We start from the raw sequence: 60,130 nt of genomic DNA on the forward strand, positions 1-60,130 counted from the left end.
GAATAGACTACGAATCGCTCCCAAAGCCTACGGACCATACTAGTAATTGGATCAGCACTTACTGGCTCATCGACTTACGGGCCAAAAGAAATCTACTCCCTTCGCTGAGTTACTATCAGCTCAGGAGTGGGGGGCTATTGATGAGGGCAGATTTGGCCCTCCAGTGAAATTGCGACACGTGGCACCTCGTGACAACTAGCCAAACACCCAGGCAACAACTTACCAAGTTGGTGTCCCCCCCCCGGGCACCGGTCTGGCTGGCCTGGAGTGACCTGCACGTGGCCTACAGGCGGCCTGGCGTGGCCTGCGCGCGGCTTGCGAGCGACCTGCGCGCAACCTGACGCGGCCTGGGTGCGACCTACGCAACCTAGCCGGATCAGCCTGCCACAGGCGCTGACCTGGCAATCTGGCCTGGACACAGGCGTCGACCTGGCAACCTAGCCCGGACATAGGCGCCGACCTGGCAACCTGGCCCGGACACAGGCGCCGACCTGGCAACCTGGCCCGGACACCGACCCCCCGACAGACAGGCGCCGGCCTGGCAACCTAGCCCGGACACAAGCGCCGACTTTGCAACCTGGCCTGGACACCGACCCGTCGACAGACACTGGCGTCGGCCTGGCAACCTAGCCAGGACACCGACCCGCCGACTGACACAGGCACCGACCTGACAACCTGGCCCAGGCGCCGACCTGGCCGCCTGACACAAGCGCCAGCCTGACAACCTCGAGGAGTTCATCACCGTACCCCGGTTCTAACGGTATATGACGTCTTACCGTTTGAAGGCTTTTCACCCACCTAACCCACGAGGGCACCACTATATAAGGACTCCGACCCCCAAAGCCAAAGGGGAGGAAAAAGGATGGTAACCCCCGCTCTCTAGCTCTCTCATTTCTCTCCAAGCCCTCTGTAACCAGAATGCTAACTTAGGCATCGGAGAGTCCCCGCCGGGAAAATACCCCCGGGTCCTCTGATTCAATTAACGCAGGTCCCTCAGCTCCCGCCGCCTACAAAGGAGAGAAAATCACCTCACACGGAGGGTAGTCGGGTTGCGCTGCACCAGGGAGCTCCACCATCCTCTGAGTTGCAGGCCGCCTAGGAGCAAGTCAAGTGACGAGTCCACCAGGCAGTTTGCCACCAGGCAGTTCGCCATCAGGCAGTTCGCCACCAAGGAGTTCACCACCAGGGAGTTCACCACCTGGCAGTTCGCCACCAGGCAGTTCACCCCCAGGCAGTTCGCCCCCAGGCAATTCACCCCCAGGCAATTCACCACCAGGGAGTTCGCCACCAGGCAGTTTCCCCCAGGCAGTTCGCCACCAAGGAGTTCGCCACCAGGCAGTTCGCCCCCAGGGAGCACCACCAGGCAGTTCGCCACCCGACAGTTCGTCAGCAAGTAGCTCTCCACTAGGGAGCTCGCCACCGGGCAGTTCGCCACCAAGCAGTTCTCCCCCAAGGAGTTCGCCACCAAGTAGCTCATCACCAAGGCACGTCACCATCGAGTCAAACAACGAGGTACTTAGCCAAAAAATTTATACATCACAAAAAATGGTACGTAATAAAAAACGGTTATGATTCAGATATGTAGGGTTGAGGGGAGAGCAAATCCTGTAACTAATGAAGTGATAAATATAGGAATACAAGAGTTTGGTCACTCTGTCATGTACACATAGTTATTAAGGTTTAATAAGTGATAAATAGTAAACTTTTAGTTTATATTATATTAAAACTTTAACAAAATTCTTATAATATAGGATCAAGGTTTTGGGGAGAATACTCAAACTATTAAATATGGAATTGATCCACTTTACCTGTATCTACCGATGATTCTTCACTTTTTTCTGTGTTTTTTTTTCCATTGCCAAAAAAAGAAAAAGTTTGAAACAAACACAGAAAAACATATTCAAGAGGCAGATGAGATGAGAGGGACGGAGGGGGACGAAGAGTACATGCATCCAGTGTATCTATCGTATCGATCATCCGTCGGAGGTCGGGAAAACTGACTTTCAGGAGGCAAGGTTCGTGAGAGAGAGCAGGTATGAGCGGGAAAGAGGGGACTGATTTCGTTTTTTGGGTGGAATGGAAGCTCGTGCGTGTAGGACACATCGCGGATGGTAATGACGTGGGATGTTTTTGGGGTGCAAGCTCGTGGGGGGCAGATTCGAACTCGCTGGATCCAACCTTTACATCAATGTGAATGGGACCATTTATGCCATTTCTCAATTTCAAAGTTATGGTGGTTAACCCCCTGTGCACGGAAAACTGTCTAACAAGCCTATATTGGGCTAGGTATCCTAACTAAGAACAAGGTTATGTTTGAGTTAGGTATCCTAACTAAGAACAAGGCTATGTTTGAGAGTGCTTATGTTAAAAATAAATGCTTATTGAATAAGGGCTTAAAAATAAGTGTTTATTCAAATAAACACTTATTTATATTTGTCATTCAGCTTTTTCAAGTGCCTATTTTAAAAAATAAGTACTTATTTTATATTGAATGTTTGGTGGTCTTTTTCTTCAATAAGCACTTGTGATTCTTTTGTCCTTCATTTTCTTTGAAGTTTTCAAAATATCCAATTAAAAGTGAATGAATAAAAGTGATTTCGTAAAAATGTTATTATAAAAGCGCTTTTATAAAAGTGCTTTCATAAAATGTTTTTCTAAAAGTACTTTTATAAAAGTGTTTTCATAAAAGTGCATCGTAAAAGTGAATGTTGTTGCTAAAAGTAACAATATTGAACGAGTATAATTGGTATTCTAAAAATTTATCGAGTACAATTTGGGAGAAAAATAATGAATAAGTGCTTATCGTATAAGCAGTTAAAAAAATTGGAAATTTGGGCTTAAAAAATAAACCCTTATTTTTAAAATAAGCACTTATTTTGGGCTTATTTTCCAAATACCAATAAGTGCTTAATGGTGTGGTCCCAGCCAAAATAAGCACATAATTCAAACAATGACTCCCAATCATGGCCTAAATATATAAGTTGTTGTTGGTGCATCAGGTAACTGAATAGATTACTAATGTGTTTAGTTCTTATTCTTAACCCTTTGTATACGTAGTAGATCCGAAGTCCCTTCACCTTGCCTTCGTTGAGTATGCTAGTGACTAGTGAACAATGTTTTAAAAACCTACCCGAAGGCCAAACCATTTTTGCCCCTGGGTCACAGGTATATATATATATATTATAAATGTGTTTTAGATATGTTATATGTATTATTGTATATTTAATATATGTTTTTTAATTCAATTTTAATTTTAATTTATAAAAATATTAAAATTTTATAATTTAAGGCCAAAAGTTTTTTTTTTTGTGTGAAAATAGTGGGACAAGGTGCTTATGGCCCCTTGGGATGCATAGATCTCAAGAAGTTACTCAAAAAAAAAAAAACCACCCCAATCAGACATCGGAGTGCAAAGTTATGGCCTCCAAAAGTATTGCATGCATTGATTGCACAACCTGTGACCCAATCGTCGGGTTGAACGGGTCAACTATCAAACCGGTTGGGTTAAATAGTTCTTCACCAAGTCAACGGTTTTGACCATCTAACGGGTCTTGCTTGAACCGAACTCAAAATCCTAGTCGGGTGATAATTCAACTGGACGGGTCAACATCGGGTTAAAAACATTGCTAGTGCATGCAGATGCAAATATGTATGGGGAATCGAAAAGATCCAAAGAAGATTAAAATGTTAGCTACCCGTACCCAAGGTCCTTGGTGCTACATTGGAGATTTTAACATAATTTTCCACATACATGAAAAATTGGGAGGAAGACAAGCAAAAATGGGGACTTTGAGGAAGAAGAATGTTTTTTGAGATACAAATGGGAGAAATCCAAAACTGTGGACCTTTTTCACTTGGTCAAATAAAAGGGAAGGGAAAAGCCACATAAAAGCAAAGTTAGACCGAGGGTTGGGAAATATCTTGTGGAAGGAGATTTTCCTAGAGGCAAGGGTATCCACCATTATCTCTAAGGATTTGATCACCTCCCCATCTGTCTAACCACAAGTCCTCCTCTGATTCAACTCAGGTGACCCTTTAGGTTTGAGGAAATGTGGATCATGCATGAGAAGTGCAAAGATGTCATCAGTAAGTGTCGGAATGAGCAGCTAACTTCTCAACTTGTGTACAAAAAGTGCAGGAAACTTAGTCAAATCTCTTAGAAATTGGAACAACATAGAATTTGGAATCATAAATGATCAATTAGAAAGTCTTAAGTCAGAGCTTTGCCATGAATAGGCAAAAGGATGATCAAATTACAACCAACAGATAGTGAAGGAAATTGAAGAAAAATCAGATTTAATTTTGAAAAGAGAGGAAATGCTTTGGGCTCAGAAATCCAGGGTTAACTGGATCTCCTATGGAGATAGGAACACCAGATTTTTCCATAATGCCACCGTTAGAAGGAGAGCAAAAAATAAAATTTTAAAACTGAAAGATGAAGATGGCCAGTGGATGGAGGGTAACTACCTTTTAGAGGAGGGTGACACCTCTGAGGAAATTAAGGAAGCTCTCTTCCAAATGGCCCCTAGGAAGGCCCTAGGGCCTGATGAACTTCCTAAATTTTTCTTCCATAAATACTAGGGAACAATAGGAGAGGATGTGGTAAAAGAGGTTTGCAACTCTTTCCAAAATGGAGATTTGGACCAAGACCTAAACACCATGTTCATTACTCTAATCCCAAAGGTTAAAAACCTTGAATTAGCTGCTGAGATTAGGCCTATAAGTCTCTGCAATACTGTGTATAAAATCATAGCAAAGATCCTTGCAAATAGGCTGAAACAAATTATGGGGTCAATAATTTATGAAAACCATAGTGTTTTTATCCCTAGAAGACCTATCACTAATAACATTCTCCCTTCCCATGAGGTGATGCATTATATGAAAAACACAAAAGCTTCTTTGAGGTTTATGGCCTTAAAGCTTGATATGAGTAAGGCATATGATAGGGTGGGTTGAGTGATATTTCCTTCAAAGAACCTTAAAGACTATGGGCTTTGGTAATACTTGGATCAATTGGGTAATGAAAGGTGTCTCTTTAATGACCTACTAGATTTTGATCAATGGCTCTCATTCACCAAAAATCTACCCCCAAAGAGGTTTAAGACAAGGAGACCCTCATTCCCCCTATTTATTCTTATTATGCTCTGATGTTTTGTCAACTAAACTGAATAATTTTGTTAGTAGGGAAATTATTTATGGAATCAAAATCTGCAGGCAAGCTCCTATCCTCTCTCACTTGTTCTTTGCTGACAATAACTACATCTTTTCTAGAGCAAATATAGAAGAAAGAAGAGCTATCCTTAATGCTATATCCTTATATGAGAGAGCCTCTGGTCAATTGGTGAACTACAACACGTCTAAAGTTTTCTTTAGCTCAAACTTCCACCCAAGACTCTAAAGATTAATGATAAGACTCTTAAGGGTCAAGAGAGTAGAAAATCCCTCCATCTATTTGGGTCTCCCTCCTTAACTAGGATGAAGGGAGTGTCACCTTTTTAACTTTCTGAAGGAAAGAATTGCAAATAAGACCAGGAACTGGAAAGGAACCCAACTTTCATAGGCAGGGAAAGAAGTTCTCATGAAATATGTGGTTTCACCAATCGCAACCCATTGTATGTCATGCTTTCTCCCCAAGAAGTGCATGACATTGTAAAACTTCAAAAAAAAATTATGGTGGGGAGACAAGACATAGATGGGCCTCTTGGGATACAATTAGTAAAAACAAGCTGAATGGTGGACTGGGGTTTAGGGACCCCATGACTTTCAACCTTGCTTTGCTAGCAATTGGCTTGGAGACTTTGTACAGACTCATCAAGCCTTTGGGCAAGAACCTTAAAAGCCAAGTATTTTCCAAGAGAGCCCTATCTTTAGTCTAAATTTGGGAGAAAACCATATTGGGGTTGGAAAAGCATCCAAAAAGGCAAGGAAATCCTTCAAAAAGGCTTGGTTTGGAAGGCTAACAAAGGAGTTGGAATAGACCCTTGGGCTGACCCTTGGATTCCTAGTCTATAGGGCTTTAAACCAATGGGTTTGAGGCCTGGTCCCGTTAGTCCTGTTGAGGTGGCGAATTTGATTCTTCGACAATAGAGAATGTGGGGTGTCAGAAAAATCAACAATTTATTCACCACTTTTGAGGCAAATAAGATCCTAGAAATAGATATGGTTAACTCCAAATGGAATGGTAAATTAATTTGGGTTCTAAATGATAATGGCAAATTTATGGTGAAATCAACATTACTTCCTGTCTAACTAGCATGTGATGATGAGGAAAGGTTCCAACTGAATTGAGGGTAACACAATAGATGATAAAGAGGTTTGAAACATAATTTGGCATCTACTTGTGGAACCAAAAATTAAACACATCATCTGGTGGTGTTTACATAACGGCATTGTTGTAGCCGATAACCTCTTCAAGAGAAAAAATCATTAATTCTCCTTCTTGTTGTAGATGCAACAAAGATCCTGAGACCATTTCCCATGCCCTCTTGCTTTGTGACAAAGCTGGGTGCATTTGGTTGGGGGCTGGAGTGGAAATCAAACCTCATGGTCTATCAAATAAAACCCTCTTCTATAGCTGGTCTAATAGTACAATCAAAGACCTACGGAAGTCAAATTGGGAAATAGTTATAAACTTTGTCATTTGTATTTGGCATGTTTGGAAAGATAGGAATATTTTTCTTTTTTGATAATGAATCTCCTAACATCTGGTTTGTGGTCTCTTATATTCGCAGATCAATAGTAGAGATATCTCAGCTTTGGAAAAACACAAAAGAGATCAACAAGTTGTTCACATACTATAACAAATGAAGACTCAATTTTCTTGGCATCCTCCAATCTAGGGATATCTAAAATTCAATGTAGGTTGTGGCTTTTTATATAGTGGAAAAGCCTCTTTTGGTTCTTTTTTGTCAAGGGATTCTTTTGGTTTTTGTTGATGTGTTAGAGGTGGCCATTTGTTGGCTTCCTCCATTTTGATAGTAGAAGCAAATAGCCCATTAGAAGGTGCTCATTTTGCAGTTGATAAATAGTTTAAGAAATTTCAGTGTCTCTTGCCAGAAGGATATCCTTTTCATCTGTAAAGAGATAAATTCCCTTGGTGAAGGAAAAACTTTAGTTTCAGTTGGACTCCCAGGTTTGTGAATGAGGCTGCTCATGAGACAACTAAGCATGGCTTAAATAGCAAGTTTCTTTTTTATTTTGAAGTACTCCCAAGGTGGTTGGTTTCTTTTGTCCCGAGGGATCTTTCCACCATCCAAATCCCCCCTGCACAGTTCCCCCCTTTTGTAATCTTTAGTTTAGCTTTTTACTTTTCTTCTTCTCTTATTTGTTGCTGTTGTTTTTTTATATTGTGTAGTCTTTTCTTTTTTATGAATGTTTGTTTTCTACCAAAAAAAAAAAAGTATGTTGCAAACACATATGAAATAAAATGAAATAGAGAAATTTGACGATTAGTATCCTATATTTTGGTCCTGGTCTCATTTTGGTCCCCAAAATTCAAAACGTGGCAATCTAGTATCTAAACTTTTAAAAGATGCCAATTTAGTCCTTATCGTTAATATTCCAATTATCTTCATCACGTGATGACATGAAAATGTAAAAATACCCTTAAAAATAAGGCATTGTTCATCATCCTCATAATCAACCAAAGGTACGCAGTGGTTTTGTTGTGAATGTCTTTTACTAGGAAAAAAATTGTGTTTTTTGGCTTCATTATGGACTCTCCAACTGGTGAAAGAAACCCCAACAATTGAAAAGGAAACACAAATGTTTCTCCCTCTCTTTCTCTCTCTAAAATCCTACAACCTCTTTCCCTTTCATCGCTTTCTTGTAAAAGAAATAAAAAGGGCATAGTTAGAGGATTTTAAGGGATTTTTCTTTTTCCAACAAATAATATACAAAGATTGGGATCATAACTGTCTCTAATGGCTAGCAAAAAATTGGTTTGAGAATTCTTTCTATCTAGGCAACTCATTTTCCAAAAAGTGAAATCACAACAAATTTGTTCCAAATCCCTAATTTCAATATAATTTTCTCCCCTTCTTGTTTCCTCCCTTTTTCTTGTGTTTTGGTTGTGTATTTATTTATTGGGAAATTTCCGAATTAGTACCATGTATTTTAGGCCTATTGCCACTTTGGTCCCTGAAATTTAAAATGCGACAATTCAGTACTTGAACTTTCAAAACTTGCCGATCTAGTACTTGCCATTAATCAATCCGCCAACTAGTCGTTAAATGACATTTGAAAAGACACAAATGCCCTTCCGAGTATCATCTAATTCTCTTTATCAACTATCCAAACATTGATAAAATAATGAATAGTTCCAAATTATTGCCTCTTCTATTCAATAAAGTTGAAGTCATGTCTCATTGGTTATTGCCATTTTATGTGTTTTTATGCATTTTTATTTTATTTTAAGAAATTAACTTTTTTTTAGTTGAAATATGCAGTTCTATGTTTTTATGCAATTAGAATAGAAAAAAAAGTTTAAAAGAAATATATTTTGAATTAAAGGGTCATGTGGGTGGGCCGGGGTCAAAGTGGGTTGTGACCAACTCGGACCCACTAACATGGGTGGCAAATGGGTTACTAGGTCAATCTGGGTGGGTTGGAATTCAACCCTGACCCAACCCAACCCTCCAATTTTCCACCCATACTTTTACAAATGGAAATGATTCTATTTTCATGTTAGCAAACATGGATCAAAACAAACATTGAATGCATCAATATACATAACTTGGGTCACATTGCCATTTAAAGTGCAAATAAATTATAGGAAAATTCTCCTATACTCTTTGTTTCAGGTTTTATTTTGTTTTGTTAATTTACTTTTTTTTAACCCCAAACTTTATTGCAAGTGAAGAGGGGTCACCTAAAATTTTATTAATTTAACATGAATGAGAATAGCCTGTCCTTGAAACATACAAAGCAAGGGGGGTATAGCTACTGTCTACCTCTTGCGATTAATGAATACAGACGTGGGACATAAATACAATCACTGGAAAGACAGAGCCTACAAGTGGCTGGAAGGTCAGCCTTACAATTAAAGATAAAGTTATTAGTATGGTCACATGCATAATTAGCTAGGACATCGGCTGTTGAATTGCCTTCCCAAAGAATATGAGTGAACCGAACCTGCATGTTTTGTTCATTTACATTGAAAATTGAGTTGAGTAAAATATAAAGCAAAGAAAAAAACAATATACTGAAATTTGCACTCCTATACATTATTACTAGTAAATGTGTTCATATTATAAACAAAGTTATAGATTAGAGAGCATTAATTATTTGCACCCCTATACATTTGTGCAATATAAATGAATTTATAAGGAGTTCAAAGAATATTGTTTTGCAAAAAATAAGGTCGTGTTTGGTTTATGGTAGAGGGGGGGAGAGAGAGATAGAGGGGATTGGTTAGATGATTAATTCATTGTTTTATCCTCGATTGTCAAGAGCCATGTTTTCAACCAGCCATTGATCATAACGGTTTAATTCGTTTGAATGGTCATCAGGCTAAGATTCTCGGTCCAATTTTAGTGAAACTTGGATAATAGTAAAAAAAAAAAAAAAAAAACGTTGACTTTGTAAAAAAACCATCTGACCCAACCGGTTGAACTGTTGACTTGTTTGACCCAGTGACCAAGTCATGGGTTGCACACTAAATGTATATGCAAACTTCAAGAGGCCATAACTTTGCACTCCAATGTCTGATTGAAGTGATTTTTTTTCTTTTTGATTTTAGGTAACTTTTCGAGATCTATGCGTCCCGAGGTGTCATGGATGCCTTGCCCCACTGTTATTGCCAAAAAATCCCATTTTTTGGCCTCAAATCACAATTTTTTATTTTTTACAAATAAAAAAATAAAAACTGAATTAAAAACATAAATAAAATATAAAATAATACATATATTACATGTATAACATATAGACCTATTCATGGGTCGGGCTTTGTCTCTTTTTCAATAGAAAATGCCCATGCCCAAGTCCAAGCCCCACCAAACCATCAGACCTAGATATTGAGCCCTAGCCTGGCCCTTATATAAAGCCCAAAGCCAGAGCCCGATCTATACATAAAATGTCCTATATTTTGTGTAATTTAATAAACTAATAATATATTAATTTGGTAATAAATTAATTCAAATTTTCTGAATAGTAAATTAATATTTTATAATAATTTAATAAACAAATATATATATATATATATATAACTAATGTATATTTTTATTATATGTAATAGTATCATGCCAGACTTATTCGAGAAAGCCTGGGTCCAACCCGAAAAATAGTTGGGCTTGGTATTTAAATCCCGAGCTTGAGCCCACACCTAAATTTTTGTCCAGGCTTGAAAAATATCAGGCTGACCTATTGGCCTACCCGGTCCATGACTAATAACATAAGTATACATTATATGTTGATAAAATACAAACTTATACATACCTATACACATATACGTACATGCATATAAATTCATATATATATATATATATATATATATATATATATATATATTTATATATTTTTTGTTGTGGCATGGTTTAGCCCATTTGATCCAAACGGTTGAACTAGTGACCCATGGCCTGAAGGCAAAAGTGGTTTGGCTTTTAGGTCGTTTTTTTTTTTTAAACACTGGTGTAGAAATTAAATGTCATAATTTAAATTTCCCCTTATGTCATAACAAAAAATGTGAGGGAGGGAGGAATCGGCCTCGAAGGTGATGTTTGGCGTTGATGATGATTTCTCCTAGTTGATTATCCAAAAATCGGTGATTTTTTGAATCGGTGGTTTTGAAAAATCATAAAAAAATATTGTTTGGTATTGATTATCAAGGGCCAATTATTTTTGCATTAGAGTTATTATTCAATGACATGTTTGATGCCATGTTATCCTCAAGATGTAAGTACGGTGGTTAGGTTGTGTACGAGGGTCTCATTGAAGGACAAAGGAAGACCGGATGCAGGAGGTAAGTTGGAAGGCTAGGGCAAATGTGGATGATAAAAGGGTAAGATAGAATGATTGAATGAGTCTTGCTATCATGAGATGGACTCTTATTTATAGAGAGAGATCCTGAGGCCTCGAAAGGAAGGAGCCATAAGTTTTCGGTTCCCACTAGGAAAGATAATATTGGATTTGTTGTTGGTTATTAAGGAGCACTATAAGGTTTTGCCACATGTTTTATGAGATTTCTTAAGGACAAACTTTCCTTTCGTCCGGGGATTCTCATAATTTGCGTATGCTAATTCCTTTCATGATATATTTAACCAACGTGGTACAGGTGACATCATCGTTTGACGAACACTCTTTTATTAAACTCACGTGGCGCCTTATCATGCGCGTAATTTAAAGGCGCACATGTAACTGATATTTGTTAATAGTCTACGGTGATTCCGCAGTTATGTAATGATATTGAATTCATCGCAACTTTGCGCACTTCTGAAATTCATTGCGGAACCGCGTGCGTCTAAGGTTTATTGCATGTTTATGCATATCTAAGATTTATCGCGGGTTCGCGCTAGACGAAGTTCATCATGACTCATCTTGATTACGGGTTTGTTGTGACTGCGTGACGAGTCATACATTCATCGTAGTCGTCCAATGAGTTATAAGCTTATCGCAAGCAACTGACGAATTATGAATTCATGTGGTATCAATTCGGTATCCTTTGTAGTCTGATGGTTTGAACGATCACTATGTACCTACACAATAAATCAAACTCAGTTAAAAATTAGGAAATCCCTAGAAAAAATGTGGTCATTGAAATGGGTTTATTTGAATAATTGATTTTTTGCTGATTTCCCATAAATCAACATAATTGGCCAACCAAACAATAAAAATAAAATCATGAACTCTTCAAAATGCTGATGTGAATCCTATGTGACGCTGATTTCTGAGAAATCATCATCGATGCTAAACATCACCAAAGTCATTCCATTCATTGTGAAAAATCACTCAATTTGTATTGCGACTGTTTTTTTTTTACTCCCTAAATCTGAACTACACTAGTTTGGAGTCTGTCGGAATAACCCCTATCTTTGCATCTTTTCCTGCATGGAGTGAATTATACATGATACATTCACTACTACGATAAAAGTGAATAAAAATTTCATTTTAGAATAAAACTATGTTGGCAAAAAGACATGATGCAATAATAGTTTTTACTACTCAAAGCACTCGATATTTCCTATCACAAATTGTTTCCCAAGTCCATGTCCCTAAAACGCTATTATAGTGTATGGAGAACATCTCCCCTTGAATGACGAGGGAGATATGGATGTGGAACATTTTTTTTATATAATAAGAATATCTTAACACAATAGAAAGAAAGATATGCCACGACGAGAGTCAGCTCCAACATACATATCATGAATGTTTGGAATCCATATTATGCAAGGAGATTGCTTTTGCTAATTCAAATTGAGGGGTGATATCAAATCGGTATATTTTTCGGTGTCATATACATAATCAGCGCATTCGTCATAGTCAGTAGCTCCGCATCAAAGTCATCATTGATATCATCACTATCATCAATCAAATAACCTTTAAGTTTGTCATTCATGAACTTGTTACTAGTAGTGGGAGCTTATGGCTACAAATATTATCTGCATTCTCTAACCAATCAGCGGCTTAATTTCATCTAGAGATGTCAATTTCTATCATATGCAATGGGTACCCATCCCAATGGAGCAGATTTATTTATTTATTTGGCTTGAATAATGGGTTTTGGGATTCTAAAAATTGTATGGGTATAGATCGGGTACGGTATTAGGTTAAATGTAGGCTAAACCTAATCCTCACCAACATGCATATTGTTGGCAACATATAAATTTTAGTATCACGTGTTTGAATTTTATGTAGAAGATAATTGATAGTTTATGTATTTTTTACCTATCTTAATCAAATAATTAAAAATTTTGCTGTTTGCTTGTGTTATTTTACTTATTCATTGATTATATATAACAAATAACAATAGGGAATTATGTGTGGGTTCTAAACCCAAACTCCCTTATCCTTGAATGTAGGGAGAGTTTTACATTTTCATGTGTCTGATTTGAATTCTTAAAATCCAATTCAATTCTGGTTTTGGGGCCGGTACAAATTGGGAAGTTTAAAGAGATGAAGTATGTCTAAAATTTACAAAACTCTCTCTGAACCCGCCCCGTTGTATTCCTTAATTTTCATTTCCTGTGTATATATTTGCAATGTGAAAACAATTTTATAAGATTAGAGTCTAAATCACTTGCCAACAAAACACATTCCAACTCTCTACTAATAAAGTTTGGCTTCACTAAGGGCAAAACCCATTTGAGCAGCCTTTACTTCATTGTATTGAAAAAATCTATCTACTTATATGCTTTATTTTATGGGAAAATATTCCTAATGCAAGATTATAAAAGGCGCAGATGAAAGCCTATCTCCTACCAATATAACCTTGCGGTTGGAATGTATTAGATCAAGTTGATGGAGGGTTGAAACATATTTTATTGACAGAACTTCAGAGAGAATATCTTCCGAAATCGACAGTCAATTTTGATAAATACCACCGGATTGTTATTATCATACGGGTTGATTGGTTATTTTTTTTTCCTATATCATATTCCATCATTTTCACCAAATTGTAAATGACAACTTAAGAGAGGGAACTTTGGACAAATTTAGTTTTCCACGTGGCAAATTAGCTGAAAATCAAATAAATTGCATTTACGAGGTATACCGTATGAACGGTTAGGCGTCGATATGAATGGGCCCAGAACAAACCCTATATGAAAGGGCCCCACATCAAACTAGAATTGTATGTTGCTTCTTCTTGGATAAAAGGGGGCAGTTTCGATATTTCAGTTGTAATTAGGGACATTTTCGGCGCACTCCCTTTCTTAAAGATAACTCCCCTTGTTAACCCCAGAACCAAAGGAGGCCTGATCTTTATGCGTACCCTTTTTTCCTTATCGGGGGACGGTCTGGCGCGTCCCGTCCCCGCTTTGGTTCGTCTGTGCTTACGGAACCAAAAAAACGACTATCGTATCATTTTCTTCTTCTCGCGCTGCCAAGTAGCGAAAAATTGAATTAGTAGCAGGACTGTGAATTTAGGGTTTCTTTGGTTGCTCTAATTTAGGGTTTCTACTTTGCCATGGAAGAAGAGGAGGAATGTGCGGGCGTTTACAGGCCTTCTCTGGAAATCGAGCATTCGAACCACGACAAGTTTGAGGAGCTTGAGGAGTTCCCAAATGTTCAACAATGCGGGGTTATTCCAGAGATGGACGATTCGCAACTTGTCGGGGGGTCGCCCGTTGTTACTGAAGGGGCTGATGTGGCTGGGGAAGGAACTGATATGGCTGAAGATGAGTCAGCTATGGTCGGGGAAGGGGCTGCTGTGGCTGGAGAAGAAGCTACGCCGATGGAAGAGGCGGAGGTCGAGATGGAGATGGACGCAGAGGAGACCGAGGTTACAGAGGCTACCAAAAGTGGCGGGAAGCGCAAGCGAGGACGGCAGGCGAAGGTTCAGCCCAGATATTCATCGAAGAAGAATGAAGAGGATGTGTGTTTCATTTGTTTTGATGGCGGGAACCTCGTGCTTTGCGATCGCCGGTGAGGTCTCCTCTTTTTCGTGTTATTCTTTTTCAATTTATTTATTTATTTTGACTTACTTTTATTGATTTCACCTTTATTTATTGTTTCTGGTTTTTGTAATAATTTCCCCTTCTCTTTCCTTGCTTATTCCTAAGAAAGTGTTTTGGCGGTTGTTAGGGGCTGCCCTAAAGCGTATCACCCTGCTTGTGTTAACCGGGATGAGGCATTTTTCCGTTCTAAGGGTCGCTGGAATTGCGGTGAGTGGCACTGTTTCACTTTAACTTCCTATTTTGTTGAACTTCTTGCATTTTATCGCTCATCTTATTCTTATTCTTCTGGCCTGCCCTGTCAAATGTTTTCTTTTTGGTGACTGATAGTGTGGTTTTTATGGTGGTTCTCATATTGTAAATTTGTAATGTGGGTCCTGTACGTTCGTATATTGTAAACTAGGGAGAGCTCGAGCAATGTAAACGAAAATATTGATTGGACATAGGCCTCACATATCACATTTTGCGTTTATGACAACAAAACTCGTATTCTTCTCTAGTTGCTTCACCAACCACATAACGAATTGGCTTGTAGTAGAAACTCTCTTGCATACCATATAACTTAGTTCAAACATATGCTAGTACGAATTCTTGGTTCCTTTTACATAAAACAATTCGTGGTTCCTTTCAATTAATGGAAAAATTCCTTATATATCCATTAATCTTATTTGATCTTTTTGTGCTTTCCTGTAAATGTCAGGAGGTGCATTAGAAAGACAAAATATATTGTGGGAAAATTATAGAGAAACCACTTCAAGGAACTGGTTGTTATTATTTGCGATATCGCCCAGCACACTGTTTGTCATTGGCGAACTGGTCCATGGAGTAACCCCTTGCAAATGTATATATGGGTGTGAGTGTGGTTACCTTGGAAATGCCTAACTCTGCCAGGGGTCTGAAAACTCTCTAAGGTCTCTTAGGCAATTATTTGCCTACAAGTAACTTGTTGGATTGTGCGTTCTCTCTGTAGGGGAATTGTGAAATGATCTGAATTTATACTTTCAGATTTATAGAATCCGTGGCACTTTGTTGCTTGTTTGTGCTCTCGCTTGTGGGTATAAGCTTTGATTCACGTGCGAATTTGTGCCAGGCCTTTGAGATATAGTTGCCATTCTTCTGGTAACTCTACTGCAGTTTATGCAAATAAGAGAGCTGGTAACTTGTGGCATAACCAGGTGGGATGAATATTCAGATCACTGGGGGCAAAACTGCTGCAGGTGTTAATGCAAGTTTTTCTGCCCTTGGCTTAAGGCTAGATATGTTATTTGGTGGTGTTCAATGAGTAGTGAGCGGGAGAGGCAGAGAAGGAAGACGCCATTTTGGTTTTAGAAGAAAATTGAATGCTTGATTATTTGAAGAAGATTGCCCCACTTTTTGATTAGTTGTAAGCAATATTGTTTTATTTTTGAGTTGCTGATAAAATAATGTTGTTTTTTTAATTGAGTTTACAGACAGACAGCCCAACCAAAAAGTTGCTCAGGCATAATGTTGCCTACTGTTCAATTAGAACCTCTCATCCCCTGATTTAGCTATTCCTTCAGTGATGGGTTTTAGTTTCCTCGATATTCATCTCATCTGGTCATTCAGCTGAGATGTGATTTCTCTAATAGATTATCCATGGACTCCTCCCCAAACTTTGACACCGCAATATTGCATTTCTTGAATCTCCTTCAACAGTTATTGATGTGATCTAGTATTCTCGTGCTACTTGACTGTACTGGGACCAACCAACAGGGCTCCAACCTTTTCTTCTGTGGAGTCTTCTTTGGAACATGTTTGTAATGGAAAAACAAAGGCATCTTTCTTTCTACCATGTTCATATGTAAGTGAAGATAATTGCATGAGAAGGTAGTTTAGGCAAAACACAGAGTTTATTCTCTTAATAGCTTTCAATTCAGACCAAAGTCTATCTTTAAGGTTGTTTGCATCCTATCCACAAGCCATTTTGAAAATTTAAAGCACCTTCCTGATCATGTATTACTTCAAATCTTCTGGGTCATGGATCTCAATATTAGACATTGACTAAATCTAATCTATTTTACTGCTAACTTCTGAAGTTCCTACTACGTTGTTGATATTATTGGTTCATTTCTTATTCCTGGTGATTTTATCTGTGTGGCTTGAGTTATTCTGGGTGGCTAGGTTCAATCTCGTATATGCTTCTTTAAAGACCGAGCTTTTGACAGATGGGAATAAACAAGGACACTATTTTTTTTCTCATTGACTTATAAATGGTAAGGATCCTTTAGTCGCCTATTTGTTGGGTATCCTAAATTTTTATAATCAGAAACTCAGAATATAATAAAACTTTATTAATAAAAAGGATGAAGTACAGTTTCCATGCCTTTTTTTCTTCCTGATTAACAGCAAAAAGGAAATAACTACTGTTTCCAAGTTGAGTCTAGCATTTTTTCGTTCATGCAAGGTATTGAAACACTTGTATTGTTTATCATTGTTTTGATACTTCATCTAAGGGAGTTTTTTGTAGTGATGTCAACAGGTTGGGTTTGCCTCAACCTAAACCCAACCCAACCTGGCTAGATAAGGAAGGGTTATAAACCTGATTATGGATGATCTGACACTAACCCCATAAGGTCAGGTCTGTGCAGTTTTACCATTTAACCTGACCCACTGATTAGAGATTGGCAATTGCAACATCCTTCTTAGCTTCTCAAGGATGGTAAGTGTTGATAATTTTGTAAGACCTGATGTTCTGGCTCTACTTAAAGGTGTACTTCCTGCCTAAGCTATGTTGGACGGAGAGAGTTTATTGTTGAAAGGGACTATAAAATTGTTATAAACTAGCTACAGTCGGGTAAAGAAGCACTATGGATTTTCAGGTCATTGGTTAGATAATCTAGATCTGAGCTGGTGACCTGATTACATTGTCCAGTTGGGTCCCAGGAACGGCAAACACAATGTTAACATGGAGGTGTTATGCGAGGCGTTCTACTACCTGGAGGTGTGAGGCATAGTTCAGAAGTCAGAATGCAACATGCATAAGCCTCCTTAAGAGGAGGGGGATGAGGAGGAGGAAGAGGAAGGAAGACCTCATTTTTCTTTATTTAGAAAAAAAATCTACAGTGGGTCCCTTCCAACCTGGCGAACTGTCTCTCACCAGATAGGTGCAACCCGAGATACCTGAAGCCTAGTGATGAGAACAGAACAAGGCTTGAAGATTGGTTGAGTGAACAAAACAGCAATGATGATTCTGATAGAGACGAAACGCTAGGTCTGGGAAGTTTGTCTCCGAAAAGCAACAATGATCTTCTTGAAACAAAAAGTTTGTATACAGAGTTGTTGTTTTTAGACGAAGAGACTGAAGAGGCAGGTGGCGGGAAGACTAGGAATGGTGAAGAAATTGGTTCTAAAGCTGTGAAAACTCCTCCCTTCGTCTAGGGAGCTGACCCTGAGTCTAATGAATTACAAGATGTTGGTGGAGAGGGACGATAATTGGCCGTGAGGATGGATGCAGGTATTCTAGTGTCAGAAACATAGAGAAAGGTTTTCCAAGTGGGTAGGTCGTCAGGAAGTGATTCTTTCACCATGTCTACTTCACAACCTTGTCCAAAAAGGGGAAAGGCTTTAAAACCATTTGTCGACTGTCAGCAAGTCATTTCCAGTGATTCTAGTCCTACCCCCGTTCTTTCAGGTATGGGTGTCAATTCTGTTTTAGGTACTGACTTGTTTGCTATGCCTGTAACAGATATCCCAGCTTCCCATCCAGGAGTTTCTGATGCAAGAGAGAGGGTGATAGTGGAAGGAGGAGAGAGGGTGTTGGAAGGAAGTAGTAAGGGGGAGGTGGATAGAATTTGGGAGTTGATCTGTACGATGATGGAGGAACAAAATAAAAAGGAAGGACTCGTAGAAAGATGCTATAGCCAAAATAAGTGTGAGAAGGGTAAAATTCTCTCTCAAACATTGGCAGGAAAGGATGGAGAAATTGGGAAGGGGGGGGGGAAGAGGAACAAATAAGAAAAAAGATCTGAAGTGGAAAGGCTAATTTCAGACATTGAGGGGGATTTAGAATTCAAAGGGGATAGGAGGAAGGGCCTAAAATGAGGAGAATATGGCCTCTTATTGGGTTCCTTTGTTATTTTGTATCGATGAAAATTATTAGCTGGAATGTAAGAGGGTTAGGGAGTGCAAGGAAGAGAAGAGCGACCAAAGACCTACTCCGAAGGGAAAAACCTGATATTGTGTTGTTACAAGAATCCAAACTGATGGAATTAGATGGGAGATGGGTTAGGAGTTTTTGGAGGTCTAGAGGTTTAGGTTGGAGTTCGTCTCTTTCTTGGGGAGCCTCGGGGGGGGGGGGGATTGTAACACTATGGAGGGAGGATGTAGTGGAAGTAGTGGAAGAATTGATAGGCAGACTCTCAGTTTCTATTAAGTGCAAGAATGTAGAAAATGGGTGTGTATGAGTCTTAACCAATGTTTATGGCCCTAATTCCTATAGAGAGAGGAATGAGATGTGGGAGGAACTATATGCAATAAAGGGGCAATGGAATGATCCTTGGTGCCTGGGCGGGGATTTTAACGTCATTAGATTCTCTGATGAAACCAGTAATCCCCAAAAGGTAATCTCAACAAGCATGAGGAAATTTAATGGTTTTATTGAAGATTGTGAACAAAAGGAAATACCTCTGTTGCAAGCCAGTTACACTTGGTCCAACCTTCAGGAAACCCCTTTATGCTCGAAGTTGGATAGATTCATTTTTAACCTTGCCTGGGAGAATAGTTTGGAAAACTTGGTTGCTAGGGCATTACCCAGGGTCACCTTCGGTCACTGTCCTATCCAAATAGGAACTGAGTCTTTTCCTATAGGACCCAAACCTTTTAGATTCGAAAATATGTGGCTTACCCATCCAGATTTTGTGAAAAAAGTGAAGGAGTAGTGGGGTGAGGAGGAGAGGGGAGTAAGATGGAAGGGGATCAAGTTCCATAAGAAATTAAAAAGGTTGAGAGCCAAAATAAAAGAGTGGAATAGAGATCAGTTTGGTAGAATTGAGGAGCAAAAATTGGGCCTAATCTCTCGAATAGAGAATTTGGATGTAAAGGAATCTCACAATGGGCTGACCAAGGAGGACAGAGTGTTAAGGAGGCAATTAAAAAAGGAGTTGGAAGAAGTGTTATTGAGGGAAGAAATTAGTTGGAGACAAAAATCTAGACACAAGTGGATTAAGGAAGGCGATGGGAACACTAGATTCTTCCATGATTTGGCAAAATGGGAGACGAAGAAAGAATTTTGTGACCAAGCTAGAGATAGGAGAGGAGGTGATTACCAACCAGGATGACATAGCCAGAAAATTTGTGGACCACTTCAAATCGATTTATAGAAGGCCTTTGAGTGAGAGAACAATCATGGAAAGGGTGGATTGGCCAAGAATTGATGAAGGGTTGGCAAGGTGGCTGGAAAGGGATTTTGAGGAAGAAGAGATTAAGAAAGCTGTCATTCTAATGGATAGATCCAAGGCTCCGGGTCCAGATGGCTTTACAATGGGTTTTTATCAAGACTGTTGGGAGGTGTTGAAAGAGGATCTAGCTGAAGTCTTTAAGGAATTTGCAGACAATCACACTATAAGCCCTGGAATTAATGCCACCTTTTTGGCCTTGCTACCTGAGAAGAATGATGCTAACCACCCAAAAGATTTTAGGCCTATTAGTCTGGCGACAAGCATCTATAAAATTACGGCTAAAGTGCTCTCATTGAGGTTCAAAATAGTCCTCCCTACCATCATTAGTGAAACTCAGGGGGCTTTCATTCAAGGGCAACAAATAACAGATCAGATCTTAATTGCGAATGAGTGTGTGGAGGAAATGAAAAGGTCTACTAGGAAATGATTCATTTGTGAATTGGATCTTGAAAAGGCCTATGATTTGGTGGACTGGGAGTTTCTATTAGAGGTTATGCGAAATGGTGGATTTGGGGACAAGTGGTGTAGTTGGATTTTTGGGTGTATCAGTACTTGTCACTACTCTATTCTGGTAAATGGTACGGTGAGGGATTTTTTTCCAGCTTGCAGGGGTGTCAGGCAAGGGGATCCACTTTCACCCTTCCTTTTTACCTTAGTAGCTGATGTGATTAGTAGGATCATTACTAAGGCTGACAATGAAGATGACATTATGGGTTGGAGAATAGGGAGACACCAAGTCCCCGTCACCCACCTTCAGTTTGCAGACGACCTAATGATTTTTTGTGAAGGAGGTCTTAGTGAAAAGGTAGCAAACCTAAAGGAGCTAATAAAAGGATTTGAAAGTGTCTTTATTTTGAGAATAAATCTGGAAATGAGTTGCGTAGCAGGTATAAATTTGGAGGTAGGGGAGGTCGAGGCTATTGCAGAGTGTCTTAAGTGTTCCACCTTTGTTTGGCCTATGTCATATTTAGGGCTTCCTTTAGGGGCAAATCCTAGGGAGAGTAGATTTTGGACCCAGTGTTAGAAAAGTTTGAGAAGAGATTAGTCTCATGGAAGAGGAACTATATCTCTTTAGGAGGAAGAATTACCCTAATAAGAGCTACCTTGGCTAACTTACCTACCTATTATTTGTTTGTCTTTAGGATACTAGTTAGTGAAGCTAGGAAGCTGGAGAAGTTGATGAGAGACTTCTTATGGGAGCCGGGACAAGAGAGAAAGGATGACTTGGTTAATTGGGAAATTGTCTACAAAAGTAAAGAAGAGGGGGGTTTGGGAATTGGGAGGGTAACTAGAAAGAATCAAGCTCTGTTAGGGAAATGGTTGTGGAGATGGCCTTTGGAAAGAGAGAGATTGTGGCATGAGGTGGTGGGAAGCATTCATGGGAGGTCAGAGAATGGATGGGATGCTGGTGTATCGAGACAAGCTAACCTAGCAGCACCTTGGAAGGCTATTCACAACACCCTTCTTCAATTCCTCAATTTTATTAGGTATGAAGTTTGCTTTGGCAACTCTATCCTTTTTTGGGAGGATATTTGTGTAGGAGACTCACTGTTAAAGGATTTGTTTCCTTCGCTTTTTTTCTATTTCTTTGTACAAAAAAGAGGTGGTCTCAAAATTTGTCTCACCTTTGGGAACACCCTTAGATCCTACTTTGGATTTTGGGTTTCGTAGAGGACTTGGGGATGCTGAAATTGAGTCTCTTTCTTTGTTGCTTGGGTGTCTTAATCAGGTTTGTTTGGATCCCTCCAAGCCAGATAAGAGGGTTTGGACTCCTAGACCCAATGGAACCTTCATTTGTGCTTTTTTTTTCAAGTCCATCTCTCAATTTCCTACTCACCAACCCTTTCCGTCAAAAGAAATTTGGTGTAAGCCAGTTCCCCCAAAAATTATGGCTTTTTGTTGAGAAGTTTTCCATGGGAAAGTACACTTTAGACAACCTACAAAAGAGAAGATTTTCTCTGTATTTCTCCTAATTGGTGTATCTTTTGTAGAGCTCATGGTGAGGATTGTTACCATCTATTAGTATCTTGTCCCTTTTCTGCAAACCTTTGGGCTTGGCTACTTTCGTTGTTTGGGGGTAGTTGGAGTCTACTAGCAGAAGTTCACATGCTCTTCAACCATTCTACCTTTTTTTGGCCTACAAAAATAGGGAGAATTATGTGGAGATGTGCTCGTGCTGCCTTGACTTGGACTCTTTGGGAAGAAAGGAATCTCAGAATTTTTCAAGATAAGGAAATGGACAACCAAGATTTGATAGACTGTGTGTTAAACAGGGCAATACATTGGCTGAAGACTTTGGAAATCTTTCATCAATTCTCCTTTAATGACATTTGGAGAAATTGGTCAGCAGTAGCAAGGTGTTCATCTTTAAAGGCCAAATCAATTACAAGCTGGTCTCCTCCACCCGAAGGCTCAATTAAGTTGAACTTTGACGGAAGCAGCTAGGGTAATCCAGGATTATTCGGAGAGGGGGGTGCTTTGAGAAATGTGAAGGGAGAGATTTTGTTGCTCTACTAAGGTCCTTTGGGAATTGAGAATTTCATCAGGGCAGAACTTTTAGCAGCTGTACAAGGGGTCCAATTTGCAAACCAGCTGGGGGTACAACACCTAATAATCGAGGGGGATTCCAAAGTGGTGGTGGGTTGGTTGAAAAATTCTGAAGAGGCTATGTGGCGATACAAGAATGAAATGAAAAAATTTAGTTGGTTGACAAGGAATATGTTGGTCACTGTACAGTGGGTGGGGAGATCAGCAAATACCTTGTCAGATGTGTTAGCTAAGCAAGGGGTAAATAGGGAAGAATTATTTTGGGCTCAGTTGTGATTCTTGTTTTTCTTTCCTAGTTTACTTGTAAGTTTCAAGGAGGGGCTGCAGCTTGCGCCTCTCGTTGAGATGTTGTATGAACTCACTCTAATTTGCTTCTGAATCAATAAACTTATTATTATTCATAAAAATTTTTTTTTATGTTAAGAAGAATGAAGATGCATTGCACCACTAGCTGGAAGGGGGATCTTGTCAAAGACCCAAAGTCGGGGTGAGCAAGCAAAGCGAGCAAAACTACAGACTCAATTTGTAGTTTAGACTTCAAATTTAAAGTGAAAATTAAGTTTCTAGGACCTTCTTAGGTTCTGATGTGATCGTATGTCAGACATACAATTATCCAATATGGTTTTTAATCACTTCATGCCAATTGTCTCATTTTTCCCGAGCCATGCATGATCCAGTTACAGCCTTTTACAAGTAAAATTTAGCCAGACTTGGCAATCGGGATCTGTAGTATACTTCTCGGAAAACATCTTTGTTTAAATGCAATAGAAACATCAAATGAATACATATTTTATTAAAAGAGTAGCAACAATGAAAAGGTGTTGACTGTATAGCAATTAAAGCACCAGATTATCAAGAATGCAGGCATCTATGAATGAGAGAGTATCATTATGTTCACCAAACTTGATAAAAAATAAAAGCAGAGCTACAATTCAAACCAGGTCCACGCACTCCCCATGCAGAAGTGTCCTGTTGACCCCTGTTCTGGCGAGAATGATGAGCTACACTGTTTGCCGCAATGTTTTGAAAGGCATGGGATTGATGAACTTGAATTTGATTTCTGAATTAGCAATGTCCTGGTCAAAAATTTGAAACTTGGTCAAAATCATAATTAAGTCCTGAAACATCGGAAACTTAATTAGAATTGTAAACTTTGGCTGTCATGGGTGCAATAATTGTAAATTTGTTGGATGCAACAAGGATAAAACTTTTGCAACCAATAAGTTCTTTGACCAATTAATCCTCAAGTTAGACATCCTCTCAAAGAGTTTCACAACCAGCCTCATTTTCCACTCCCTCCCTATTTTCTCCATCACAAAAAATAAGTATATCATATGCAAACTGTAAGTGAGTGACCAAAATATTATTCCTCCCAATTGACTAACCCTTGAATAGCTGCAAACAATTTGCTCTCGAAATCAATTTACTTAGGGCTTCAGCAATGAAAGTAAATAGAAAGGGAGAAAGGGGGTCACCCTGCCTAAGCCCACTGAATCCTTCAAAGAAATCATACACTGTCCCATTAACCATTACTGAATAGTGACTAGTTTGTTAACATCCCTTAATCCATTTACACCACAAATTTCCAAAGCCACACCTCCTAATAATATCGATCAAGAAGTTCCAATCTACTAAATCATAGGCTTTTTCCAATCATGTTTGATAGCCACTCCTTTCCTCTTTAATCTCTTTTGAGCCTCCATACATTCATTGGCAATTAAGATTTTATCAATAATCTGTCTATCCTGTATAAAGGCCCCTTGAGATCGAGAAACAAATGGAGGGGTCACCTTCTTAGTCCTTAGAGACAACACCTTTGCTATCACCTTGTAATTGGTCTGAAATTTTTTGGCTGGTTGGCATTGTTCTTTTTTTGGATCAGCGCTAAAAATATTGAGTTCATACCCGGACTTATCACCCCTCTTCTATAGAATTCATTGAACACTCTGAGCAGATCTCCTTTAATTATGTCCCAACAGTCTTGATAGAACGTCTTTGTGAAACCATCGGGTCCTGGTGCTTTTGATTTGTTCATAGAAAAGGCCGCTTCCTTAATCTCTCCCTCTTCAAAATTTTTTTTTCCAAAACTTGGACTTGAGTCTTCCCCAGTGTCTCCCAATCAATGCCTTAATCCTCCATCTCTCAACTAGGGGTCTTCTGTTATTCCATCAGCATATCAGGCTGTGTTGATATTTTGAACCTCGAGATGCAGTATTTTCTTTTGATTTTTTTCATGTACAGTTGTTCTATTAATTGGTGTTATCTGGTTAACAATCCCTACGAGGGACAATTCATGATGTTTTGGAATGACTATTACCAATGATAGATGAGAAAAAAATGGAAGAAGCTGGTGATTCCCTGAACTTTTTTGGCAATGGATTACAATGATCATATTGTGCTTGAATCAAGTTACATGCTAGGCACGCCTACCTGGTCGTTTTACCTTTTCACCTGCATATTTCTGATCAACCATCTAAACCATTTCGTCTCATTTTCATAACTGCAAACAGTGTTTTCCCCATTCTTCAGCCAACTAACTAGTACCTTTACCAATATTCATCACACTAGCTTGCTGAACCCCCTCTAACACACTGACATTTCAGTCATTGTAGTCTCCTTCACCACTTGGCCCTGAAAATATTGCTTTCGCAAGCCCTTATCCCTCACAATCCCTTCTTCATTCCTTATATCTCCTCTGTCCTCTCACCCCCAAGGGTCCTGGATTTCCATAACTACTTCCATCAAATTTATGCTGTCAAAATATCCTCTTTGGGTTCCCACCTTCTCAATTCCTTGATTATTGTAAATGCTGAAACTGCCACTGCCAGTCAGCCACCACCTCCCATTCTCTTACAATGTCATTGATAGAGAAAGGCTTAAAGATCTCCAATGATTTTATCCAGAACACCACTTTAATCTTTATGAATTCAATTAATGGCTGCTTGGTTCTATTTTGTTCTTTAAAGATTCTTGCATTCCTTTTCTCCAAATTGTCCATAAGATTGTTGCCCTTGTACACTTGCATAATGCTCTTTCTCTTCTTATGGTTTACCCTAAAGGTCCAAGAGAGAATGTATCTGTCACACAAGTTGGAGTTGCCTTCCTGCAGCCAAATAGATAAAAAAAATTCCCAATTACCAACAACAAATGAACCCTTGCAGGAACTAGTTCAGACCACACCTCATCACAAGCATTGTAAAGAATGCATCAATTAGGGTATAAGCACAAGCATTATAAAGAACACATCAATTAAGGTATAGGCACCAATAGCATCTCTCTCTTTTTTTCTTTTTTTTTTTGGTAATATGTCCAGCAAAAAATTTGAACCCTTGGAGGAATTGGTTTAACCATACCTCTTTAACAGAAAAGGACTGGGATGGGCCACGATGGGAAGAAAGAGCCTTAAAGAATGAGGCTCAAGAAAAAGAACCAGAAGGTCAAGGACTAGGAATCTGAACCCTCTTGTTGGCTTTGAGGGTTCCACAAAAATTCCCTCCAGCTCATATAAAAGTAATTAATAATGTTATCAAGCTATGACTCTCAAATTCCCCTTCAGAAAACTAAATTGCAATTAAACCCAAAGGGGGAGGAACTAGGGAAAAAAACCTAGAAACTAGCTCATTCTTGAAGGAGGAAAGGTTAAAGAAGGGAAATGATCTCTAAGAGAAGTCTCCGCCAACCATACTGAAACAGATTCTATCACTTTAACACACATCAAGCCTGAGGAGGAATGAAGGAAGCATACTGTGAATAGCCTTCCAAGGAGATGCTAATGCTGCCTTTGTTGATACTCTGGCATCCCAGCCATTATCCTCTACCCCATGATTGCTTGCCACCAACTTGTGCTACAATTTCTCTATCACTTGGGAATCTCTGCAACCATTTCCCTAGTAATGCCTTGTTCTTCTTAGCCACCCTCCTAATCCCCAGCCCTTCCCCTGGCATCCATAAAATGTCTCTCATAATCGTCTCCACCTTTCTAATTACCCCTTGTGGCATCCTGAAAATTAATAAATGGTGATAGGTAAATTAGAAAGAATGGACTTAATGAAAGTAATTCTTCCTCCAAGTGAGATATAGTTCCTTTTCCAATCTGCTAACTTCCTGTAAGTTGCATGTTTTCACTGATTTTCTTTCTTTTGAGCTAATGGAATTATTGCTAATTTTCGTCTAATTAGCCATGTAAGCTGAGCTTACTGTTTTGAAATGTGGTTTTTGAATATCCTGCTATTTTTTTTTGATTGCTAATTTCCTGCTACTTATAGACATTGGTTTCAGTGCTTGTTAATATGGTTTGGTCTTTGGATTTCCTAAAACTCTTTTGTTTGCTGGCATAACTGCTGCCTTTTGTGATTGTCATTCCTGCAGGTTGGCATATATGTAGCAAGTGTGAAAAGGCTTCTTCCATTTATATGTGCTATACATGTACATTTTCTTTATGCAAGAATTGCATCAATTTAGCTGAGTTCTTTTCTGTTAGAGGAAACAAAGGTTTCTGTGCTACATGCAGGAGTCTTGTAATGCTGATTGAAAATGGTGCCCAGGCTAACCCGGAAATGGTATGATTTATTGTCTCTCTTAAGATGTTTTTCAGTTTAGTTGGATGGCTTTGTTTTTATTCATCTAGTGATTTAGGATCTGTTATTATGGATTTTTTTAGAAGGTTTTTCATTTTTGTTATACATTTGATAGAACAATACACTGAGTTTCTTATTCTCAAGTTTGGCTGTAGCAACATTTTGGGTCAAACATTCTTTACTTTCCCGGTTGGGTTTTAGTTCATACACTTAAGATATTTGCATTAATGTTAGAAACAGAATATACGAATTTGCATTCTGAATTACAATCTTATTTTAGAGAGGTCAGACCTCTCCCCATTTATATAATTTCAACTTCGCCTAGAACGTATTATCCCTCATAACTCGTTTATTTAAAGTATCAGCCTATGGTTAGCTGATCTCTGAACCCACTGCACTACGATTTCCATCCTACTCATCATCCATCTAATCTTTTTGATTTCATTCCTGTACATCCAAAGAGCTTCTTTGTAATTCATCAGCCATCTGATTAGACCATTTGAATCCCTTTCTGTTATCAACTTCTGTATATTCATTTCTTTTGTTCTCTTCAAACCTTCCGTGACAGCCATCATTTCTGCTCCCAATGAGTCCCCTATTTCAATCGGCCCCGAGAGCATTGCTATTACAAGACTTGTTCCTAAAAACTCCCTACTCCTGGTTCCCCTGGGTTACACATTCTGCTTCCATCAAAATTTAATTTTATATAGCTTTCCTATGGAGGTAACCGTTTTTTGTGTTATATTTTCTTGGCCACTGAACAGTCTGCTATTTCTTCAAGTTTCTCAATATATCATTGACTGAATACAAATTAAAGGCCTCTAAGGTTTTCACCCAATGAGATACCTTCACTGATACGCATTCAAACAATGCCTTCAAGCTTCTCTCCTGATCTTTTTATCTTGCAAGGTGTTGAAGCCTGTAAGTTATTGGAGTTGCTCAGACCTTGCAAGTCATTTTAGTATTATCATTTAGAAGTCAATTCTGGGGACATGGCTTAATTTGTCATGAGTTCTGTACCACCAATTGCTCCTTGGAGTCCAGGGGTGTAACTTGGGCTGGGTTAGCCTGACCTTTGCTGAAAAGTTGGTGTTGGGGATTATGGTTGAAAAATGCAAACGTGTCTTAACTTCAGGTTGGGTTATTGTAATGCATTAGGAAAGTTGATCCAGCCCAACCTACGTTGTCTTTTCATATTTGTATATATAAATATTTATGTATGTATTTTTAAGTTTAAAGGCTATGCCCCCCCACCCCGCAACATGAGTGGAATACTCCTAAAGCACTGTAAACTTTTCCTCATCTAAAGTTTCAACCAACCACCCACTCAAAAAAAAAAAAAACTCTAGTTGACCCTAATTGGCTAATCATAAGTCTAGGAAAGTAGCATTTTTTTTCTTAAATTGAGAAAAAAAGGTGAAGAAATTGGGCTAACACAAGCTGAACCCTGCCTGATAGTTCAACAACTTGGGCTGGGATAGGATTGGCCTCAACCCAAGCTAACCTGCCCTGACTTGCACCCTTATTGGAATTCCTTTTTTTGCTTATACATGTGATTCATAGTTTTCAAGGCGCCAAGGTGAGGCTGGGCGTCAGGGGGGCGCCTTGTCGCCTATGCGATGGGTTTTTTTATATAGAAAACATAGATCCTGGGGTAGTTCCCTAGGTACCATAGCCATATTTCCTTAATAATTATTCATAATTTTCATAAGAAAAGTATAGAGTTCATGTTAAAGTATAGAAAATGAACATATTTATGAGAAGGAAAAGAAAATTCAAAAAATATAGGGGCTGAACCCTTAGTAGTAGTTGTAGAAAATGTGTTGATTAGGCAAAACTTTAAGTTCTTCCTTGCTTATTGGTTCAGATTTTAAAGTGTCTTTGAGGGTTCAATTCAGCATTTAGCAATGTTTGTATTGGTTAAATCCCAACAAATAAGAAAAGAATAAAAACAATTTAGTATTTAAACACACAAAATGAATATTTTAATTTAATAGTGCCTATTTTATAATTATAATGTCAAAAATAAAGAATAAAAAAGTATTTTACAATACATAGTACAAAACTGCTTGGCGATTAGGTGAGGCGAGCCTCAAAGGGCACCTTGTCGCCTAGGCGTCGCCTTGACAACTATGATGTGATTACAAAAACAAATTTAATGGATATCTTAATATGTTTCTCCTGGAATCCGACATTCATTAATCTGACCTCTGAAACTGCAGAAACCACAACAGAAGTTAGGATGCCAAGGTTGAATCTGGCCTTGTGGGAAAGGAAAACAAGGCTTGGTAGCTGTGGATCCTTTATTACCCTTTTCTTTACTGTCTTGTCCTTTTTATTCATCTTAAACTGTGTTCTGACACTTGAAATAGACTGGATTTGGACCATAAAATTGATTGGATTGGATAAAGTACTACAGGATTGAAAGCTATGTTGGATTTCAACTACTTCCTACAGTTTGACCCAGGCAACCTTTCTTTTAGCATTCAGTTGTGTGTAGCTTGCAAATGGGGCTGACCTTCAGCAGGGCTGCAATTGGATTGGATTTGGATCAGATTTAGCTACAACCAAATCAGATCTGGTTATCAAATCTTTGGATCCAAATCCAATCTGGAATCTGATATGTAGGATTCAGATTTAATCAACCTCCGCCTATTGTGCTCAAAATGACAAACTTTTAAAAAGTAATAAAAAACTAATTTCTTTTAACTTATACATGTATATTAAATGTATAAATATAAATACAAAATATCATCATCATTATCATCCAAGCCTTATCCCAACTACATGGGATGGGCTACATGAATCCTGTTTCACCATTCTATTCTGTTTAAAGTCATATCAATTTTTGAAAAGTGTGCTTAAATAATTTCTTTGTACTTCCACTCTTGCCCTTTTTGGTCTATCCCTAGCCCTTCTAGTCCCTTCAACATGCAACAGACCACTTCTTTTTACAGGTGCCGTCAGTGGTCTTCTATGCATGGGACAAACCATTTTAATATAGTTTCTCTCATTTTATCACCTATTTGAGCTACTCCTAGGTTCCTTTGAATGGCTTCATTCTTAGCCATCATTTCTAGTTTTTATTTTCTTTACTTATCCATCTCAGCATTTACATTTCTGCCACACTCATATTTAGGACATGTTTCTTTACTGGCCAAGACTCCACACCGTACATTATGGCTGACCTTACAACAGCTTTATAATTTTTTTTTGACGCCATAAAACTTCCTTTTAATCTAAGTTGTATTCTCCTATCACATAACACTCTGGATGCATCCCTCCATTTTGCCCATCCTGCTCTAGTTCTATGGGTGATATTGTCCTCATTCTCTCTCTTTTTTAGCACAGTCTCTCCCTTGTTATGAATTATTGAATTTATTAGTTATAAACTTTAGTATATATATACACATGATTATACTGTATATATTTATAATAATTTTCAATTGGACTTGGATTTAATCAGATTTGACGGGTTAAATCCACATCCTATTTAATTATTAATCTGCAAGTGCTAACATCCAAAATTGGGATAATCAGATAAGATGTTGAATTGGGTATCGGACTTCTGGAGTCCATTGACAGCCATGACCTTCACTCCAGTCTTCTTTTATATCTTTAGCTGATAATCAAATAAGTTTTATATCAGAGAAGAAGAATGGTCCCATTTGAAAAGAATCATGCAGATGAGGGTGAAGGATATACAACTATAAGTTGACTTAAGCAGGCAGCAATATCAAACAAGCAACTACAGCTTAGGGCTGAGCCTGAGAAGCCAGGGCCTGTACAAGGTTCATCATGCAAATCCTTCCTCAAGAGAAAACCATGAACCTTTTGCAAGAGAGTTCACAAGATCATTTTCTGATGGTACCTATCTGGATGAACTATTCACTTATTCAGTCAAACAGTCAAGCATCTCAGTTTTCTGATCTGATGTCTTGGAGCCCAAGGACCATCTGGACCAGTCAAAAGCTATCCAATCATTACTTGGTATTTATCAAAAGAAAAAAAAAAACAAAGCTATCCAATCACCACTTGGTGATAGAGGTAGGAAGCTGAAAACTTACAGCCAAAAGAAGAACCCAACATTGTGGTTGTAGGTTATTGCTGTAATTTTTCAAAGTTATTTTCTTTTCTCTTTGGTATTTTTTCAAATTGCATTAAGATATGGTTTTCCTAGTTGAATTAGGAGTTGGCTATCCTCATCATGGTAGTCGTATGTTTTCCTAATTGGTTTAGGACTTGTGTAGTTATTTCAGTAAGTGAAATGTTATCTTAGTAGGTGTGGTTCATTGTCCTAAGAGAACTCAGATTTGTCTCCTACCGAAAAAGTCAACTTTTTATTTCAGTCCTAAATGACTACTAGTATTTGAATCATCCTTGGTGTTTTAGTGGCATTTTCTTGGTTTTAAAGTAGGAGGCAAGGGAAAGAGGCATAGCCAGCCTTCCAATCTATGCTTATATTCAAGGCCTTTGGTTTTCTTCACATAAAAAGGTATAGTTGGAGTTTCTATGTCTAATGTTGGAATTGTTACAAATTCCTTTGTGATGTTGATTTTTTTGATCAATGACAGGAAACCATTAGATTAATAAAAAATTTAGTTACTACACTCCAGAGAGAGATAAAAAGGCTTAACTCTCTCCAAGAGGACAACAAAGAAAAAACTTACAAAACAGCCCAAAACATTTGATCCCTTCCCACCCCTGCTTTGCCAAAACATATGCAAATGCATTTGCTGTTCTCAACCCACTGAAATTGGATTTCCAGCTCTCTAGTCAGCCATTTAATCTCCCTCCTTTCATTAGCAAATTTCCACAGTCCACTTTCCTTCTGTCAGCAGCTTAACACCAGGTTTGAGTCCCCTTCAACGGCTAACTTTTGTATCAGTTCCTAGTCTTCCTTATACCCTCCAGTACAGCATAAATCTCAGCTTTAAGAGAATCCTCAACCCCAATGGGACCTGAATTGTAAGTACCTTCCCATCCTCATCTCTAAAGGCCCCTCCTACACCTGACGGTCCTGGATTGCCCTCACTACTACCATCAAAATTTAACTTTGTAAAGCCACAGGCTGGTGGTGACTACACAGGACAAACAGAAGAGCGAGCAGGAGCAGAATTAGCCACCTCCTCTAGCTATTCAGCAACGTATCCGTAGAAACATCATCAAACAGGTCCAAGGATTCTAGCCAGTTCACCACCCTAACTGTTATTACTTCAATAAGGGTTTTCTTTACTTCTTTCAAGGATTGCAAGCACCTTTGTGATGCTGATTCCTTCAAGAAACTATTGAGTTCTCTTTCTTAATTGTTACTCTAGGTGCTAACTCTAGAGAATCCTAGGCACTGATTCCTGGATTATTTTTATCCTCTTTGTAGGTATATTGTATATCACCTGGCATTTCTCTTCAACAATCAAATCTGGCCACCCACCTTCGGTCCAGGTTTTGAACTTTTGGATTCAGTGCCAGTCATCATCATCGTATCATCATCTAAGCTTTATCACAACTATATGGAGTTGGCTACATGAATCCTGTTTCACCATTCCGTTCTATTTAATGCTATACCCATTGTTAAATTTTGAAAGCTTACATTATTTCTTACTACTTTGACCTATGTACATTTTGGTCTTCCCTCACCTTTTGATCCCCTTCAACTTGCATGTGTTCAACATTGGTTCTGCCATCACTTATTCTCATTGGTGCTGTTGATGGTTTTCTATGCACGTGTTCAACATTTTTTTTTTGATTGAAGGGCTACACAATGGGGGGCAGTCCATCCCCCAACTCATAACCCCCACCACCACCACCACACACACACAATGCAGGTGCAGGTGGGATTTGATCCCAAGTCTCTGCTAGATCAGTAGGATACCTTACCAACCAGCTGGTTGGCACCTTGCTATGCACGTGTTCAACCATCTTAGTCTACTTTCTAACATTTTATCACATATTGGAGCTACTGTTGCATTCAATGCTAGTATTTGTTTTAATCAGAACATAATAAAGTGCATTTATAATTTGGAAATCAAAGGATTCCTTTCTGACCTCTCCAATTCTAAACATGATTAATCTTAACTTTGATGGTTGTACCTTGGGGGCTTATAATAAAAAAAAAGGTTGTACCTTGGGGAATCGAGGAATTTCTGGAGTTGGGTGTGTTTTCAGAAATTAGGAGGGAAGCATTGTTGCTCTATAAGTTTTGGTGACTATATTAGGGCAGATATTTGGTTGTTCTAAATGGGCTAAATCTGGCTATATCTTGGTATTGCAAGGATATCTTGGTTGAATCCTTGAAGGGGACTCAACATGTAATTGCATTTTGGTTGAGAAACAATAAAATGGTCATGGAAGATTAGATATATGTTAAAGGAGATTACAAATTTAGTGCTGGAACTGGGGACAGTTAACAGATGGACTCCGAGATCAGCTAATAGTGTTGGGGAAGGTTTTTCATAACAAAGGTCAAATAGAAAATAAATGTACTGGGGTTCAACTCCACAGGGTGGGAACTCATAAACATGAAGCATGATATTCGTAGGCAGCTAGCCAAGGATAGCTACCTTTTACAGGTGTTTTGCACATTAAACCAGAAAGCCAAACACTACTTTTTCAACACAACAGCCCATTAACTCCATACAACGATACAAGAAAATCGTCAGGACTAATCATAATAGTTTGAGCCTAAAATAAGTCCCTAATCATCAAGAGGAAACCTAAAATAACTCCCTCTTCTCTACTACCGCAAGCTAAATTGTCAACAAGCTGGATACAGTGGAATAAGATGTTCACTTCAGCAGTCAATAATTCTAATTTCTTTCTTCATCCATCAACCAACACATCAGCATCCAAAAATCTTCCTCAACATCCAATGAGAATGTTCCTTGATGTACAGTAGGATAATTTGTGATGCCTGTAAACACCCATGTGCTTTGCCACATCATTTAACACTTTTGGCTGCTTTATTGTACTTCTACTGTACGCTGTTCTAATTTTGTCTCTTTTGATTAAAATATCAGTATTAATGGCTGAATCATCAAATTGCTGTTGAATTAAACGATTATGAACTGCCAGAATATATTGTGCTTTATCTATTTCGTACTTTAATGGTTGGTTTCTGCTATTTATCTGAAGTTTTCTTTTGATTTCTGTATATATGTGCAGGCTAATGTAGATTTTGATGACAAAAGTAACTGGGAGTACCTTTTCAAGGATTACTGGATGGATTTGAAACAGAAGCTGTCTTTAGCTTTAGAAGAACTCACTCAAGCCAGAAATCTGTCAAAAGGATCTGGTGACACTCAGAAGGACGAATCTTCTGATGAACTGTATGATGCTAAAGATGATAAAGGTTCCAATTCAGACAGTTCTTCTGGTCATGCTGAAGAAGAAAATTCCAAAAGAACGAAGGCTAGAAAACGATCAAAGATCACCAAAATTGGGGATTCTCCTGGTGTGGCAGAGGCAGCTGGTGGAGATGAGATATTTATACCTGATAACACTGAGTGGGCTTCAAAAGAGCTTCTGGAGTTTGTTTCACACATGAGAAATGGTGATAAGTCTGTTCTATCACAATTTGATGTCCAAGCGCTCTTGCTAGAATATATTAAAAAAAACAAACTTCGTGATCCTCGGCGGAAAAGTCAAATTATTTGTGATTTGAGACTTGAGAACCTCTTTGGGAAACCACGTGTGGGGCATTTTGAAATGTTAAAGCTTCTTGAATCTCACTTTCTCATAAAAGATGATCCTCAGGCAGATGATATTCAAGGGGAAGCTGTCAATACTGACGCAAGTCCCTTGGATGTTGATGGGAACAATGATATTGTCACAAAGGCAAGTAAAGATAAAAAGCGTAAAACACGCAAGAAAGGAGATGAGAAAGGACCACAAACCAATCTTGATGATTATGCGGCAATTGATGTTCATAATGTTAACTTGATTTATTTGCGACGTAGCTTGATGGAGGATCTACTTGATGATACTGCTAAGTTTCATGACAAGGTCATTGGCTCTTTTGTAAAAATAAGAATTTCTGGCAACAATCAAAAGCAGGATATGTACAGGCTAGTTCAAGTTATAGGTATATTTTTATAATTACTAATTATGGCTTAAAAATTTGTGTCATTGGCATGCATATATCGGTGCACATTCTATAGAATTGTAAAACAATCAATAATTATGATGTAGGTACATGCAAAGCTGCAGAGTCTTACAAAACTGGCAAAAAGGAAACAAATGTGATGCTAGAAATATTAAACTTGAACAAGACAGAGATCATATCAATCGATACAATTTCAAATCAGGAGTTCTCTGAGGTAAGAATAAACAATTGAAGGCATGCCCCTTTTCTTATTAACTTTTTTTGATTGTTAATTAATGATCAGTAGCTTCATTAATGGAAATAAATTCAGCACTTGGTACAGGCAAAACTTCTTTTCACCTATTAGAGAGAGGACAAAAACAGGCCTTAACAAACAGTAGAAGCAACTATGTATAGAAGGTCTCCCCAATATAGATCTGATTTTCAGACCCCTCTTGCTATTGAGTCATTCCCTTTCAATGAATTTGGTGATCTGGGCATGCAAATTTTACTATAGAATTAAAGCTGGGTGGATAAAATGGAATTTTGTTTTGGAGTCTGATGCAACCGAAGAATACTAGTAAAGCTGAAGGCAAAACTGCTATGGGCTGCCATGTTTTGTTAGTTACAACAGAAGAGGAACACAAGGTCTTTCAAAAGGTTAACTATGATTCATCTAGTGTGATGTTGCATAGCTTAGAAAGATATACACTCGACTAGAACTTGGTAAAAGTTGATGAGCGGCAAACTTAGTCCGTATCTGTAATCTTGGAGAGCCTTATTGTTATAAATTTCAATCTGGGGGAAACCAGGAACTTAGAAATAGAATTGTTTAATGCTATGGAATAGTTCCTCTGAAACTGAGGAAGTGCCATTTGAAATGCGAGATTCTGTATCCAAACTTGTAAAAAAAATGCGAGATTCTGTATCCAAACTTGTAAAAAAAATGTGAGATTCTGTATCCAAAATGTTAGATCAGGATGCAAATCATAACTTCTTTTTTATTGTTCATTACAAATCAGAATAGTTTTTATTAGCAATCCAGAAGAAAATAGGGATTACAAGCAGAAAGTAAAGCCATTTAGCATGATCATAGTGCATTAAGCAGGTGGGTCCCTAGTGTGGTGGATAGTATGGTAAATAGCCTAGCAAGGGTAGGAGTATCAAGGGACAATCTGGTTTGGGGCACCACTCCAGGTCCTGTAGCTAATTTGTAGCACTGTTTGTTCTTCATTGTTAGTATATGGGCAGTTTAGAGTTATTATAACCTCCTCACTAGCTGGGACCTGTGCAACGCATGGGCTTTATTAAGCAAAATATAAAAATGGAAATCTATGACATTTTAAATTAGGCTTAGCTTGTCCAGCTCCAACCCAAGCATTCTTTTTGGGTGATTTACTTGTTTTAATTACTTTAGCATTTAATTTTTAATTTTTGTTAGTTAATTAATTTTATTTTTTAAGTTTCTACTGATTAATTTTAAAGCTATATGAATTAATTTTAAAATCGTTAATTTTGCAATTTTAACATTATGAAGTTATAATTATTTTTATTATTATTTTTTTAAATTTTGCTAACCTGGTTTTTGCTTAAGCTGTTTTCTTTGTCTTCTTAACCCAATTTGCTGCAATAGGTAACTTGATATTATAGATAACGTGTCAACACTGTCAATAGTTGATATGATGATACCATTTGTTTTCACTACTTTTGCTGCACATTACATGGTGATATTAACTTGATGTTATTGACTGTATCAACGGTGCACTCAGCTTCATCATTTAAACTGTTCACAGTTTCAATAATTCTCCAAACTGGCAGCTTATCAATGGGGTGAAGTAACTTAACCCTTCAACTATAAATGGTAAGTAAAGTTAATAGGTGAATGTGGACTTCAAGAAAAAAGTTAATAGGTGAACGCGAAGGAGGTCTTAGTAATTTTCTAAAAATTTTGGGGGAGATATTCTTCAATTGAGATAATAAAGGATCCTTTCTCTTTTAATTTGTACGAATATCCTACTCCTATACAGTCCTGTATGTATCCCCTGTTACAATTTCCTCAAAATCAGAAGATGTGAAATTGCAAGCGAAAGATTGTCTCCCTTTCCCAAATCTTGTACCATCGACGTCCATTCCTCAAATGGAGAAGACATTCCATTCACCTAGGGTTCCAAAGGCGGGTAATGAAAATCCACCATGATGGAAGGGACAAAAGTACTCTTTAGTATTGGAACCCTAACCTATCTTTTCGTCCTTAGAATGAGAAAAACAATGGTTTTCACTTATTGATTCATGCTCCATTAGTTGTGAAGATTGCACCACTTATTCTGGTTCTTGCTCATCTACCTTGCAAGTTTAGATTTAAGCCATTCTCATTGTCTTCTTAACTTGGTTTTATTGAAATAGGTACTGTTAAATCCTGATCGACATGAGAAGTGAAAAGCAGCAGAGAATTTGTCTAACGAAACCATCATAGTCTAGCCAATCTCTCTGCTCAATTCTCTTTCTCTTTTCCCTATATTCTCTCTTTCTGCTTCTTCCCTTCTCTCTCCCCTCTTGTTTTTTCTCTGACAAAGTGTCAAGAGCTCAAAGCACTTCTAACATCTCGGTCATCAAGGTCTCTTTGAACTCAGAATATTGAAATGTTGTCATGTGGAAGACAAGATGTCTCTAGCTCTAGCTCAAGAGACACATTAATACAGCCATAGACCAATAATTTTTTAATAATGAAAAGTCTCTCAAAATGACATGCTTGTATACATGGACCAGTTTGTGTTTTTTTTTTCTTTAACAAAGAAAAATGCAAAAATGGAGAAAATAAATAAATTATTTATCTGAAAGGAGAGGCCATGTGACATGGGCTATCTTGTTTTAATTTAATATTTCCTCAAGGATCAAAATTTTGCAGTGTATAGACCCCTATCGGCTGATACATGTCGTATTGGTGACCCACCGATACACGAAATACATAGAGTTTTGGGGTAAGACCTCATTCAGGGGGTAGAAGGCCTTATTAGCGACCCCCTCCCCTGAATATGCTTAAGAAAACTAACAAAAAGCATGATGTTAAGGGTTAATAATCTAATTTGTTGGGAAGTTAGGGTTTAGGGTTAAGAATCAAGTTGAGGTCAAGTAGCACATCCAAGAGAACATAAGAGAAGGGATAAAAGGTAAAGGAGAACGAATGATGTAGTACATCCAAGCCACCCAAGTTGCACCACTAATGAAGATTATAAGTTGGAACAACTTATAAGGATTAATAATCTAATTTGTTGGGAAGTTAGGGTTTAGGGTTAAGAATCAAGTTGAGGTCAAGTAGCACATCCAAGAGAACATAAGAGAAGGGATAAAAGGTAAAGGAGAACGAATGATGTAGTACATCCAAGCCACCCAAGTTGCACCACTAATGAAGATTATAAGTTGGAACATAAGGGAAGATAGACATTGTTTTAATTCAAGAAACATAGTTAGCTAAAATTGATAGGTGGTAGAATGGTCACATTATGAAGTAATGGGGTGATTAAGAAGAGTTGGTAGGAAGATACATTGTTAGTGAAATTGAAACATCTTGAGGATGGCTTTGAGTTGATGTTAACAAATGTCTATGGTCCAAATAACTATAGAGAAAAGAATGAACCATGGGAGGAAATGTTCAAAGTATTGATACAACCCGATATGCACGGACATGTGTATTGGATGTTTAGTTTACTTCCCTACTTTTTGTAGTTTTTTTTTTTCAAAATTTTACAAGGGGTTGGTCTTAGGAAGGCCTACCCCCTAAGATTACAAATATACAACAAAGTGAGTGTTTTCTATAGATATTTTGCTTAGATATTTGGAAAATCTAAAATATAGGAATATTTTATAGAAACATTAAATTTGTTAATGAATTTTCAAGTGATCATTAAACAAAATGTAATTGCACATTTTAGGCTCCAAAAACCATGGCAAAGAATTGTATAAATCAAATAGGATAAAATCAGTGTTTTAAAAGCGCAAGGGCAAAAAAAACTAAAAAATAAAAAAGTCAGAAAATTAAAAAGAATGAAAAAAATTCAAAAATATTAAACATAATGTTAATAAAAAATATAAACATAAATTTTAAAATAAATGTTTTAAAAAACCAATTAATTAAAATTAAAATACATAGAAATAACATGTAAAGCATATTCAAGTGAAGATTTAAAAATAAAAGCAAACATATAAAGCATTTTCAAGCAAGTAAAACCCACAATCTCATTTTTTCCTTAATTGCATTGCTTCAAGTAGCTAATGTGGTGTAAAACATATTGCATTCTTGATTCTATGAGTCGCCTCTATACCACACCCCTTGAGGCAAGCCCGAACAAGGCTATGTTAGGGTCTCAAATTCTTATTTCTCACATGAAAAGTAATGATTTTATCACTTTAATTGCCTTTTAAGAAGATATTTTATTGGAATGAATGAATGAACAACATTAGCAAATAGGGGGTTCTTATAGCTTTGGTGAGCAAGCGAAGCAAGGGCATCATGCATAAGGTGCATATCGAGGGCGGAGCCCCCAACCTAGTCGTTAGACTAAAAAAAAAGGCAAAAAGCGCAAAATTTTAAAAAGATGCATGTCTGGGTTGAGGTGCAAGGCGCACCAAGTGTGTGCCTTTTGAAAGGGGTGTGCCTAGGACCTGGACGAGGGGCATACCCCAAAATGCGACTCGCTTGTGCGCCTAGGCGCGTCTCAGGCGCACCTTTTAAATCACTCCAGTGTTTTAAAAGTGAAAGGCGCAAGGCAAGGCACACAATTTAAAAAAAAGCTAAAAAATAAAAAAATTGCCAAAAAAATTTAAAACATAATATTAATAAAAATATAAACTTAAATTTTAAAATAAATGTTTAAAAAAACCTATTATCTAAAATTGAAATACATAAACATAATATGTGAAGCATATTCAAATGAGAATTAAAAAAGCGAAATCAAACATATAAACATTTTCAAACATATAAAACCCACAATCTCTTTTTCCTCAATTAAATCAAGTAGCTAATGTGACATATTACATTCCTAATTCTATGAGCCGCTTTTGTGCCATGCCCCTCGAGGCAAGCCCAAACAAGTCCATGTCATCATACAAAAAAAAAATGATTTTATAGTTTTAATTTCTTTTAAGAAGATATTTTATTAGTATGAATGAATGGACAACATTACCAAATAGGAAAAGGCGTTAAATTTTCAAAAGGTGCACGCCTAGGCTAAGCATTAGGTGCACGCCTGGGCTAAGCATTAGGTGCATGCCTGCCTGGTGCGCCTTTTGAATGGGCTGCACCTAGGACCTGGGCGAGGCGCCTACCCTAAAATGCTTCTTGCTTGTGTGCCTAGACGCGCCTTTTAAATCACTGAATTAACCGTATGCTCTTCCGGTTACCTCTCTCACAAAATAAGATGATGTCATATGCAAATTGCAAATGTGTGACTGCCACCTCAAGTCTTCCTACCCTCCATCCTCTAAAAAGGTTTCTCTGATCTACCTCCATGACCATCCTACTTAGGACATCAACAATTAAAGTGAATAGGAATAGAGAAGGGGGATCCCCTTGTCTCAATCCTCGATCAACCATTACTCATGATCGAGTACTGCACTGAACTAAGGCATCCCTTTATCCACATCCTCTAGCGCTCCCCTAGCCCACTTCTCCCCATAATTTTTAAGAGAACAGACCAATTCACAAAGTCATAAGCCTTCTCTAAATCCAACTTGCACACCACACCCCTCCCTCTCCTCTTCTCTATTTGCTAATCTGTCTCCCTTCAACAAAGGCACCTTGATGTTGTGAGATGACTAAGTGTAGTACAACTTTTGTCTTTTATTTTTACTATATGTTTTGATTACATTGATATTACTATTTTGTAGTTTTATGCAATTTTTATTTTTTCTTTTCAATTATAGTAACTTTGTTAAGTGAATCATATCAAAATAGTAAGCTAATTGCCCAATCACCAATTCCCTGTTGGTGCTTTTATGAAAATAGTTTTGAAAAATTATGATCATTTTAGTGAAATATTGAAGAGTTTTTTAGTAATAACCTATCAAAAAAAGTTTTTTAGTAATATTTTAAAACTTTAAGCTTTAAATATATAGTCTATCAATTAAATCTGAAGTATAACCAACATATTGTCAGAATATTGAGGATATTCAAAAAAAAAAAAAAGATTCTTGGAGCATTTTGTATTACCACCTAGCAAATTGGGATATTTCGAGGATATTTTGCCAAATATCATTGATATTGTGAACTGTGGCCAAAACATTATGGTAGGCTTGATACACCCCAATAGACCTGTTCACAGGCCAGACTTTGGACCCAACTTTTCACTGTTTCATGCTCGGGCTTCGGGTCAGGCCTATTCAAAATTTGGCAAGAAGCCAAGCCTGAACCCTACCCACGAACATGTCTACACCCCAATACATTGTGATTTTTTGACCCGTGGTGGGATGAGATAAATGCAATAATAGGGTTCTATGAGGAACCATGGTGTTTAGTAGTGCAATAATAGTGTTCTATGAGGAACTATGGTGTTCATGAGTAAGGTTTACTTGGTCAAATGTGCATAGTGTTTGCTTGAGGTTGGATATGTTCCTTTTTAGTTGGCTTTTGAGGGGCATTGGAAGGGATCAACTTTTAGAACAATATCTAGGTCCACTTGGTTGTTAGCCTAAGTCAAGAGATGGAAGGTGGGATTGGACCATACCCCTTTAAGTTTGCTCGGGGTTGGGTGGTAATTTGATGAAGTGGATAGGTGGTACATTTCATGGGAATTAAAATGCTAAAGGTCAAGTTGAAAGTGTGAAACAAAGGGCATGTTGGGCAACTTGATAGCAAAGAGGACAATGGATATTAAGGAATGAATTGAAGGATGCATTACTTAGGTAAGAGATATCATGGAGATAGAAATCGAGGCAAATTGGAAGTGGATGGTAGGATTTTAAATTTGGAGGAAATAGCAAAAGGCTTTATGGATCATTTTAATTGATCTTTAGAAGACCTTTGGAGAGGAGATTCTTGGTTGAAGGACTTGAATGGCCATATTTAAGATGGGACCAAATTGAGGTTTTTGAAAAAAAATGATTTGGTGAGGATGAAATAAGAGTGGCGTTTTTTTTTTTCAATAGACAAATGAAAAGCCTTTAGGCGAAATGGATTTTCAATGGCTTTTTACTTGGAATTTTGGGGGATAATTGAGGATGATTTGATGGAGGCCTTTTAAGAGTTCTACAAAAGGGGAATAATAAGGCTAGTCTCCTAAGGATTGATCCCAAAGAAATATAAGGCTAGTCTCCTAAGGATTCTAGACCTCTTAGTTTGGTGACAAGTGTTTATAAAATCTTTGCCAAGGTGCTGTCTTTGAGACTGTAAACGGTTCTCCCCCATATTACTTCTTCTACACAAGGAGCCTTTGTGGAGGAACATGTCGGGGAACAAGGGGATTAGGGTGCCTTCAAACTTGTCATCACTCGGTGTTGGTGAACAGGGTAGTGTAGGTTTTTTTCCCCAGCGTGTAGAGGGCTCAAGCATGGGTATCATTTGTGCCCATTCTTGTTCATTTTGATAGTTATCGTCTTCAATAGATTAGTCTTAAGAGAAGATAAAATGCAGCTAATAACTATGATCTAGGCGTGCGCCTGATGCGCCTTGTGCCTCAGTCCAAGCATGCGCCTAGAGGGGCAGCAATTGAAGTGTCTTCTTAAAAAGCAATTAAAACTATAAAATCATTATTTTTTGTGTGAAAACTAAGAATTTAAGACCTAACGTGGACTTGTTTGGGCTTGCCTTGAGGGGCGTGGCACAAAGCCAGCTCGTAGAATTAGGAATTTAATAAGTTTTACATTACATTAGCTATGTGAAGTACTGCAATTGAGTGAAAAAAATAGAGGTTTTACATGCTTGAAAATGTTTTATATGTTTGATTTTATTTTTAAATTCTCATTTGAATATGCTTTACATCTTATGTTTATGTATTTCCATTTTAGTTAATAGGTTTTTAAAACATTATTTTAAAATTTTAGTTTATATTTTTTATTAATTTTATGTTTAATATAATTTTTTGATTTTTTTGATTTTTTTGACATTTTTCTTTGATTTGTTAGCTTTTTTTTTCAATTTTTTTTTTAATTTTTGCGCCTTGCATAAAAAAGGCACGCGCCTCGCCTTACGCCTCTAGCGCAAATTGACACCCCTGCGCTTTTAAAACATTGGCTAATAAGGGATTGGAGAATAGATAAGTAAAATGTTATGATTACTAATTTGCAATTTGTGGATGACATCGTCTTGTTCTGTGAAGGTGGTGGGTTGCATTGGATTAGAAATTTAAAGTTGACGTTGAATTGTTTGAGAGCTTGTCAAACTTGAGAATCAGTTTTGAAAAACAATGGTGTGGCAGGTTGATCAATAAAAAGTGGTTTGATTGGGGTAAATATGAATGAAAGGGAAATAATGGGGTGTTTGGTAGTTGATTGGCCAATGAAATATTTAGGTTTGCCTCTAGGAGCCGACTTGAGGGAGCATGCCTTTTTGAACTTGATTCTAGAAATGGAATCTAGATGTCTAGTAGTGTAGATTGTGGAAGAGGATTTACTTATCTCTAGAAGGAATGATCACCCTAATCAAATCTACCTTAGCTAACCTCCCAGTTTACTATTTGTCAATACCTAAAATATTGCAAGGGGTCGCAAGGGACTTCTCGTGGGAATGTGGGAGGGTTGGAAGGACCATCTGGTGAAGTGGGAAATAGTGTGCAAAAATAGAAGGCAAGGTATGTGAGAGTGGTTAATTGATAAGAATATGGCCCTGTTGGGATGTGGTTATGGAGATTCCCTAGAGGTAGAGATAAACTTTGGTGTAGGGTGGTTGGTAGTGTTAACAGTGTGAGGCACAATGGCTAGATACAAGCCTTTTTGTTCGAGTGACAAAGTCTTCTCCATGGAAAGTAATATGCAATATTCTACTTTCTTTCCTTTTTTTTATCAAATTCTACTTTCTTTCCTTAATTGGGTCAAATATGATGTCTGCTCTAGGGACATGATTTTATTTTGGGAACAGGTTTGGTTGGGTGATTTACCTTTGAAGGACCATTTTCCTTGCTCTTTGTTGCTACACATAAGGCCTCATTCACATCTTGGTAAATGACTTATCTGGGTAAATGCACTTATCTGGGCAAGTGTTTCTTGAGAAACACTTTTGTATAAGATCACTTACCGGTGTTCTTTTATTCCCCAGGTAAAGGTGTACAATGACCGATTCATCCAAAAAAGTGTCATTATTGAAGGGACAATATTGTCCCATCATTTATTAGCACTTTTCGGTGTGTATGTGTAAGTAGTTTACCCAGGTCTGAGGAGAGTATTACTTCCCTAGGTAAATGAGCTGTTCGGGAATTGTTCTTTTCCGCAAGACCCACTAATACCAAAAAACGAATGTGGTTTAATTCTTTTCCATGGGACCTACCAAGTTACCTGCCCCTACTTCCCGAAAAACGAATGAGGCCTAACAAGGAACCTATTTCCGAATTCATTGTGCCTTCTTCTAATGTGTTTAATAGGGACGTGGGCTTACCTTCCAATTAATTACTTAGACCTCTCTTTAGGAGCCAAGTGTAAGTGTAACTCTTCTTTCGTTTGGTGCCCAATGCTTGAAAGGTTAGAAAGAAAAATAACTTCATGGAAAGGAAAATATGTATCCAAGGGAGGTGGGATCACCCTTATTAAAAGCACTCTTGTAAACCTCCCAATCTATTACTGATTCTTGTTCCCAATCATTGCAAAGGTAGCAAAATGATTGAGAAGCTTCAAAGAGATTTTCTTTGGAAAGGGGTGGGAGGGGAAGAAAATTCATGTATTAAATCGGAGCCAAATCTGTGCCACTTTGGATCAAGGAGGACTAGGTATCAAAAAAATCAAGGACTTTAATACAGCTCTCCTTTGTAAGAGGATTTGGAGGTTTAGGTCTGGAAAGGACGGTAGGACCCTACTGTTTTAGAAAGGTCCTTGGTGCTTGGAATCTCCCTCGGAGAGGCTCTTCCCTCAAATTTCTCAAATTACTGAAAAGAGGGAAGCTGCGATGATAATTTCTGTGAGTTGGTGGAAGGAAATTTGGTCTGGGCCCGTAAGTTTGGAAGAGGCTTTCAGGACTTGGAATTGGATTGTATGTTTGGCCTACTCCAGCTTCTTAAGGATCAGACCCCTAGAGAAAACTGCTCTGACCAATGGAGGTGGAGATGGAACAGCGATAGCCAATTCTCAGTTAAGTCTTTTGCAAGCAGTGTTAGAGATCATAACAATCTCTCCTTCCCTGCCAAGCTAATATGCAACCACCATATCCCTTCCAAGGTGAACTTTTTACTATGGACTGTCTCTTGGGAGATGTCTCACCAAGGACCTGCTGCTCTGCATCCACTGCCCTGTAGTTGCTAAGCTGTGGTTTCATTTTATTGGGGCAGAATGTGTATGTTGGGCTATGCTCAGATCCACTGCAGACGTGGTGTTGGGATGGACCCTGTTGGGTGGGCTTCAGTAAGAAAGAAAACACATTTAGAATTCTGTTCCTGCTGTTGTAATTACTACCATCTGAACCGGAAGAAACAATGGAGTTTTCACTTTTCAGAAACATTTCCAAGGATGTTGATGAGTTAATCTTGTTTCCTGGGGGCCAAATTCAGTCTTGGACTTCTGTTGCAAATAACTTTAGAAATCAAAATACTGTTCTGTTGTTGAACTCGAAGGGTCTGTGGTAGATTTGATGTTTTCTCTCCTTCCAGGTGGGGATTGTTGTTTCCCTTGTGACCTGGATGTTTGTCATACTGTATCAGTGTGTGTTTTTTCTTTCAGCAATAAAATCTACCTTACCTTTTTTCAGAAAAAAAAATATTGACATGGGCAACTATTTTATATGCAGAGTGGAAATGGGTGTTATTAATTTTGTTAATTATTTATGAAATATGTTGTATAATCAACCTTTCCATTTTTGTTTATTTTGTGGTTCTTATTATTATTATTTTTTTACAATACATCATTAAAAAAGCTATTTGAACCCACTATTTATGGTTATGTGACTCCATTTGTTTAGTCAACGTTAATCTGACTCATAATTACACGAAATATTGAGTTCTGCTTTTGCATTTTGTCATGGCTTCTTTTCTTAAAATAAGCTATTTCCTTTCATAAGCTAGTTATTTTCTTTTTCTTTTTCCTTACTTCTTCTTTTGTTTCTAGGATGAATGCAAACGTTTGCGCCAGAGTATAAAGTGTGGATTGATTAATCGGCTCACAGTGGTAATGCTACATGTTACTTCCAAATTATAGATTTCAGTATGGTATGTGGACTACTGATCAAAGAAAAAGTCAGGTATGTGGACCCTTATATTTACCCTAAGAAGTTTTGTGGTTGCTTGTAGGGTGAAGTTCAAGAGAAAGCAATGGCACTTCAAGCAGTGAGAGTCAATGATGTAAGTTTATTAACTGTGTTTCTCCTCTCAAGCACAAAATCATGATTCATCCTCCCTCTTATCTCGTCTGCCTTGTTTCTTCTTTTTTGTGGTTTTCTCTAGAAATTCTCTTTTTTGATTTCTTCATGTATGGGGCAAGATGCATATGTGTTTATATTCATAAAAAAAAGGTTGCATATGTGTTTATCTGGAAATACTTCGGATAATATTGAGTAATATGTCATTATATCTTTGCCTCATTTTTCTTATAAAAAAAACTTATCTGAGAAATTCTTTGGCATCTAATTTCATTCTTGACATGGTTCTATCAGTAACACTTTTTATTTATGACAGTGTTTGGAGTCGGAGAAGCTGAGGCTTAGTCATCTTCGTGACCGGGCTAGTGAAAAAGGGCGCAGAAAGGAATATCCTTTGTTTAGATATGTTGATATTTGCATCATATCATGCATACTTATGATTTCTTTTATGCTGTAATCCATCATATTATATGTCAGTTAATGTTTCTACAATCCTACTCTCTTTAGCACTTAGTCTGGTCGAAGAATTTGTTGGGTGATGTACAAGCTCTGCTACAACCCATAGAACTTGAATATGGTTTAGGCCACCATCCTGGTTTTGCATACTTTTTTCCATCTTCTATTCTGAAAATAATGGATATATGCAAGAAATAAGCAAATAGATAATAAAGAGAAGAGAAAACTTGTGTGCCTGTAATGGGGCTGAGAATCCATCTTGATTCTCATGATCACTGATCATTGATATTATATATACTAATGATTTGAATACAAAGTTGCCTCTTAATAGTCACCTACTAATCTGCCCCAGTACAAAGTCAAGATTACCCTTCCATACTCAAAGAACATGTTAACAGCCAATTTTTTGGCTATAGACTGAACAATCATTTGGGTTGAGTATATTTTTGGGTGAAAGAGGAATTATTCTAATTGGTCTGAGGCTGAAAATGAGCATGAGATAATTCTTAAATGAAGTACTCTGAATGCTTCTTTCTTGATGATTAATATGAACATATTTTGGGTAATTCTAGAATGCTTGTCTATATAATATAATGATGAAATTTGCATCACATAATGATATATTCTGTGTTACCAATAAAATGGGATGACTGGATTACCGGATTTCAGACTATCTGGAAAAATATATTCCATAATTTCATGTGCTTATTTATCATGCTTTGTAAGATGAATTCTGCAACTTTCTAACAAAACTAGTAATATGTTATTTGCACCTTTACTAATTAAGTTGAAGTTGAACTTCAATGGCAGCAGTTTGGGTAACCTGGGACCCTCTGGAATTGGAGGGGTGATAAAGGACTACGGTGGAATAATTCAGGGTTTGTTTTCAGGATCAATAGGAGAAGGAAATTCAATCAGGGCAGAACTACTGGCTGTAGTTTTTAGCTTGCAGAAAGCAGTTCAGATGGGGGTGAAGAAACTTGTTATTGAAGGAGACGCAAAAGTTATTACAAGCTGGTTGATGAGGCCTGATAATGCTTTATGGACTTACAGGAATGAAATCAAAAAATTTAGATGGTTTTCATAGGATATGTGACTGAAGGTTAATTGGATTCCAAGAGCAGCAAATAGTTTGTCTGATCTGTATCAGAACAAGGGGTGAATAGAGAGCAGTGCTTTTGGGCTCAATTGTAAATCATATTGGGACAAGAAATAGCAGTTTCTGTTCTCTCAAGGGTTATACATCATACTGTATAAATCTGAGGATATAATGGAGTAGGCATGGCTACCAAAGTGCTGTCCTCTTCTTTCTCTTATCTTTTAATGATATTTTCTGTTTCTGATAAAAAATATTTATTACTAGAAAGCAATTAGAGATGGATGCAATTGTCTAGTGGAAAAGAAAATTGGGCCTTAAGGTCTTTAGGGAAAAAAAAAGAAACTAAAACAGTGAAACAGAAGACTAGTTCAAGGTGGATTGTTGGAGTGATGATCCTCTATAATAGTTGTCAAGGCAACTAGGTGATTCTGGGCGACACTGGGTATCTAGTCAACTGGGCCAGCACCTAGGTGATAAGATTTTTATAAAATAAAGAACTAACATTTAGCTAGTTCCCTAGTCTTATATACCATTCAACATGTATATGAATTGAAAAAAATAGCAATTCTCTTTATTGTGAACGTTAAATTCCCTCTCAAAACATGGCAAATCATCATACCTAAAAGATACAAATCCTGCAAGGTGCAACTGGTTGGATGGTAAGGCCTCCTGCTGGTTGTAGCAGAGGTTTGGGATTGAATCCTGCCTGCACCAGGGTTGGGGGATGGGCTATCCCTCATTATGGAGTTCCATGGAGCTATATTTATTATATATTAAAAATAATACTAATATTTTTTTGATAAATAAATATTATAATATTAGTATTGTTTTTATTTATATATATATATAAATAATACTGATATTATAAGTATTTAATTGATCAATTTCATATCGCTTAGCAACTAAAGGAAGCTGTGTTTTATATGATAAACATTCAGAATGGAAAGTGAAAGAGAAAGAGGCAAGGATGGAGTTACTCTTTTATTTAATGTAATAGAGAATAGAAAAAACCAAAAAAAAAAAAAGAAAAAAAGAAACCTCTTTATACTGATACTATTTCTTTCTCTTTCTCTTCTCAAAACCCTATGATCTTTTATATTTCAATAGTAAAACACTAAAGCAATGTATTTAGATAGAATAGAATGTATTGACACACATACTAATAAGATGTAGCAGTATAAATGATATTATAATAAGGCACCCACTTTGTCATTTTTGTCACCTAGGTGGGCACGTTGTCACAATAAGCCAAGGCATTTATAGGAGTGCAACTTTGGTGGGGCACCTTGGATGTGAGGGTTCTTTGACAACTATGACATAACTCCTTTCTATTCTCAGCCACAACTTCAGCTAGCCCATCTGCTAGTAAATTTGAATGTTAGAGCTTTAGCCTCTAAATGATGGTGGATGCTCAAAGGACCCTCACATCCATGCATGTGCCAATCTATAATAATTTATCACTCTCCTTCAATATCCAACTGTTGTATAGCTAAAATGATCATGAATTTGTGGTTAAATTTCTGCTTGAACAAAACCACTTAGGCTGCATTTGGCATTCCTTTTTTAAGGACTTATCTCCTTTTTTGCAGTTAAAATGCCCCTATGAACACTGAGTTTTTAACTGCAAAATGGAGATAAGTCCTTAAAATAAGGAATGCCAAATGCAGATATGTTATAGAGAGCCTAGACATGCCAACAAAATGTCAAGCTGCATCCTGAACACCGCCCCTCTTCCTGATGATCCTTGTTTCCCCAGTGAGCAACCATCAAAATTTCGGCTTTCCACTCCTCGTGGGGGAAGAGGCCAGGTCATCATCATCATCCAAGCCATTTCCCAATTATACGAGGCCATCTACATGAATCCTGTTTTTCCAGTTCACTCTGTTTAATGCCATATCCATTGTTAAATTATTGACACTTGATAATTTCTTACCACTACCTATGTCCATTTTGGTCTACTCTTTTCCTTTCTATCCCCTTGAACTCTAGTTATTACTTTCTGTGGAGGATGAGCCAACAATGTTTGTTTATCCTCAAGTCATCATAAGGAGAATGGCAAAAACAGACAATGAATTAGACTTTTGAACGAACTCTCTCAGTCTCACTAACCAACAGACAATGAATTAAACTTCTTCCTCCTCAGAGTTGTTGGTATCTTTCCTCCATCATTATCATTGAAACCCTTTAAACAAAGCTTTTTAACCCCAAACTTTTGAGAGAAGGAATAGGATTTTTTACTTGCCCTGTATATTATACCATCATTCTTTTATTCTTTAATTTTTTTATGCATTCCTTTTTTGGAAGTCATTGTTCTTTCTCCTCTTTATTCAAGTGATAACTCACTATCTGATATTTGTTTGTATTCCAGGGTTTTTGTGTGTCTTTTTGTTTAGTACCATTTTTAACTTGTAGAATCATCACTCCTTTTTTTTTTTTCTGCACAGATAGATCAATTTTCAGGATTGGTCAAAGCTACAAAATGTAAATTTTAACTACAACTAAGTATTAGGTAGCCTAAAATTCGAAAAAGCAAACTTTTTTTTTTTTTTTGTTTTCTATGATTAGATACCGTAGATTTTGAACTGCTTCTTTTCAAACTGGTTATTTTATCATTATTTCTATTGAACTGATTGATCCATTGATATTCTATAAGTATGCGGTAGGTAAACAATGGGCAAATACATGATAGGTAAAGCTGCAAATTCAATTACTTCAATGAAAAGCTGTAAATTCAAATAACAGAAGATCATTCAAGGTGACATGATAATGAATTAGTGATATGAGAAATCCTATATGAATATGATATAAAGGACAAACTCTAGTCTGGATTCCTTGGTGTACAACAGTATAACAGTTCTATGAGCAAGTACGAGATGCAATAGTGCTTGATGAGTCTGCCTTCTCGAAGAATTAGATATAGCCATAGACAAATACAGTGTATGCACACAATCATGAAATAATGAGCCTTTTTCTTCTTTTTAATAATGTTCTGAAGATTGTTAATAATTAAAAAATGTATATTCCTATTTGCAACTTAATAAATGTGGCTAAGTTTTAACTGTAAAAGGCCTAGTAATGGAAAATAAGCCTAGTCCTAAAATGAATTGCAGGTTTAGAAATATTTTATTAGATGGAAGATCCAAAAATTTTCTCTACTATTTTTACTTGTGTAATTTAATCCTCTACACTTGAATTACAAAATAAATTAGTGATTTCTAACTGCGACCATTGTAGAATGTGATTTTTCTGAAAAACTGAATATATATTTTTTATGCTAACTATTTTGATTCAAATATTATTCTTCTATAAATGGAATAGCAATCTTAGCATGAATTGATTTAGGAATGGGCCATATCTATTTATTTTATTTTTCTCTTGAGGCTTAAGCCACAAACCACCTTGAGGTTTATGCCTCGCCTCTCCAAGACCTATCTGCCTCACCTTTGCCTTTAGCCTTTTAAAACTTTGGCTCAACGGTTGGGGTGGTCCATTGCAACCTGGGTGACTAGGGTTCAAATCTTGGAAACAGCTTCTCTATGTAACTGCAGGGGCTGCATATATCTGCCCCTCCCCAGACCCTGCATTGGCGGGTGCCTCCTGCACTGGGCTGCCCTTTTAGAACAAAGAAATGACTTCAAATCCCTGAAATTTGAGCACAATAAACTAAGAGATGGTAAGTTGTCCCATCATCAGCCTTACGAGGGAAACAAAAGTATGTTAAGTTGTGATCAGCAGAAGATGAAAGTAGAACTTACCAGCCTATATAATGCCAGAATGCTGCTATTGTACTGAAAAGCTATGGTACCTAACAAACTGATAACCAATCAACAGGTAATTTCATTGAAATTCCTATGACAATTTGATTGATTAAAATATTTTAGGTTCGGTACCTTTTTGGCATGGTAGAAAGTGTGACGGTACAATGTACTAGGAAGAGATAAAACTTCTACCAAATAATGTATCGTGGTGATACCAACAGATGAAAAAATGATTTGTTTTGATCTCTGATTATTTGATGCCCTTGCCTGAATAGCGAGGAGATGATTGGGATATAATTGCTTTCGAGTTTTTCTGTTCTAGTGGTTTGAGATGTTGTAGGTTTCTTTGGATTTCACATTTGTTCCTTGGCATATATAAACATAGCAGAGCAAACCAAAGGCAGTCTCTATTTTGTGTAAACGTAATATTTATTTGAATGTACTTCTAATTGATCCTAAATATCTGCATTCTTCATTGCTATCATTTGTACACAGTCTACTAAGTACTGAAAGTATGTTGAGTCATCCTTGACTTGGTTTCACGCTTAGAGAGCTTGTGGAAAAACTGCAGCTTCTAAACACACCAGAGGAGCTTTCACGTAGACTACAAGAAATTCCAGAAGTGCATGCTGATCCAAATATGGATCCAAGTTATGAGTCTGAAGAAGATGAAAGGGAACCAGATGATAAGAATAGAGGTTTCCAAATTTCAGTGTCAAATTTGACCTTCCTATTTTTCACTATTGTATTTAAATTTTTACTTATCTTTCTTTTTGATTGTTGGTATCTTTCTGTATCCTCATTACTTGCGTATTTTGCTTGCAATGGATGCAGATAATTTTGTCCGGCCAAGAGATGATGGATTTAGTAGGAAGGGAAGAGAGAGGGAGCCCATCTCTCCCGGAAAAGGAGGTTCAGCTACATATGACGGCTGGAGTGGAGCTCGGAAAAGTTTCTCGAGTTGGGAATCAAGCAAAAATGTTTCCATGAGAAGTCTTTTGGACAAAGGAGATGGAGCCATAGGGTCCAGTGAGAGAACACACGCATCTACATGGAATCAAGGAATAGATACTTCTGATTCAAGCAGTTGGGAGAAACCTAAAAACCAGACAGTTGTCACTGGTTTGGATACTGGTGGTTGGAATACCCAAGGTGCGGTTAGATCAAGCATACCGTCTTCTGGGTCTGCACCCCTCTCTGCAGGTACAGCTCTGTCAACTAACATCAATGAGACTGAGAAAATGTGGCACTACCAGGACCCATCTGGGAAAGTTCAAGGGCCATTTTCTATGGTACAGCTGCGCAAATGGAGTACAACTGGATACTTTCCTGCTGATCTGAGAATATGGAGGTCAACAGAAAAACAAGAAGACTCTATTCTTCTGACTGATGCATTGAATGGGAAGTTCCTCAAGGACTCGTTACGGGTAGGCAACAGCTTTTCACAGCCTCAAAAAGTTATACCTGCATCTGATAATAGGGAAAGTAGCTGGAATGGTGGTTGGAGAGGGAACAATGGCACTTCTGATAAAGCAAAAGTCGATGGATGGGGCTCTCGGTCATCTGGTTGGATCACAACCGCACCTGAAGTTGTTAATCATAATGAAACACAGACTGGAGTTACTTCACGAGGCTGGAGCTCATCAAGGAGTACCAATGCTTGGTCTGTTCAGCCGCAAGTACACAATCAACACCCTTCACCCTCATTTTCTGGGAAGCCATACAGAATGCCATCACATCAGGGAAGAGAAGGTCAAGGTGGTGAGAGATGGAATTCTGGTCAGAATCGTGGGACTTGGAACCCAAATAAATCTACAGGGTTTCAGTCTAGTAGTGGGCATGGTTATGAGAAGAGATCCAGTAACTGGGGTTCTTCTGGCCAATCGTCTGCAGAAAGTTGGAGATCTCAATCAGGAAGCAGTTCTTTGAAGGGATGGAGTAGTCCATCCTCAGGCGAAGCCCATAAAGTTGCAAGAGAAGGGTGGGGTTCTGATCAAGGTAGTAAAACTGATTCAACAAAACTTCTCACTCCTACTCCAGGGGGCAATATTGTGCAGCATTCAGTGTCTGAACCTCTCAGGACTGCTTCTGGCTGGGGGGAGCCGCCTCATATCTCTCTGACATCATATGCTGGGAGCAGGGACTCTGGTGCTGCTTCAGTGCTTAAGCCATCTGATACATCAGATAAGGTAAGCAGAATTGATTTTTCAAATCCTCCTACTCCTACCCCAAAGTCTGGCAGTGGTGGCTGGGCAGGGAGTCAGGGTGTTGAAAATAAATTAGCTACAGCTCCAACAGCGACTGCTCAAGAAACAAACTCCTGGGGTAATGCTAGCAATCCATCAAGTGATGTGATGCAGCAATCAGTTTCCTCCTCTAATGAACCTATAAAAATTAATGCTGATTTGGGTAATCAGATGTATAATCCAGCAAAACCTCATGCAGAATTGGACTCAGGTTCTGAAAGTGGCAAGCTGGCATCTTCTAGCACTGTGCCTGCTTCCACTAAGCCATCAGATGGAATTGATGGTTCTGATGTTTCTCAGACAAGTATATCTGGATCCAATGGTTTTGATTCTCTGGCCAATCAGGCGGTTTTTGGCCTTCCCCACCAAAATGATAGCGTAGCATTTTCAGCTGGCTCAGTTTCAAAAGGCAGTGAGGATTTGATACAGGGTCCTAAAAATGATTGTTCAATGCATGATATAGTCATTCCTTCAAGCTCTGCAAACAATAACCAGATTCCTTTGCAATTGACTTGTGATGATAAGCAACATGGGGTTGCAAGGGCTCTCGATCAGAAAGAGAAATTTGGATGTGATTCTTCTCCAAGATCTCATGTTGACAAAGAATCTAGACCTTCTGATGTTTCAGTGCAACAAGATCCAGTTGTAAAGTGCCACCCTGGCACTCTTATGCTTGGTGCTGATACTGTGTCAAATGAAAGTTCACCGTCACAAGCTGCTGTCTCAAGTGTCCCAGGCTTGGCTTCATCTGTTAATGGTAACAATCCTCCAGATGGATCTCATGGAACAGCACATGGTTCAATTCAAGGGCTGGAGATGGTTGTTTCCAGTCCAATAACCCAATTTCAATCTCATGGACCTGGAGATGCTCCTGCTTTGAGACAAGAACTGCCTACATCAAGTCCTGTGCCTGCCACAGGTCAAAAATCAGAAGCAGCAACTGCAGGCCAGTGGGGTGATGTCCAATCTTCTGGAAATTATTCTGCTGTAACGCTTGGTGCTGCTGATCACACCAGAAGTTATTGTAATCTAGGCGTCTCAGTTCCCAACTCTTCTAGCAATTTCATAGGCCCAGCAGGGATAGAAGGCAGCAATTGGTCAACCCCATTGACAGCTCCACCTACCAAGCCTTCGAACTGGGGAGTAGGTGCTGGTGCTACACAAGGTAGCACTCAGAACAATTATGTTGCTCCCTCTGACCCTCGAAAGCCTCTAATGCCAGGTAACCAATGGGAAATGGGATCAAACATCCAGCCTCCTGCAGCATCCACAGCAGTTTGGGGTGCAGGTTCTTCGGAGAATCCAGCTTCTGCTTGGGGACCAACACAGGTAAACGCAAACATGGGCTGGGGAGGATCAAATCAAGGAAATTCCAATACAGGTTGGGGATCTGGCCAGGGAGCAACAATGCAGGGAAATACAAATGTGGGTTGGGGTGCACCGGCTGGAAATCCCGGCATGTGGGCTAGCCAGCAAAAGCACAATGGGGAGAGGTTCTCTGGTCATGGGGATCGGGGATCTCATGGTGGCGATTCTGGTCATGGTGGTGGTAGGCCATCATGGAATAGACAGTTGTCATTTGGCAGTGGAGGGTCTCCCAGGCCACCGCCCAGAGGACAGAGAGTGTGCAAATATTTTCATGAGAACGGACAGTGCAAGAAGGGGGCCTCCTGTGATTATCTGCACACATGATTGCTGTAACAGCATTCGATTTTGTACAGTCATTTTTATTTTGAGATGTTTAGTTAGATTATAACGCTTCAGTATGTTCTGTAAAACTTGTGCAGTAAAGCAGCTTACACCACTTAGCTGCTTCATATTATATTTTGCTTTATTAGTCACCACTACCTGTAGTTTTGAATTTGTTGATGATCGAGGAAATGATGCCTCCGTGTAGGACGAGGGCAGTGGTTTAGGCTTTTGGGCCTGGCAACTGCGTCATGGAAATGCATTTGATCAAATGGAGTTTGGTCCCACATGCATCTGCTTGTTTGTCACTAACCGGAGGGAGACTCTTCGAATCTGAATTATTATTTATTAATTAGATTGATAGGTTTCCCAGAAACTCGTGCACATTGCGGAACAGGTGCGGTGTTTAATAACGACAATTATTAGGGAGGTCAAGTACATACGATACGAGGTAATCCTTTGGTAGATACGCTCTACAGTCCATTAAATTGTTCAGTTTCTAAACCATGAAAAGCAGGCCATTTTTAAGTTCGTTCCTAACTTGCTCTGGGTTTTCTTATAGAAAATTGTTCTTGATTTTATAATAAATTATTTTTCATGATAACACCATTTCTAGGGTGTCAGATATGAAATCTTTTGAGCTTTAACCAATCTTTTAACTTGCAAGAATGTGGATGAGTTCCTGTTGATTGGGAGGGCACATCTGCTTGCAGCCTTACACCACAGCACTCTCATATGAAGGCCAAAGCCCGGTGAAATCGGGAAAATCTCTCTCTTTTTCTTTTATTGAATAACAATACTTAGAGTGTTTGTGTTATATGTCCAAGCGCAATTAAAAACGGGCGTTGATTGGGATTTGGGAACATATAATGCTTGCGGCAGAGTTAACTTTGGTTGTTGGGGGCCAAATTGAGGAGTCCGGATCTCCTGCCCATGTTAATCGCATCTACACATGGAGAATATCTCATTCTCTACATAGTATTATGCAAGGGGAGATGTTTCCAATTCACGGGAGATAGTGTATTGTGGGTAGGCCAAGGAGATCCTGAGTCCAAATTGAGAGCGTTTTTTGGACTAAAGGAAGGAGGAGCAATGACTATTTTACCCCATTATAATGGTAACGTGGCATTCCCAAGAATGTTTTCAATAACAAGGCTGTAAGACCCCAACAGTCAAAAATTTTTCCTTGCAGCATTCCCTCCGAACCAACTTTGGTATACCTAATGGTGACTGTAAGAATTAAGAAAGCAGTTCAGTGCGGTTAACTTGTTTCTACTGAACATGGGTTATCTGAACATGATAGCTGTTCAGAAGGCTGTAGAGCCCATGATAATGTTCCACATCAATAATAAAATACATGGTACTCACACCTTTTATAGGGGGGCGCATGAAATATTATCATTGGTTCCACAGCCAGCTGAACAGCCATCAGGATCAGCTAATCCGAATTCTTTTCTACCATTAGAGTGTTTGTGTTTCATTGGGGCGGGGGAAAGTTTGCAAGAGACTACTGCACCCATCACTGATAACTTGGCTGAGTACTAATAGGCAGGATGCCTTTATTGTTTTGCTCCCATTATAAAGGGTTATTCCCCATATTGTTTTGTTTAACAGATTTACTAAGACCTGTCCTATAATTTATATTTTACACTTTTAGTAAAACACCTCTATAGTTTGCAACCAATTTACTTAATTGGCCTTCGGTTAAGAATCATTTATTTTGTTGTTTGGTAATTTTCACATGGCCACCCCAACCAAGAGAAAAATATTTAAAGGCAGGGGCCTATGGTTGTTTATTTTGAAAATACCCCTAATATTTTATAAGTTCATATCAAGATTTTTTGAGAAGAAATAATGTTCAGTTTATATCTAGTAAACAATGTTTGGTTTCAGTATAATAAAGAAAAATAGAGAACAATTGCGTCCCATTTTTCATTTGCAACAGCGTAACTTCCTTTCTTTTAAACAGAGAACAAGACTGATCAAATGAAATGGTTATTCATTTTTTACCACAGGAAAGAATATCATCTCCATTTTTAGATTAAAATTGTCACTAACAAAAAAGATCAATTAAGTAAATTGCTTACAAACCATAGGGAGGGTTTGGGGCAGGGATCATATTCCTCATTCCTGACTTTAATTTTGAAATAAATCTCCGTCCCCGACCCCAATCCCCACCAGCAATAAAAATTAATCTCCATCCTCCATCCCCTATTCCTGATTCTATAATTTTTTATTCCAAAATTGACCTCACTCTATGATAGAAATGTCCATGCCTTTTACTCTTAGCTAAAACCCTACATTCTCTCACATCATTATCTCTCTCTTGCTTCTATTTCATGTGGAGCTAGTTGTAAATAATTTTTCTTATCTATTCTGTTTCCTCTTCATCTAAGGCTCAGTTTGGAAAGAGTACAAATACAAATATGTACAATATAAATACATATAAAATAATATAAAATACAATGCATTGCACTATAATATTCCTTCTGAGTTGAGCCTAAAGAAAAAAAAATCATAAATTCATAAGGATAAATATGTGAGACAACCTCATTTCATATATTATCACATTCAGATGTTCAAACACTGTAAAATAAAGAAAAAAAAAAGAAAAAATTGACAATTCAAAATCTAGAGCAAGATCATTTTAGCTTTTTAAAATATCATAATTCAATTTTATCAAACTCCTCCTTGGTACTAGAGTCGGTGCAATAGATAGGCTCAGTTTGGAAAGAGTACATATCCAAATATATACAATACAAATAATAAAAAATATAAAATTTTGCACTATCCATATTGTATTTTATTTGTATTTGTATTTCTTTCAAACTGAGTCTAAGGTTGCGTTTGATTGCATTGTAATTTTATTTGTATTAATACCAATGCATGGGTGTGCAAATGAAAAAAAAAATGTAAATTCTTGTATGTTTAATTTTGTTCAGTGTTGCTGCTAAATATATAGCCGAGGGCAACAACATAATTTGAAGTGTTTGAGGCCGATGGGTCCAACGCGCTGAGAGAAAGAAGATGTTAGAGGCCTAGGAGTGTTCCTAGGGGCGAAGACTCTGATAATAAAGTTAGCAGAAGGTTGCGAGGTGTCAGACAAGCAAGAGAGGAGACATAGAGCTTAGATTCCGGCGTGTTTACCTCAATGTGGGAACCCCTTTTATAGTCAGAGTTGCCTTAGAAAAGGAGCAGGTGGGAGCAGGTGTCAGCGGTTGGCAGTGGCTAGTGATGAGCGACCTGGATACACTCAGTTGATGCCATGTGTCAAGATCCCCAGGTCGGCTAGATATTCCTACATCACTTGCCCACCCACTTTCAAGGCCATAGAGACCGAGGCTAGTGAGCGAGTTGTGTAGAGGTGTCGGCTTCGTCTGAAGAGAGTATGGTAGATACGCGTAGAGGCATTGATCTCAGCTGTAGAGCTCTTCTTAGCGGTTGTGCGGAAGTTGCTCCTCTATTCACCCTTTATGTTAGTGAAAGACCATCCTAGGTCGAGGGGATGTGACCGTAGCCCGTGCGAGTGTACGCTATCTGTGTCCATTGTCTACACCTCGTATGATCGTTGATGTCAAGTTGTATGTCCGTATGCAGGATGGGCATCGAGGTCAATTGAATGAAGTCATGCATGAGACAGTGCCCGGGGGATCAGGTTTGGCGTACCCTTGAGCTAGAGTTGGTGGGAAAATCAGCCCCGCCTCTTGGCGGTGTTTCGTCTCCTGAGGTCAATGCCACGTGGATCCCATGGTTCGGTTTGAGTCATACATTTTTCTTTAAATAGGGAGGTTGGTTGAGTGACTCTTCACCATTTGCACGAAACCTTTCGCCTTGGAGCTACTGAGAACACCTTGGCTATCAACAACCAACCCCTTAAACCTTCTTTAACTAACATCTTTAGGTAAAGAATTATTGTCCTCAACATGTCGGCCTCAGATTCTAGTTGTGAGGCTTATAGCCTTCCTAATTGGAGTAATCCTAGCAGCACTCCTAGTTGTGATGGGAGTGACAGTGGTGATTTTGAGAGCTCCTCTCGGATGCCTAGTGTCCAAGTGTTGAGGGAGAGGCTCGTGTCTCGTGGGGACGAGCACGACCAACAGAGAGCGGGCTCTACCAATGAGAGTACCGGTTCCATGCGACCAAGGAACGACACCCTAGGGAATGTTCTTG

The 60,130-nt window shown here is 38.2% G+C and overlaps 1 protein-coding gene across 1 annotated transcript; it reads left to right on the top strand.

Annotated features, from left to right (window-relative positions):
* Nucleotides 1-13,893: 13,893 nt before the first annotated feature.
* LOC148851222 (zinc finger CCCH domain-containing protein 44) lies at nucleotides 13,894-56,115 on the top strand. The gene is made up of 10 exons (XM_088947059.1): nucleotides 13,894-14,577; nucleotides 14,737-14,816; nucleotides 26,939-27,129; nucleotides 34,309-35,227; nucleotides 35,335-35,462; nucleotides 46,463-46,522; nucleotides 46,645-46,695; nucleotides 47,029-47,099; nucleotides 52,569-52,723; nucleotides 52,860-56,115. The coding sequence occupies exons 1-10, from the start codon at nucleotides 14,120-14,122 to the stop codon at nucleotides 55,961-55,963; spliced, it is 5,217 nt and encodes a 1,738-aa protein (XP_088803185.1). The 5' UTR covers nucleotides 13,894-14,119; the 3' UTR covers nucleotides 55,964-56,115.
* Nucleotides 56,116-60,130: the final 4,015 nt, after the last annotated feature.

The sequence above is a fragment of the Nelumbo lutea genome, chromosome 5 (assembly GCF_056320005.1).
Source record: "Nelumbo lutea isolate HS-2025 chromosome 5, American lotus-T2T, whole genome shotgun sequence".
In the NCBI taxonomy this organism is placed as follows: Eukaryota; Viridiplantae; Streptophyta; class Magnoliopsida; order Proteales; family Nelumbonaceae; genus Nelumbo; species Nelumbo lutea.

What these genes read in the sequence shown, in the direction of transcription:
- LOC148851222 (XM_088947059.1), top strand. Translation starts at nt 14,120, where the DNA reads ATGGAAGAAGAGGAGGAATGTGCGGGCGTTTACAGGCCTTCTCTGGAA. An exon ending in CAGGCTAGTTCAAGTTATAG is followed by an intron (nt 35,228 to 35,334) that starts GTATATTTTTAT and finishes ATTATGATGTAG; the next exon opens with GTACATGCAAAGCTGCAGAG. An exon ending in AAGCAGTGAGAGTCAATGAT is followed by an intron (nt 46,696 to 47,028) that starts GTAAGTTTATTA and finishes TATTTATGACAG; the next exon opens with TGTTTGGAGTCGGAGAAGCT.